General features: G+C 44.5%; 1 protein-coding gene across 3 annotated transcripts; it reads left to right on the top strand.

The window, feature by feature from the left end:
* Positions 1-13,615: 13,615 nt before the first annotated feature.
* Positions 13,616-38,282, top strand: LOC100282440 (uncharacterized). 3 transcript variants are annotated; one of them, XM_035968021.1, is made up of 10 exons: positions 13,630-13,914; positions 15,691-15,768; positions 15,938-16,096; positions 25,766-25,917; positions 26,402-26,769; positions 27,366-27,481; positions 36,070-36,192; positions 36,622-36,831; positions 36,948-37,145; positions 37,969-38,282. In XM_035968021.1, exons 1-10 carry the CDS (start codon positions 13,741-13,743, stop codon positions 38,062-38,064), a joined length of 1,674 nt encoding a protein of 557 aa, XP_035823914.1. In that variant the 5' UTR covers positions 13,630-13,740; the 3' UTR covers positions 38,065-38,282.
* Positions 38,283-72,089: the final 33,807 nt, after the last annotated feature.

The raw sequence follows: 72,089 nt of genomic DNA on the forward strand, positions 1-72,089 counted from the left end.
GGGCGAGGACATGCGGCGAGGACGAGGTCAATCTCACCATGTTCACACGCAAAGAGAGGGCGCCGAGCATGGCCAGGAGTATAGGTGTACATTTGGGCCGGGCCTGATGGGCCGGCCCGAAGCACGGAAAAAAGCACGGCCCAGGCACGGCATGGTCCGAAATATTTTAGTGTTGGGCCGGCACAGCCCGTTATTTCGGGTCGGGTTTGGGCCGAGGTCACGGCCCATGGGCGGGCACGAGCACGACCCGTTTAAGGCAGGCACGAAATGGCTCATATAGAGGCACGAAAAGGCCCATATATTTATTAAAATCACACATCATTCCACACTTTCATATACTTGATAAAGAACATAAAGCTATAGATAATGTTAGTTAGATGTTTTTTGTAGCTTTGAATTAGAGTATGTGATGTAATTTTACTTTTGTTATGAACATTAGACAATAAACTGAGCTTACGAACTTTGTATAGAGCGGATTATACTCTTTTTCCTTCTAACAAAATGATTTGTAAACGAGGTAGTCATTGCATAGCTGTGTTAACTTTAATACAAATATTAAGTTTGTTTTTTGTTCAAATTTATTTGTTTTATTATTTTTTGAATTTAGGGCTCTGATATGAATTTTGGGTCAAAAACTGAATTTCGGGCCCTAATGTGAATTTCGGGTTTTTATAATTTCGGGTCGTCCGAAATGAGCCCGGCACGTTTAAGCAATTACGGACCGGGCCGTGGGCCGAGGGCTAGGCCCATGGGTCAGCCTGGCACGACCCAAAATTCAAACGGGTCGAGCCGGTCCAAAATTTAAACAATACGAGCCTTTTTCGGGCTTGAGTCGGGCTGGACCGGGCGGCCCGAATGTACATCTATAGCCGGAGGCTGTCGCCCACCCGGAACATAAGGAGGAGCGGGGAAGGAGAAGGGCTCACCAGATGGGGCGATGGTGAGCTCTCCGCCATGGGTTGAAGCACGGGGCCGAGGACGATCGTGGTGGTGTGGGGCAACTCCAGCGAAGCCGCTATGGACGGGTGACGCGGCTCCGGCGTCCCCTGCGGTTGGCGAGCGTAAGCAGGGATGCGTAAGGGAGAGCGGCATTTCTAGGCGAGAACTGGGGCGAGGAGCAGGTGGTTCCGATCTTTTCGACGGTTGCTAGCGTCATGGGCGAAGGCGGTTTTGCGAGGAAGATGAACAGTGGGCTACTGCACTGGCACGCGTGGCCTGAGGTGGCGGCGGTGGCTGGGCGCGCTGCCCACGCGTGCGTCGCGCGGCGGCTCCGCGGCTGGGGCATGGCTTGCGTCCGCGTGGTCGCGTGGACCAGGCGGGGCAGCAGCGCGCGGCTGGGTGACCTGCTTCCGCGTGGGCGTGCTCGCGCGCGAGGAATTTGTCAAAACATGCTGTAGGTTGCCGCTCTGCAAAATACACCGCGTGTGAACTCGTAAAAAAGGGTCGCTTAATCGAGCTCGTTCGTCAAAAAGGGTCACGAATAAATTTAGGGGGTCTGACAGGTGGGACCGCGAAGCGTCGTGACTATTATGCCCTTACGGCCTTCACGCACGCTGTCTCCTCAAATTCAATTCTGCCTCTCCTCTCCGTTCTTCTGTTTTGACAAATTCCTCTCCAAGCTGCCTCGCGGCATGTAGTCGTACACGAGCATCAGCATGTCCCTGCCACCGTCGACGCAGAACCCAACGAGGGACATGGCGTTCTCGTGCTCCACCGAGCTGCACCTTGCCTCCTACGGTACACCCCCTGTAGGCCTGGCCGGCGCCGCCTTTCCCAACAAGGCCATCTGCACGACAAAATCAATTCAAACCAATCCATCATCGATCGCTCAGCTCAATTTATCTGTAAACAAGTTTTTTCCCCAAGTCTTGGCATTGCAATGGAGACGTACGGTCGGTACCTGGAGAGAAGCCATTGGTGATCTTGGCTAGCTCAAGTATTCCGTGTTTATGAAAACCTGGTTTACAATACCTTGGCACACTTTTGAATGAAAAGTTTCAGATCATGTAATTTGGTGTTCCGATATTGTGTAAGCTGATCCTTCCAAGGGCCAGGAATAAGATGTTTTTCCAATAGAGAAACTGGACTATCATAAACTTACCCATGATCAGTTAGGACAACATCAGTTGAATTGAATTTCCACTCAAGTGTCCAGAATATGCAATCCTTCCTGCACATAGAGATTCAGATTAGAGCAGCTTTCGTATGGCATAATCTAGCAAAGCAAGAAAAGGTGATGCAAGTGGCATGGCTCGCTGAGATATATTTTTGTTGTAGGAAAAAATGACCGAGGTCTTGTTTGCATCCAATGCAGATAATAGTTAGCCGTTAAAAATTATCTCCTTGATCCAAACAGGTCTAGTTAATTGTTAGCTGAGTACACAACTAACAACTATTTCTCTAGTTGGACCAAACTAGCTAATTGCAGCTAATGTTAGTTGTGACCTATTAGCTAGATAACTATTAGCGGCTAATGGATCCAAACAGGCCCTGAGAAGGGTGGAATATATCAATATAAGTTTGCACTAGATACAGACAATGAGACATTATCGTTATCACCTAACTAGTGCATATTAAGCTGAATGGTAACTAGACAGCTCTATGGGCTTATCATCAAAGTTCCATCTCATCTTTTCTCATAACACTGTTAGAGGCACCAAATACTTGAACTGAAACAAGATCCTTCCAAATAATAATGAGAAAGGAACTGCATGCCATGTCATTCAACAACTGCAGAGCAAGCCTGCTGAACATCTCCAGTTCACACCGATGGCAAGTAAAAATTAAATCAACAAGGCAAAGCACCTGTAATTGTGTTGCGAGTTGCGACCGGTTCTGCTCTCTCCTGGCCATGCCCCTGGGGAGAAAGCAGAGCCTGACACCACGGCGGTGCGCCGCCTTGCTGAGGTAGAACAGCCATCTGGGCAGCTGGGCGCCGCCTGATCCCCATCCCCCGTAGTTGCGGCCGAAGCCGCCGATGAGCCTGTGCGTGGAATCGTGGGCCTGCTTCACCTCCTCCAGCAAGTTGTAATCTTTGACGACAGCGACATGCACGGCGCGGACACAACAACAAGGTAGCAATTCAAGGTGCTCGTGTACGACTACATGCCGCGAGGCAGCCTGGAGAGGAATTTGTCAAAACATGAGAACGGAGAGGAGAGGCAGAATTGAATTTGAGGAGACGATGTGCGTGAAGGGCATAATAGGCATGACGCTTCGCGGTCCCACCTGCCAGACCCCCCAAATTTACTCGTGACCTGTTTTGACGAACGAGCTCGATTAAGCGACCCTTTTTGACGAGTTCACCTAGACGCGGTATATTTTGCAGAGCGGCGACATACAGCGACCTGTTTTGACAAATTCCTCCTCGCGCGCGGGGCTGGGGCAGCGATCGGGGTAGGCCGTGGGCCGCGCGGGAGCGCTGCGGGGCTAGGGACGAGGGGGTGTTCGCGAGGAAGCGGGCTGGGGCGTGGGGCGTGGAGCTAGGCTGGGGGCGTGACGGGCCACGTCTGGGCCGGCGGCGTGTAGGCCAGGGGCGCGTGGGGTCTAGCGCGTGGTGGGCCGAGGGGATGGGGTGGCTGGCTGAGGGTTTTTTTCCTTTTCTAATTATTTTTTCTTTATCCATTTTATTTTATTTTCTTGCTCTTTTCTTTTACTTTTTAATCAAATTTATATGAGAAAAAGGGTTCCAAAATAATTTGGATGCATACCAAGGCAATACATAAAACAAGAATAAGTGTGTTCTAGCATGATGCAACAACCATTATCTCCTTAGGGTTTTATTTACACCTGATACTTACAATATGAAGCATATTACTTCTCCACTGTTTAGAAAAGAGAACAGAAAGGCAATTAAAAGAGAGGGTAACACCTGAATTTGGTGAACATCAAAGAAGAAAATTTATATCCCTAAACTCAGGGTGTTATGACGTGGAGGTCACTGCACCGAGTCATAGTCAAACGCGTAGTGTGCCACCACAACCGAAGGCGACCAGTCACCTGGTGACTCCTCCCTATCGAGGTACATAAGCACTCACGGCATACTCTTTGGTTGCCTCCCATCTCGTCTCCGCCACTTCCCCACCCCCTTCCTCGTGACATACTCTTTGGTTGCCTCCCACTTGGTGACCACCGATACTCAGATCCTCGGATACTGGTCCGCGTTGGTTCATTCAACCAGGGCCCTTGATTCCCCATCCAGTGGCTCAGAGCTCGCGCCCCGGCGCAGCTCTGCCCCTAGGTCCCGCGCTCTTGCCGCTGGGCCCTGTCGGTCAGCCCCCACCCCTACCCCGAGTCGTTGACCGCCATGGCCCACTAATCAGCCACGCGCGCATCCGCACCCGCGCGCTCACCCGTGAATTCTTTTCTTGGCCGTTGATCTAGATTTGATGGCCGAGGGAGCCCGATACCCCTCCGCCTGGTATTTTTGTTAAAGAGACCCCTATTTCCCGAGAATCAACCCGCCATCCTTGTTTCTTTCGCTTGAGCCCTGGGATCTTGCAGAGAGACCCCCATGCTTTTTATTTAATTAGAGAAATGTGTTTAAAATAGGTTTTTGCATCCCAAAACTTCCAAAATTCATAACTTTTTCATATGAACTCCAAATTGGGTGGTTAAAATTGCAAAATGTTCATCATGTTATTGTCTATCTGTTAAAATATTGCTCACCTATTGTTTTCATGTGTCAATGTATAGTTGGTATCTATGTTAGAGTTGATGCTATAGGAACTCTATTAGGGATAAAATAAAGATAGAAACCCCCTAATGAATGTTCAAATGCTTAACTTTATAGACCCTACCCAATTCAATGTATAATTCCATCCCTGAACTAACTATATTAAACAAGTGATTGTAGTAAGATAGACTTGGTTAGGGAACAATAGACAACTTGGCATAGTGACCTAACCCAAACTTAGAAAGCACATTTTTGTCTTTATGTTTCTATTGAACTTGTGTTTACTCTGTTACATATGTTTGGAGTACTGTTCTTTTGTTATTCCCAAATGTGTTGAATGAATTATTGCTTTGTGTAGACAACGAGCAATTCGTGGTTCCCGAAGGAGTTGCAGGAGATTTCCCTAAGCAACAACCTGGTGAAGGCAAGTGTTCTCTGACCCATTATATCCTACTTACTTTATAATTCATTGTCTCACATACCATGATCAACCTAAGGATTGACTAGTGCTCTGTTTTTCTTGTCCTTGGTCATCCTTTGGGAATTGGCTACTATGATCAATACCATGCTAGTGCTTTACCTTAATCAATGAACATGATGAGAATATTTATGATGTGATGATGTTATTCTAAATATAATGATGAACTTGTGACACTTTAGGGGACTCGGGCTGTTCCCCGAGTGCCTCTCAGTAAGGACCTGTTCGTTGGATGACCACCCAGGAAAATAGTACAACCATGAGGGTGGTATGGGATGCCCTTAGCTGATTAATTAGAGCAACTTGAGGTGTAGTCGGCTTTGCCGTTGTGCCGTTGGGTCCAGGCACAGTACTTGCTCTGCCAAGACTAGGTGCAGAGGTTCATTCGTTTTGCTTTTGTTAGTCACCCCTCCTACGGGGAGAGGTACTATATTTATCAAACTGGTGAAACCTAACGGGCAGCTACGACCTCTAGGGAATCTTTGTAAAGGCTACGTAGTGAAACCTTGCCGACTCACCTTGGTAGTGTTTGAGGGTTTGATCGACCCGAGGCAAAAAGGGATCACGACTTGTGGGTAAAGTATGCAACCTCTGCAGAGGGTTAGAAACTAGTATATCAGTCATGCTCATGGTTATGAGAAGCCTTGGGAGCTCCTTTGATTAGAGATATTCTGGATTCATTTATGATGACTTAATGATGATGGTTATAATGAGGGATTCTGGTATTCCCTCATGGAGGGAGTATTTTTTGGGTTAATAACTTGGGGTTATTGCTAAAACTTGGCTTTCTACTAGTAATAAATACATGACCAACTAAAAGCAACTACTTTGAGCTTCACCCCACATATAGCTAGTCCACTTTAGCTAAATGGGACATTTGCTGAGTATGTTGATGTGTACTCACCCTTTCTTAAAACACCAAACATCAGGTTGTTCCCATTGCAACCATTGATCAGAAGAAGATGAAGGCCACACGGAGGACTTTCAGAAGTTTCAAGACTTCAACGAGTTCTAGAGTAGATTAGCGGCAAACCGCCAGTCAGCTGCTTGTGAAAGCCTTATCGTACTATGTTTCTATCACACCCGGATTTAAGGGCAAATCCGGGCGCGAATCAAATGTGTGCTAGGATCAAGTCTCACACATATGATGACTCATGGTATAGAAACGAATGTCACATCTTTACTATACAATAGGTGTTCTGTACAAAATAGCTAAATAAATACATCATACGAAGACAACGATCCTTCACAACTATAGCTGACTGGGAGACGACGACCTAGACCTCTCACGAACTCACATACGTTCATCGCTCGACAAGTTGTGGAGAATAATGTGCATGAGCTTACTTACGGTGGGGGCTCATGTGAAGTGTAAGGCTTACCAAAGAAGATGGTTAAAGTTGAGCGTTGCTTTTAAAGTTGGTCAAAATTTTATGGCTCTATGGCTGTGCATGTGAAGTGCATGAGCTTACTCTGCATGATCTTCAGCGACGCCGCCCTGGGAACCTCTGTGGCTGAGCGGGCAGATTGTTCCTAGTGTCAGAGCTAGGGTTCGCATCGTCTGGGTGTGCCAGTGACAGGGAGGCATCGGGTGACACGTCATCGACGTCCATGGTGGCAAATCGGGGCTAGTTCGGCAGCGGGGAGGTGTGGGTGTGGGGGTAGAGATTCGAGGATCGATGCCAAGGTGTGCCAGTGACGGGGAGGCGTCGGGTGACACGTCGTCGTCATCCATGTACAGAAACAGAAGGGAAACCAAACCAGAATGATTCCTTTGTTTCCCCAGCACCTCTAGCACGTGCTGCCCTTTAGAGACAAGCATTGGGATGATTGATTTTGGCCAGCTGAAGAGACGCACGCACCTGGCAAGAAGAGCAGCAATAGTGCTTGGTCCACGGCCGAGTGGCCGCACTCGGCAGGAGAGAACCAGCGTGACGACCCACCGTCGTCCTGGCACAGGACCTTGGCCACCGCGAAGTAGTCCTTGACGGTCACGGAGCCGAAGCTATCATCGTAGAGGACCTCCACCCCCTCTCCTGCTCCTCCTTCACTGGCAGTCCCTCGTTGTCCTTATCCTCCTCCACCTTCTCCTTCCTCTCCACCGCGGCCCCTGCAGACCCGTTCACTGTCATCGTCACTGCCGCCGACGCGTCGAGGGAGCTCGCGCGGAGGGCGAACCACACCTGGAGTCGGGCGCTGCGGTTTGTTTTCATGACCGAGACGCACGGCGATGGAGGCGGAGGTTGTTGAGAGCGGGCGTAGCGGGGGATTAGCCACGGGCGGTTGGGGAATCGCGGCGGGAGGGGGCGGTCATGCGCGTGATCCGCGGGCGGTTGGGGAATCGCGATGTGGGGGCGGGCGTGATCCGAGGGTGTGAGGGGAATCGTGGCGGTGGGGGGCGAGGGGAATCGCGGCGGCGGGGGCGAGGGGAATCGCGGCGGCGGGGGCAGTCAACGTGCGCGTGATCCGCGACCGTTAAGGGAATCGCGGCGAGAGGGGGGCGTTATCCGCGGGCAGGAGGGGATGCGGCGGGGGCAGTCTACACTGTCCCCTTAATAGTTAGTAGAGATTCGGTGCTCGCTGCACGAGATGTGAGGGAGTAACAGACGCTAGGGCTGGGCATTCAATTTTTTTTCAAAATCGGTTCGGTTTTTTCGGTTATAAAAAACTTCGGTTCTGTAGATACAAGAAACTGATCGGTTTTCATAAAAGGGAAAACCGAGAATTTCGGTATTGGTTTTTACTTCGGTTTTTCGGTAAAACCCAATGTCCCAAACACTAAACCTAAGCTTACATATAGCTATCAGGTAGACAGAATGTAGACAAAATTTAGGAATAGGAATACATGGTACATCACATAAATAATAATAAGTTCATTCCAACACACATTTAGTTCACATAAATGACTTAATCAATAAATCAAAGAGGCAGTTCTCATAAAAAGTTCATTCTAACAGCAGCATAGTACTCAATTACTCATAATTCATAAATGTGCACTGGGCACTGGGCACACATGGCCTCACCACCTCGGGCTTCCAAGAAACAACACACGCCATAGGAAACACTGAAACAGCACACGCCAAACGCCATGACGCCAGGCCACCAGCTCACACCAGCAACAGCACACACAAGCAACAGGCATCAGTGATCAGTCGACTTCCAGTAGATTAACAACACACGCAGCAAACTAACAAGATTACAAGAAGCCTGGCAGCCTGCAATCTCCTGCTTAACAATATGGCAATATCAATACACTTATACACCATCCAACTTTGTAAAATAAATTCCCATACCATTATCAAGATTCAATAGTAGTCCCCTCCTTCGAAATGGTAAGGCCACCAATATCTGTACAATTGCATTCTCAATAAGTACAATTCACAAAGCGTGAAGTATTGAAGTACATAAAATAAGTTTGATTAAATATATTCAGAACTAGTTTCATAGTTTGTACCTTCCTCAAGCTTAGCCATTTCTTCGGTATTCTCTTCAACATTAATAATGTTGGATCCACGAATCCAATCATTGGCACAAATCAAGCGCTCGACCATTGTTGGTGTGAGCGAGCTCCTAAAATCATCTAGTGTTCTTCCACCTGAACTAAATGCTGACTCAGATGCTACTGTTGATATCGGAATAACTAAAAGGTCACGGGCCATGCGAGCAAGTATTGGCAGTCTAGTAGCATTGTCCTTCCACCAATTAAGAATGTCAAAACCAGACTTATCTTCCTCATTGTCCTCAGATAAATACTTATCTAGTTCAGACTTGACAGTAATATTTCCACTCCCATTATTGTTCATTTGTTGAGCAACTATAGACCTCATCAATCGTTTGTTATGTGATGGTTTCTCTTTAGAGTCATTAGGTTGTGGTGTCTTCTCAGCTGGAGCATACATATCTTTGTACTCATCAAACAAGAAACGAAAAGAAGTGTTTACTGTTGTCCATAATTTCTCTCCAATGTCTTCACCAAACATTACCATGGTAGCCAACTTTACATAATTAGAAAGCTTGTACCTTGGATCAATTGCAACACAGAAAAAACAGCCAAGTTGAGTTTCTCTCCGTACTTCTCCCCCCAATATTTATAATATTTTGCAATCATTCTCTTGCCCATTTCAGCACATAAGTTGTCTTCGCTACGACACCACTCTCGCAATAAAACCAAAACATCAGCAATCTCATGGAAGTAAGAATGTGAGGTTGGTTTACTTGTGACTGAAACACGAAGGGTAAGTTCATAGAAGTGCTCTAGGAATTCAGCCATTTTTCTTGCCTTTTCCCAATATGATTTCTCAGGAACACCGAGGCCATTTTCACCTTCTAAATCTAGCCTGTAGTATGGATCTTCATCACTATACCTTTCAAATGCCTTTTCATATTGTTGTGCAATATTTAGCATAAGGTATGTTGAATTCCACCTAGTGCAAACATCAAGGGTTAAAAATGATTTAGTCTGTACTTTTGCTAATTCAACACATTTCTTAAATTTGACTAGCCTAGATGGTCCAGCCTTGACAAACTTAATAGCTGCCCGGACACGACTAATTGATTTGTCTATTTCCTTTAGTCCATCGGTGACTATCAAATTAATAATATGGGCAACACATCTCATGTGCAGGTATTCTCCTCCAGCAATGCAACCTTTTGATTCATTTAAGACCCTCTTCATGTACTTAATTGCATTATTGTTTGCACTAGCATTATCAACTGTTATTGTCAAAACCTTATCAATTCCCCATTCTGCTAGGCAACTCTCTAAGGATTTTCCAATGTCTCCGCCCCTATGTCCTTTTACCAAGAAAAAAAACAATGATTTTCTTGTGGAACTTCCATTGGTTATCAATAAAATGTGCCGTTACACACATGTAATTTAGGTTGGTATTAGATGTCCATGTGTCAGTGGTGAGGCTTACGCGCTCACAATGTTCACCTAAAAACTTCTTAAGCTTCTCTTTGTGGACATCATATACTTTCACAACTGCTCTAGTAGTTGTTCTTCTAGAGGGCAAAATGAAACGTGGGCATGCTTTGGCCAAAAATTTTCTAAGCCCAGGACGCTCAGGCAAAACAAAAGGTTGTTCATCTTCAATAATCATTTCAGCAAAACTATTCCTTAGATCATCAGCATCAAATTTCCAAGTTGAAACAGTACCAACACTACTGTTTCCTTGACTAGGTTGCAGTTGCAAAGTTCCTTGATTATCAACTACCTTTTTGTTTGGATTCTTTTTGCAGATTTTCAAATGAGATTTCATGGAGGACGTACCATTTATTTTTGGGTCACAGCGAAACAGTTTTGCACAATACTTGCACTTGACTCTTTCATCCCCATTATTAAGTTTAACCTTGCTGAAGTGCTCCCATGTATCAGATCTTTGAGCAATAGCTTTCCTTTTCTTGCACTCTCCATCCTTCTCTACATCTACCACCTCAGTGACTTGGTTTGCAATAGTTTCACCAGTGACTTGATTTGCAACGGTTTCATCAGTGTCCCCCATCTATACATGACAAAAAAAACAAAATAAATTGGTAACGACAAAAAAATCGGTGAGAAGACATACACTGGAGGAACACTCAGTTCTGGCCGCCGTCGCCATGCTAGAGAAACGCCACCTCTCTGCCTTGATGCCGGACGCGCCGCCGCCTTGCTGCAGATGCGCTGCTCCTACTTGACGGTGCGTGCGCGCTACGGGGTGCCGGGTGCGTGCAGCAAGGCGTGCGTGCTGGTGCTGGGTGCGTGCGTGCGGCGTGCGTGCTGGTGCTGCAGCAAGGCGTGGTGGTGCGGCGTGCGTGCTGGAGTAGACGCAGCGTGGCTGCGCAGGGCGCCGACGCACGTAGTCCTGGACTCCTGGTGGCTGGTGGTGGTGGAGAAGCAATGTGTCGCCGTCCGCCGCCGCAGCCTCAAGCCCTCAACCTGTTTGTCTCTCATAGGGTTGGCCGGTTGGGGGAGTTGGGACTCAATCAGACGCTGCGCGCCATCGATCTAGTGCAATAGACAGTAGTGCTAGGCTTCTGTTGGGCACTTGGGCTGTTCGGTTTGCTTATGTTACATGGGCTGGGCGGCTGACTTACATGGGCTTCGGTTTGCTTGGTAATTCGGTTCGGTACAGTACAAAAACCGATTACAATACCGTGTACCGGACTTCACAGTTTAAAAACCGAAACCAAACCGAAATACCAAAAAACCGAAATTTCGGTACGGTTCGATTTTTGGTATACGGTAAAAATGTGCCCAGCCCTAACAGACCCACAAAACTAGTATGATCGATTAGCGTTATGGGTGTCGGCATTTATACAAGGCCAAGATTTATTCTTTTTTTTTGTTAGCCGAGATAGGAAGATATCGATGCCACCATCATTAATGGGGGACGACGGCTGTGTCATGCACGTAGGGGTGGTAACGGGCCATTTAATTTAGCCTAATAAATTTAAGGATCGAATCAAGTTAGAGTCGGATCATAAAACAATATAATTTTGAACTAACAAAATTAAGGGTCTTGTTGGTTTGTGAAGCAAATATTAGAGCCATGATCCATTACCACCCCTACATACACGGCGTGTGTTGATTGAAACAAATTTGAGTAGTGTTTTTATAAAATTGTGACCGTAGAACCATTGAACCAGAAAATTGATGCTTTATAATAATAGAGATAGAGATATACACGATCTGTTGGTCACAGCCTAACCCAGAGATGATAGGATGAAAATTTGTTAGGCATTTTTGGGTGTTTTGGCAAGCTATTAGAGTAAGGATTAAAGAGATGAAAGATGAGATATGAGAGGTTAAACGTAAAATTAGCATATATTAGATATGCGTATTAATGTCATTATATAATTGTACTATCGTATAATTTAGGACAAAAGTAAAATGCATCTCAACATATTATCTTCAAACTGTCAAAATTAGAAAAACAGGTACTAAAACTTTACGAACTATTAAAAGCTGAGTTTGGTCCATCTAAATACCACCAAACTGGATGCTTAAAACCGGTTTAGAATTAGCCGGGCAAGTTCGAATGTAGGTTTCTTTTTTTTTTTTTCTAATTTTAAGAGTTTGGATCCAAGTGTATCGGATACAACTAAGGGCCCGTTCGGTTGATAGAGAATAGAAGACTAGAACGGTTTTGGTCCAGATTGCTTCTCTAATTTGTATAAGTTTTAATTAACAGGAACAATTCTTAGTCCAATCCTATAGAAACGAACGGACCCTAATGGCGATAATGGATTATGATTCGAATATTTTTTCATGATTTGTTTATCCCCTTAATTAATTTTAATATAAAAATGATAGTAATAGAACCCGATTATAACAAAGCTCATTACCGCCCCTATATAATAATAATAACAACAATAATAACAATAGTAGTAGTATTCCCTCTGTCCATATAATTTGGTCGTTTTAGATTTATTTTAAGTTAAACTATTTAAACTTTGACCACAATATTTTTAAGATTAACTTACTTTAATATATTATTGTAGTTTAAATCATGATAAATCTAGAAAATTTACTTTTGTGTTGTAAAATCTTATCAAATATCCGATATAATTAGTCAAAGTTGATACTAATTAATTTAAAACAAATTCAAAATGACTTAAATCATGTGGAGTGAGTAGTAGTAGTAGTAACAACAACAATAATAATAAACATTTCTTCATTTCCGTTCCCAAATCGCATTCGACAGGAACCGAACTTATGGGACGGCCACAGAACGAGAAAATTAGATTTATGCCATTATGAAACTTAGGATTCGCTCAAATGCCATTATAAAAACACGCTTCACTAAAAAATCATTATCAAACGTTGTCTTACAGATAAAATACCATTTAAAAAGTTATTTAAAACTTAACCTTATTTGATTATATTGACAGCCAGTGACGGTACACTTTTGTCCCTCGAACCAAAAGCGCCGACATCTCAAACCCGACGACGCTCTCTTCTCTATCCTCTGTCCCTTCCACCAAAACCGACGGCGACGTCGCTCTCCTCCACCGGTGCTTGGCGCTCTCCCTCCACCAGCGACGGTCCACCGACGCTCGGCGAGCTCCACTGGCGGGCGCTGGTCAGATCCGCTTGGCAGTCATCCACCTGGCACATCGGGTAGCTCACGCCTCCGTTGGCAGTCCCACCGCCGCCCGGCCCTCCCCCAGCGCCTCCGGTGATCCGGACCGCACCCGCCTGCTCGGCCTAACGACCGGCTCCTGCCCCGCCGCAGCCAAAGCTCCCAGCGTCCTCCCGCAGGCCGAGCTGAAGGTTCAGGGCGCCGGTGGAGTTCGACGACGAAACTCCGTCACGTCATACCTCTCCGCCTCCCGTCTTCCGGACGTCTCCAATCGGGGCTTCCAATATAATCAAATAAGGTTAAGTTTCAAATAACCCCTAAATAGTATTTTGTCTGTAATACAACGTTTGATAGTGGTCTCTTACTCTCTTAGCTTATAATAGTATTTGAGCGAATCCTAAGTTTCATAATGGCATAAATCCAATTTTCTCTACAGGAAACACGGCATCCTCGCTGACGCCGGAGAAGCCGAAGCTACAAGTTCGCCCGTCGGAGCCGCAGCACAGGCGCTTGCAAACGCGATGGGGAGCGCGGACCTGGTGCTCAAGATGGCTTGCGAGGGCTGCGGCAACACGTCGGATCTCTACGGCACGGGGTGCAAGCACACCACTCTCTGCAGTGACTGCGGGAAGTCCATGGCACGCTCCCGTGCCCGCTGCCTCGTCTGCTCCGCGCCCATCACCAGGCTCATCCGGGTACGGATCCACTTCTCCGCTTTATTATTCTTTACCTGCGCGCGCAGCGGGAGTCGAGAGGGCGTTCGATGGCATGACCTCGCGACAGGTACCTTTGCGCTGGCGACCTAGGGTTCGGTTGTGCCGATGGCGGTAATAGTTCGGGGGTTGAGGCATTGGGATGTCTGAAGAGTCTTCAGAATCAATGAGCTGAACTTTGTTGACCTTTGTGTTGGTTTTGGGAATATAATATGATGGGGGTGGGTATATGAATCAAAATTCATTGTAGATGTAATCATATATGGCGACATTCACTTTAGAAATTTAGATGATTGCTGATTCAAGTTTGCCGCTCATCTTTTTGGGGAGATAATTGGTTTTTTGCCACTCACAAGATTGTCTTCTTGTTATAATTACCACTGTGTCTATGAATTGTGGGTCCAGCTGGGTCTATGAAATGTGGGTCTGATGACAATTTTACAAACCTGTTTGTTGCTGATGGCAAATATCAGAATCTCTCTCTTTTTGGGACACTGGAGTGGCAACCAATAGCCATAGTTCATGCAAGAATAGGTGTTACTAGATGACACTGACTGCCTGGGCATTATTATGGAAGAGCAATCACTTGCTTGTTGAACTAGGCCAATATAACTTGGAGGATGTGATGATTTGCTCACTCAAATAAACAAAAAACTTATAACTTTACAAAGGTTGGCCTTGCGCAGTGGATCACAATTTGTTTTAAAAACATTGCATAGTTGAGATTCGGTGTAATGACAGTATAAACATGTGGTGATTCTAAATCTATATTCTACTAGTATATATAGTGTCACCAAAAACAGTAGTTGCTGGCTCAATAACTTCTAAGCTCTTCCACTTGATAAAGGATCTGAAAGATTACTGCTAGAGCACATGACAATTAAATTAATGTTTCTTTTTAACTTTAAGAATCTACTGCATTGGATAAGTGGCACTTTTTCTGCCCCTTGGAAATGACCTAAGCTAAACAAAAGGAAAAAAAACACTCACTCAGATTTGGTCGCGATAGAGCCTGACCATTAGAGGTAGATTATGATGGACAGATGGAGGAAGAAACCAGTGGCACGAGAAAAGAGATATATCACTCAAATGGCATTTATGGTAATGTATTGTGATGATTGAACAATTTTTTGAGGTGATATCAGCCATTTTTTGTTCATACAGTGTATTTGTGCTTCGGGAAAATACTAACCAGATGGTGTGAGTTACATTTCTAATATATTTTGTTGAAATCATTTGCAGAAAAAATTAGATTAACTGGAGACTAGAATATTGGTCTATTGTGGCAATGAAGTATTTCACCGGGAATCTTACACTCCTAATTCCTAAAGAGTGCTATAGTATTGGAATTTACTTGGCAACAATGTAATACATCTTAATTTGAGACAGTACAAGTGACCAGTGGTGTTTAAGTTCTATTAGTAGTCAAACAAGCTTCAGAATGGTAAACCATTTAAAAAAATGACTTCATTTTTTGTTCATGTAAGCCAAACTCGAGTTGGTAGAAGGAATATACCAAATTTTTTTGTTCTGTTCTGGTGAAGTGATCCCTTAGACATGGCACCTATGCTGGTGATGACAATTCAACCAGACTGATTGGCTTTGTTTTGTGTCTACAAGTTTGGAATCTATCAACCTCTTTATGTTTTGTCTACAAGGCACGCCATGTAAGGACATGTTAGATTAGAGTTCATGCTAGGTTCACAATTCTAAAGTGCTTAATGATGAATTACTCAATGCTGTTGCATGGGTTCAAAGGTGAGGCAAGTGTTGGGTCTGCCTGGATGCCTAGGCCGTAGGCGTTGCCTAGGCGATAATGTGCCACTGTTTCCCAAGGTGAGCTGTGTACGCCTAGACGATGCCTTTGAAACACGGTGATGTGGTTTACCTATCAGAAGGATTTTTTCCTTTTTTTTTTCATTGCAGAATTCCAGTATGCATGTCATTTGTAGGTTTGCATTGGATTAATTTGTTGATGTGTCAGTATCAATCATTTTTTTGGCAGGAATATAATGTACGAGCTAATTCTGTTATGGATAAGACATACTCTATTGGACGATTTGTCACTGGTTTACCTCCTTTCTCGAAAAAGAAGAATGCCGAGAACAAGTGGTCTCTCCATAAGGAGGGTCTGCAAGGCCGTCAGATAGCCGAGAATATGCGGGTATGTATTATATTTATTTTTTCTTTTCTTTTATATAACTGAAGCACTTTTAAGTTTTAATCTAGAAAAATCAAGCAATGCAATGGAGTCTTGTTTCAGTTTCTTGTGAATAGTTTTAGCCATATGTTACATTCTTCACCTGTTTTTAGGCGAGTATACATCATTGCTCTTTAGTTTATTTGAAAATGTGCTCTCTATTTTCCATAAAATGAATAAACCTTTTACCATCAGTACTTGGTTACTTTTATAACTTTCCATCGTTATCACTTACAACATATTGGAGGGTAGATTATTGGGAGTTTGATGGAGATGCTCTACCCTAAGCCAGCCTAGGCCACTAGTAAGCAGTGCAACATGCAGTTTTTTGGTTGCCTAATCTAGGTTGCATGTGTAGAGATATATGTTGTTTGGTTTGTTGGTTAGGAGGGTGGCCAAGGGGTTGTACAAGTGGAGGTCTTTGTTTACTTGCCTGGTCACAAATCATTGGTGCAAATTGTTATGAATTGCGCTATATTCAATATGAGGGCACTAAGCCCGAACATGTACACCAGTACAAACAGTGTACAACAAGGACTCTATGTATGAGAGACTACATCAAGGACACATGCATAGGCGATTAGGCATCTGACACCCCCCTCAAACTCAAGGTGGACCAAACATACTGAGTTTGGAGAGATAAGACCTATGTTAAGGCTTGGTTTGTGCCTTTGTGAAGAAATAGCCATCTGAAGCTCTGGAGGCACATATCAAAGATGAATCATATCATCTTGAACCCGTACGTGTAATAGGTGTCAACACCTATATGCTTAGTAAGCTCTTGCTTGATTGGATCACGAGCAATACTAATAGCATATGTACTATCAGACAAAAGATGAGTCAACATAGAAATAGAAATATCAAAATCCTCAAGCAACCACTGTAACCAAGTAACCTCTGTAGTCACAAGAGCCATAACACACAACTCAACCTCTACACTTGAACGAGAAACTGCTACCTGCTTCTTAGTTTTCCAAGCAATGAGTGAACCACCAAGAAAAACACAATAGGCAGAAAGAGATCAACGAGCAGAGGAATCAGTAGCCCAGGTAGCATCACAATAAGCTTAGAGTTGTAAAGAGCTAGAGCTAGAGCGTGAAAAGAACGATGTCTAGATATAGTCCCATGAAGATATCGTAGGACACGAATCAAGTAAGTGATTATAGTGGAGTTGGGTGGGAGTGGAAACAAACTGGCTCAGAATATGTACAAATTATGAAATGTAAAGATGAGTGACACCAAGGTAAACAAGACTCCCTACAATGTGGCGATAAGGTCATCTCCAGCTGTCTGTGCAAATGGGCGTGCAAAACACTGTTTTGTACTGTAGACGAAATTGTTTACAGAGTGGAGTTTGAAATAGGGAGTGTGATAGGGAGGCTGTTGGAGATAGCCTAACAAGTAGAATCCTCAAGAGGTTCACCATCCATGGCACGAAGGTGAACATTGAGTTCCATGGGAGTCTCAAGTTCTCAACTGTTCGCTGATCAATAAGAGATGCACAATCAAGAAGATTCTGAATGTACTTTTGAGACAGATAAAAGCCCTCAGATGAAGGGGAAAACTCTATCCCAAGAAAATAACGAAGGGGACCAAAATCAGTCATGAGAAATTGCTCACTAAGACGTACCTTGGAAAGGTTATGTACTCAGAATCATCTCTTGTGGTCATCATATCATCAACATAGAGAAGAAGAGTCCGACAACGAGACAATATGCACAAAAAGTGCATGATGACGAGCAATGGCAAAGAGACCAGCTGCAGTGGTCACAGGCGTAAAGCATTGAAACCAAGCACGTGGAGTTTGCTTGAGCCATAAAGGGAGCGCCAAGGCGACAAACCATGCCCACAGGGACAGAATACCTAGGCAGTGGCTGCATGTAGGCCTTTTCACATAGGCCACCATTAAGAAAGGCATTATTGACATCAAGTTGAGCGATGGACCACTCACAAGCAGAGGCCACAACAAGAGTGAATGGTGGTCACGTGAGCAGCATGCGCAAAAGTCTCATCGTAGTCACGAGTCACGACCATGTTCCTGCTGGAAGTCACAACCGACTAGGCGAGCCTTATAACACACAAGAGAACCATCAGAGCGGGTCTTCTTATAGACACACTTACATGTGATAGGATGAACACATGGTGGACAAAGAACAAGTTCCCACGTGCCGGTACGCTGTAGTGCAACCTTCTAACTCTGGCAAGATTGACAAGTATCTAGTGGCAGTCGGGGACCAAGAGTTTCAAGTTGATGTCAAGGAACCGACATCTAAGCGAAGAACAAATCAACTATAGAATCTCCCTATTGTAGGCTGCTCTTTACGAATAACAACAAGATAGATAGATTGATCAGTAGGCTCATAAAGGTCACACACAAAAGACTATATCTGACGTGCAAACTCAAACTCAATAATATCAATAGCAAGATGATTCTTCATAGTCTGCAAGACTGCAACTAATTCCATCTAGAGGCAAGAATAGCACCGACACGAGCATCTTCATCCAACCAATTCCTGTAGGCACTAAACTGAGTCACAAGAGGATATCTCTGACCATCATAGTTTGCAAGCAACTCCTCGTCAGTAGCCTTCTATGGAATCATAGGCGATGTAGGAGCAGTAGGACAAGCAGGAATTCGTGCCATTAAAATGCACCAGACATCGTAGAACTGGAACACCACTAGACGAAAAGGTCAAAGACGGGGCCATAACAACAGTCGACGGTGAGAGTGGAGCAGCGACGGCCGACGAAAAGGGGTCACAAGCTGCAATTTTTTTACTGAAACCTAATAAAAACTGTTAGAACGAAATCCGCAAAACCGGATCTGACCAAATCCGGATCGGGAAGAAGGGCTGCTGGTGCAGGCAGAATACAACAACACACGAGCAGCGGGCGCCATCGAAAAATGCACGTGCCACTGTAGCAGGTGTATAAGGATGACCGAGGGCAATAAAAGTGTGCATATTTAGAGAATCGATCAACAACTGTTAATATGCCGGATTTGCCATGGACTTTTGGAAGACCCTCGATGAAGTTTATTGAAATATCTATCCATATTTGAAGTGGCACATCCAAGGGTTGAAGAAGACCTGCTGGGTGCAATGCTTCGGTTTTGTTCTGACAGATTGAACAGGAACAAACCCAATCCTTTACTAGTGCCCTATCCTTGTGAACAAAGAAGTCTGCTCTCAAGCGATGTAGTGTCTTCTGTATTCCACCATGGCCTGCAGAGTGTGCGGCATCTATTACTGATGGAAAGTTTGTGGATGAGGCTGGCACAAAAATCATGCGACCATGTAGTATTAATCCATCCCGGACTTGCCATGGATCACCTAGTTTGCCATCCTTAATCCGAGCCTGGAGGAGCTGCCACTCCTCACTGTTTGCACATTCCTGTTGTAGGTCACGGTAGAGTTGAAAGGTGGGCACTGACACAATATAGACATATCCATTGGCTGTGTTACGTCGAGATAATGCATCTGCTACTGTGTTTAGTCGACCTGCCTGATATTCCACTGTGAAGTCAAATCCAAGCAACTTACTAATCCATTGATGTTGGAGTACAATTGATAGTTGCTGGTCAAGCATGAATTTGAGACTAAAGTGATCAGGCCGCACCACAAACCGTCTGCCCCACAAATAGGGACACCAATGACGTACTGTCTACACCAATCCAATGAGCTCTCGCTCATATGCTGCGAGCTTGACATGGCGTGCTGTAAAAGGCCGATTGAAGAAGGCTATTGGCCCATGGTCTTGGTGCAGTACAACGCCGAAGCCAGAGCCCGACGCGTCGCAATCCACAATGAACGAACACTCAAAATCTAGAAGCTACAATACTGGTGCCGTTGAGAGAGCCTGTTTGAGTTCTTGGAACACTGAGTCGGCGCTCGGGGACCACCGGAAGCCTTCTTTGTTGAGGAGTTTGGTCAATGGTGCAGTGATCAATCCAAAATCCTTGATGAATTTACGATAGTAGCTCTTTAAGCCCAAGAATCCTCGCAGGCCACGTGGTGATTTTGGAATTGGCCAGGATGTTACAGCTTCAACCTTGCTGCTGTCCATGGCTACTCCATCTGCTGAGATTACATGTATTAGATAAGCCACAGAGGTAGCCCCAAAATCGCACTGTCTGTTTGACAAAGAGCCTATTGGTGTGCAGGATCTCCAGGACGACCTTTACATGTCTTAGGTGGCCGGACCATGTGGCACTGTAAATGAGATGTCGTAAAAAATACGAGGACAAAATGACGGAGAAACTGACCCAGTACCTCATTCATCAAAGTCTGAAATGTTACCGGAGCATTTGAGAGGCCAAATGGCATCACCAAGAATTCAAAATGCCCATGGTGCGTCCTGAAGGCTATTTTGTGGACGTCATCTGGGTGAATTCGGACCTGATGATAGCCTGAACGGAGATCCATCTTGGTGAAGAAACGTGCGTGCCCTCTGAAGCTCATCCAGTAGCTCATCGACCACAAGTATAGGATATCTGTCCTTCACTGTTTTCTCATTTAGTGCCCTGTAGTTGATGTAGAAACGCCATGTGCTGTCAGGCTTCTTCACTAGAAGGACAGGTGTAAAAAATGCAGACATGCTATAGCTGATCATTCCTTGCTGTAACATGGCTATGCACTGTGCCTCAAGTTCATCTTTTTGAAGCTGTGAATATTGATATGGACGCTGTTCGACTGCTGGTTTTCAAAGAGTTGCAGCTGCAATTTTTCACAAATTGCTACAATGTTTCCTTTCTATATAACTAGGCAGCAGAAGCTGCTGCAGCAGCCAAACAACTTCATGGTCACACGGCTACTGGTGTTGTGCCCGACAACGGTGGATTCGGTGATCACATCGTCTCACTGGGTGTAGCAGGCGATCCAACACCTCCTGAAATTGCTGTAGCAGGCGATCCAACATAGGCTTTGGTTTGGTTTGTGCTGTCCTAACTGCAGGGTTCATGGGGATGTCATCCCGTGATGATCCCAGACCCTTCCACATGACCTGTTGGCCCCGTCGCCAGAACGCGAGACACAAGTCCTCTAGGTCCTAGAGAGTTGGTCCCGGGGTGCGCAGAACTTGGACTCCAAGGATAATGTTGAAGGAATCAAGTGGAAGTCCATAAGAAACTCTTCGAGGCCGATAGTCATGCCGAGGCTGTTGGCAAACCTGCGACAATTGATCTTGTCGCTGTTGGCCACAGTGGCCTGGAGACCTTGGCTAGTACTGTATTCCAGTTTTAGAGCGCTTGCAGTGCCTTGGTTCACGAAGTTGTGAGTAGAACCTGTGTCCAGTAGGGCGGTAAGGGCCTATCCCCTGATATATACTTCAACTCTTCAAGCTGCATTGTGCTCTTAGAGCGAATGCTCGTTAAGGCATGTAGCGAGATCACTGGTGCTGGGTCTTCAGGAGTGGGATCGGTCTCCATAGATCTTCCTCAAAATCAGTGTCCTCGAGATAGAACAACCGAGGGCAGCGATGTCCCTGGACATACTGCTCGTCACAATTGTAATAGAGCCCTTGCCGACGACGCTTAGCCATCTCACCCGAAGTAAGGCGCTTGAATGTCCATGGTGGTGCAACTGTTGTGACACTGTTGATGATGTTGGCTGTTTGACTGGAACATGCATTGATGGCCGCTGAGGAGGTTTCATGGCTTTATTGGAAGTTGATGTTTGATGGTTGTCGAATGATTATCTTCGTTCATAAGCTCTTGCCAGGCTCAAGGCATGATTGAGGTCCCATGGCGCCATGAGTTCTACATCAATCTTAATACGTTCTGGAAGGCCTACGGTGAACAACTGCACTTTTTGCTCCTGGGTGAGTGGTGCCGTGCGGCTGAGAAGGTCCCAAAACCTTTCTTGTTAGTCATCCACTATTGTTCGGAAGGGAAGTTGAGGCAGTTCCTCGAGAGGATTGATGCACAGTTGTGGTCCAAAATGCTGCTGGCATAGTGGCTTGAAACGGCCCCGTGGTAACAGTGGTTGGTCGCGCTGGGTTGGCAGTACCAATGTACCATACTACCATGTCCGTGTGACTTCCGTCATGTGATATGAGGCAAGCCACACTTTTTGTCTCCCAAAGCGCGTTGGCCATTGAAAAATTGTTCACATCTGTTGATTGATCCAATTGGGTCTTCTTTTCCATCAAACATGGCGAATTCCAGGCGATGGAAATAGGGAATGCCCGCCGTTGGTTGGGTGCCTGCTATGCCGGTCATCACCTGCGGCGGTGGCGGGAATGCTGGCATATGCGACGGGGAGTGGGGAAAGGGTAACCGATGAATCAGAACTGGAGTTGTGGAAGTGGTTTGTGAAGAGATAGCGGTGGCTGAAATTGGTGTGGTGGTTGGAGGCGAATTGACGGACGTGTTTGCTGCGCCCACAGTTGCTCCCGGTCCTATGGGCACGCCACCATATCCCGACATGCCGTAAGGAAAGTCTGGCGGGTTGACGGTCGTGGATGGCACGGGGGCTGCTTCCACGACAACAACTCGGGAGATGGACGACATTTGCTGGGAGAAGTCGCCTAGTTGACGTTGCACCTCACTGAGCGTCGTGGCGATCGACGCCAAGGACGGTTGTAAGGCGGCTGATGTCGTGATGTCGCTGTTGTTGGGCCCTGGCATGCTCGATACTAGATTGATAGGTTCTTGCCCACTTCTCAGGTAATAGGTGTGGGTGTTCTTGGTTTTGGCCTTAAGGATCCGGGATCGAGGAGGAGCCGTGACGACGGCGAGGTAAGCACTCAGGCAGGAACTCAATCTCCTTTTTAGATTGATCTTTCCCTTGAAAACAACTATTACAAAGCTGGGACTATATATAGTCCTAATCTAACAAACTCTACCTTAATTTAAGTACTCATGTTGCAACAACCCTGTTGTGGGAAACCCTAACCCTGGATTAGGGTTGGGTGTTGTATTAATAGAATTGAGTTAACTGGGCCATGCCCATTACAAAGGGGTGAGAGGGTAATTACACGGTGAAAGCCCCAAACCCTAAACGGGTATTCTAACACCTGCAACGGACTCTATCCTATTCTTCTCCTAATCTCTTATCTGAATCAGGTTCTATTATGGACCGGTTTACTGGTTGTTTAGGCCTCCAGCTATACACTTTGCTCGTCATAACAGCAGTAGAACCGAATATATACACCAATACAAGATAGGGACAGTGTACAACAAGGAATCTATATATAAGACCAAATACAATAAGGACACATGTATAGGCATCTAACACAAATAAGATACAAGGAAGAAGCATTAACAACCGCAGTGACGAGTGTGGGAAGGACATGAACCAGAAGCCCTATCGGATGCTCATTTCTTCTAACCGATGATATTTCATGGGTTAACAACACCAGGAATGGAGAACCCAAGGGGAGATGAGAGCAAGAGCGGATTGAGAATGAGAGAGGTGCCATGCAAATGAGGCTAGGAGGTCACCCTAACCATCAACATGGGGTAGTCACCGATTGTGGGCAGCAATGATTTCAAGTCGCCTAGTCGCCTGGTCGAACCCTGGGACCGACCAGGCGACCAGTCGCGATTAGGCGACGACTAGGGCGACTAGTCGACCCCTAGTCGGTCCTAGTCGGTCCCTAGTCGTCCTAGACTAGTAGTTATACTTATATAGGTATATATATAAATATACATGTATACATTATATAAATTAGAACAAACAACTAGGATAAACAAAGTAACATATTGCTTCATTGTGATTTGTGACTTACCTGAACCTGACATGTGACATGTGACATCCCATAATGGAGTACAGAGAAGGGGGAGAAGTGGGGGGAGCAAGAGGGACCTTCAGATGACGTGCTCATCTCGTCACTGGTTCGCAGCCACCGCCGGTTGGAGACTGCAGCAGTGCAGCTGGCGAGCAGGACTCCAGGAGAAGGGGCAGGGGACGCAGGGTGTTGTAGCTGCCGGCAATCAGGAGTCCAGGACTGCAGGGGTGGTGCCAAGAGAGGAGAGGAGAGGAGACGTGCAGGTTGGAGATTGTTGGCGGCTAGGTTAGAATAGGAGAGGAGAGGGTACTCTAAATTAGACTGTAGACGGGCTAAAAAAGGCCCAATAACTAAACCCTAGCCGGGACGACCAGGACACATAACTCGGACGACTAGTCGCCCTAGTCGACGATTAGTCGGACGACCAGGACGACTAGGTCTTCTAGTCGAGTCGTCCAGCAAATCGTATCCTAATTGCCGACCAGCCCGACTAATCGCGATTAATCACGATTAGTCGGACGACTTGAAATCATTGGTGGGCAGTCTGGAAGGCTCTCACTCCTACACTAGATAGGTAAGATCTAAGAAAAATGGCTGATTCTTGCGCGTTACCTAAGCCAGGCCAAGGGGCCTCCGATAGATAGTGCAGGTCTGCTTAGTAGCTGGGCCAGGGAACAAAACAAGTGACCTTGCACTATCTAAGCCTGCATAAGCTCTAAGCCACCCTACCCAAAACGTTTTCATGGACTGATAGGCTTAGGTGACTAAGACGTATATCACATAGTCTGCAACTTCATTGTGTACTGTTTGTTTGTCAACCTATTATTGGTACATTAGCATGTGCACGTTTACAGTTAAGATAGGAAAATAGATATGTACTCACCCCGTTCCAAATTATAAGACATTTTGACTTTTTTAGATACATTGTTTTTACTTTATATCTAGATATAGTGTATATCGAAGTGCATAATAAAAGCTATGTATCTAGAAAAACCAAAACATCTAGAACGGAGGTAGTAGTAGGTAGGAGAGATGTTAGCAAAGAAATACTTTATAATTTGGTGATATATTAAGGAATTTATGTAAGAGTACAATAGATTAGGGAATAGGGAGGCACTAGGACCCGTGAGACCATAGTCACAAAGTTCCCGGATAGATAGGGTTGAAGAATGCGGTACACTACCTATGAGAGATTTTTACATGGTGGTAATGAAAATGACCCCGCGTACCCGGGTCGGGGACGACGTTCCCTGGTCGAGGGTCGCTACCACTGTACCCGTTTCTTGTGACTATGCGTGAGATCTATCAGATGATGATGAACCTGTGGAACCTTGTAAATCCACACATTCAACTCCACTACATTCCTAATCTCATTCATATCTTACATGTAGAACAAATAAGTGATGAAGATTTTTTCGCTGTGCTTGATTGGATAACAAGTCGATGATTACCCATCATCTAGTCGATACGTCTGTCACTCCAGATGTACTTTTCATATAAGCGATTAATGATTTTTTCACTGAAAGTTCCTTTATTGCTATTTTTTGGAGGTAATAACGAAATGCCACTCCACAACAAGATTTTAGCTTCTCATACATTGTAACATATTGCTACTGGAAAAAAGATTCTATCTTCAAAAACAATGAAGTTGCAGGTGTATGGCAATATATAAATTACCATGGATTCATGTTTGTCTTAATCTTGAATCTTGCAGGTATTGTAATTTAATGAACAACTCACTCGCAGTTCTGCTCGCTCATATTTTCCTGCTGTCAACTCTTTTGTTTTTGGTGATTACGATCGTGTACTTAATCACATTTTTAGGAACAATTATTTTGTTTGCCATTGGTATTAAGTTTGTCAGTAGTCGCCGTAACTATATGCATGCCTTTTGTGGCACCCCAGGAAAAATACAACAAGAAACCATGGATTTTGGAAGACGAAACAGGCCAATATCAGTATCAAGGTCAAATGGAAGGATCACAGTCAGCTACAGCTACATATTATTTGTTAATGAGGCACGGCAAGGAATTTAATGCATATCCTGCTGGCTCTTGGTAATGCACTTGTTTCATTTTTATGGTGCATTTGTGACTTTGCTATTTTGATAGCATGAATCAGCTTTCATGTTGTCTGCTAAGTAAAAGTGATTTTGCTTTGTTCCATTACTGTAACTTTGTTTAGCTGTCATACACTTGTCTGGTACAAAATAAAACAACATGAAACTACTGAAGTGTTGTCTGTGACAAATTACTTGAATCATCTTCATATTCTATACAAGGTACAATGCTATTGGTAATAATTTGTCAAAATTATAATGACATGACATAACATGTCAATTTTCGCAACCATAGGGAGTAATATACGATGTTAGTAGTAGGAAACAGTTTGGCGAAGGTATTTGTTATTGGTAAAACTTCATTGACATGATTGCCTATGGTTATTATCATAGTTACATTGTGTCTTGGAGTTCTAGAATTTTTTTTCTCTCTCACAGCAATCTCATATTCCATTCTTTGCTTAATTATATCCTTGTTTCAGGTTTAATTTCAGTAAAATTGCACAGTACAAACAATTGACACTGGAGGAGGCTGAAGAAAAGATGAATAAGAGGAAGACCAGTGCAACTGGTTATGAACGCTGGATGATGAAAGCAGCGGCAAATGGACCAGCTGCCTTTGGTTCAGACATGAAGAAGCTTGAGGCCACAAATGGTGGGGAAAAAGAAAGTGCTCGTCCTAAGAAAGGAAAAAATAATGAAGAGGGTAATAATTCTGATAAGGGTGAGGAGGATGAAGAAGAGGAAGCAACACGCAAGAATAGACTTGGACTAACTAAAAAGGGCATGGATGATGATGAGGAAGGTGGAAAAGATCTAGATTTCGATTTGGATGATGAAATTGAGAAAGGTCTGCTTCTCAGTTTTCCTTGAGAACACTATATCTTTAGATTAAAATTAAAAACCATGTTTTTCTAGACATAAGTGCATAAAATTCTGGTTTCTTGATTTGTGTCATGCTTAAGGTTATATTCTTTTCTAAACCTCCCTATTGTATCCATAACCCTATCTTATTTTAGCTAATCTGATGCTTCAGTTTGCACTGCTATTGTCAGTCTCCAAATTTAGTCGACCAGCCAACATGGATGGTAAAGTTGTGCTGCAGGTGGGACCAACATGTCCTTTTGTTTTTTTATTACTATGAATGTGATGCCCCGAGATAAGAAAAATGGGACATCAAATTTTCTATGCCAAAATTAAGAAGCATATGGTTGTTAAGTCTGATTGAGTTTTATAATTGTGCTTAATGTCGTGACCACATTGAAGTACCCTTGACCTGTTATAGACTAGTAGAGCAATTGACTGGCTTTGTTGTTGTTTGCGGCAGAGCTATTCCAAATTTTTTACCTTGCTAAGAAAATATTAATACTGCAGTTCATATCATTAGTGCATTAGTGCATTTATTGCACCTAGTTTGGCACTATACTAGGGAATTCCCTTTTTCAGGTGATGACTGGGAGCATGAAGAAACATTCACTGACGATGATGAGGCTGTAGACATTGATCCAGAGGAACGGGCAGATTTAGCTCCTGAAATTCCTGCTCCACCTGAAATCAAGCAGGTTGATATACACCATTACTGAAATGCTGAGTATTTTTTTAGAGAGGAGATTTCCCCCTGCTTTATTGATAATAAAGCATTCAACAAGTTAAGCTAACAGCTAAAAAAGTGAAATGCTGAGTATTTCATAACGTATAATACCTTTTTCTTTTGGAACACATTTACTCGGTACTAAAAATTGATGCTATGGATCTCAAGGGATTTTTGGGTTCCAAGTTTTTTTTTAATCCAAATTAGATTTTGTTAAACCAAATTGTGGTCTAACAACCTAAAACTTCATGGCTTGATAGCATAAAATTGCGAGAACCGAACTCCTATTTTGTTGAGACATGAATATTAGGGTTGTATATATTGTGTTTTTTCTATTGGTCTTGGCATTTTTTTTGCTTTTGTTCTTACATGTCATGAATGAAGAAATATCTTACACCCTGTTTGGTTGTACATATTGGTGCATGAAATTGGGAATTGGAATCAACTTTCCTAAATTCAGCTGTTTTGTTGCACGTAGAACTGAGATCCTAGAATTATAGACCCAATTCCTTGGTACCCTTGGTCATCGTCTATGTGGTCCATTTCCTAGATGAAGAATAGCCACTGTCACTTGTGGCCGTGGACATACTGCTTGTCACAGTTGTGCTTGGCCAACTCACTAAGGAGAGGCAATGGACACTCTCAACATGCAAAAAGGAAGAAGAGAAGAGCTCCATTACATTCTTTGTAGTAGTAGTAGGATAGTTTAGTTTGGGAGTTACCGGGAGTCGAGTTAGTCTCAACTTTTTTAACTTAGTCTTTGGAAGTCTGTTATAGCTCTTGTATCCTTTTTTTTAATCTTTGTAAGACTTTAGGTTATCAATCATATATCTAGTGTGTGTGTTAGAATAATTGTATTGGTTGGGGCAGAGGTGGAGAAGGTAATCCTGTACATGGTCTACTTTCAACTGCAAACCACATGAAACCAACCCAATTAAACTGTATTGTGTCTGTGTGCTATGGCCAGGTTAAGCTAGGGTGCGGTTTTGAACCAAGAAACCCATGTTAGATTCTCGTGAGTTTATTGCTCCACAGACATGCACTTGACGCTGCTAGCATGGAAGTTGACTGCATCAGTGATATCGATCAATTGTGCTTGATTTGAGAAGATACAACCATCGACAGTGACACCAGTGGCCTTGACAAGGCCGCTACCAGTTTCAATGTAGTGAGTTCTTGCATATCTGTCACACTTGCACATTCTTAGAGCATGATTTGGCTACTAGCAAGTAGAAATTGCCATCCTCCTCGACAAGTGGCACTAATCATGATCATGGTAGGCGTCGACGTCGGCGCTAGCATAGCCAACAACTTGGGCGAGGTCTACCGCAATGGCGAGGAAGGTGTGGAGGCTGAGAAGGAGTTCTATCTATCTAGTCATAGAAAGAGAGGAGGAAAGAGCAGAGGCTACCGGCTACCGCCACCGGGTAGACACACCGGAGGTGCATGAGCTGTCGGGACATAGGAAGTTGGGAAGCATGAGGTTGTTGCCACGGTGACATACAAAGGCTACAATGGCGACCACGTCTGCAGAACGTCGTGGGGCTCATCTTCATGTTCAGTTGGGGTGACGTGCAAGGTGATGGGGTCATCGTGCAGATGTGTTCCACATCGATAGCATGTCACGTGTGGTTCGACGATGTGAGGGTGGTGGCCATGTGCACAGTGCCATCAAAATCCCTTTTTCTCTAGTTGGTGTAAGTGTAATCACTGCAGTGCAAACCAAGGAAATCGTGAAACCCGGGTTACCTAACCCTCTTAAATTGGATTCTAGATGGGTTATGTTGGGTTGTACCAAAAAATGTTGAATTGGACCATGTACAAGTCTAGGAGCCGACATGAACACATTTCTCGCTAATGCACACAACGTTGGGGTTGTGACGCTGAACAACTTGGGCTTGGAGCGGTCGACCTTGGTTGGAGGAGCTTAACGTCGATCTTGATGTGCTCTAGAAGGCCTCCTATGAACAACTCCACCTTCCGAATTGACACTATTAAGCATTCTGCTTGGTAATCCTATATATGGTGTGTGAGATCCACCTAGCGGTTGGTTCGGACTAGCGGTCCAAAACACAAGTGGCACATGTCCTTGAAGCAATCCGAGGAAGGCATGCCCTCATCTTGGTCCAAGGCCTAATTCCACATTTAGGCGGTGTCAGTGAGGTGGTACAAGGCAAGCCAAATCAAATCCGATGTCCGAGTGCGTTGTCCACAAAAGAAATACTCACAACAGTTGAGCCAGTTTAGGGGATCCTTCCTGTCAAAGGTTGGGAACTCTAGTTTGTAGAAGCGAGGAGCACCCAAACATGTTATAGGAGCTGGCGAGGAACAATGGTAAGGTTGGGATCAGCGAAGGTGATGACGGACTGCCGCTTCGATGACCAGGAGACGAGGTTGGCGCCCAGGAATACGGTGTAGCCAGAGGTGGACCGGTGCGTGTCGGGGCAGCCGTCCCTGTCAGCGTTGGTGTAGACGATCAACTTAGGAGTAGAAGGTCGAAGAAGTAGACCGTAGTCGAGGGTGCCGTAGAGGTAGCGAAGAATCCGCTTGGTAGCGGTGAGGTGGGGCTCCCACGGGGTGTGCATGTGAAGGCACACCTGCTGGACCGCGTAGGCGATGTTGGGCCAAATGAAGGCGTGGTACTGGAGAGCCCCGATGAGGCTCTAGTAGACTGTCACGTCGTTGACCAGGGAGCCGTCGTCCTCGGAGATCTTCGCCTGAATGTCAACAGGTGTGGAGCAGGTCTTGCAAGTGGACATAATAGCACGCTCCTGAATGTCGAGGGCGTACTGTTGCTGGTGAAGGAAGAGGCCCTGTGGACGACGCTCCACGATGAAGGAAGAGGCCCTGGGGGGCGACGCTCCATGGTGACCCTGAGGAAGTGGCGGAGAGGACCTAGGTCCTTCATTTCGAACTCTCGTTGCAGGGTGGCGATCATGCGCTGGAGGGCAGCATTGGACGCCGTGAGCACGATCGTCGACATAGAGGAGGTAGACATTGTCGCCACGCCGAAGAATGAACATGTACGTGTCCGACTAGGCCTCGACGAAGTCGAGAGAGACCAAGTGGGAGGCGAAGTGACTGTACCAAGTCCACAATGTCTGGTTGAGACCATACAAAGAGCGGTTAATCTTACACACCATACTCGGGCGAGTGGAGTCAACGAAGCTGGTGGTCTGACTGCATTACACTATCTCGGTTGGAGTGCTGTGAAGGAAGGCATTCTTGACGTCCAACTGATGGACTGCCCAGTCCCGAGAGGGCGAGGGAGAGGACGGTTCAAACGGTGGTGGGCTTGACGTCGGGGCTGAAGATCTCATCGTAGTCCACCTAGGGCATGGAGTGAAGCCTCGAAGGACCCAACGGGCCTTGTCCGATCCAGGGAATCGTCAGACGTGAGCCTATGACGGAAGATCCGCTTGCCGGTGATCGCGTTGGTGCTAGGGTGATGCGACACCAAGTCCCATGTGTGGATGGCCAGCTGGGCCGCATACTCCATTGCGTGGCGCCAGTGATTGGTGAGCACGGTACCAACAGAGGTGGGATAGACGAGGGAGCTGGACCAGTGGCGGTCGTGAGCACCAGCTAGTTAACTGGTCGGAGAACACCGACCTATCGACGCGTCACCATCGGGTGGATGTGGCACATGCCGTAGTGGATACCGACTGGATGGTGCACCGACGGCTCGTCACCGGAGCAGGCTGAGGCACGAGCCGACTCATCGGAGGGGATCGGGGGATTAGGTCGCATACGTCGCTGATAGACACAGGTGGGATCAACAAAGTGGGCTGATGGTCGTTGGAGAAGCACATGTGCAGAAGCGACGGGGCCGCGCGTAGAGCGGTCAAAGGCGATGGGGCCACACATGACGCAGAAGAGGTCACTGAGACCGGGGTAGGGGAAGAGGAGGTACGTCGACGGGATCGACATCGAGAGAGTCGCTAACAAGGGGAAAACATCCTCATCAAAAAGGACATGTCAAGAGATGATGATGCGATGGGTGAGAAGATCGAGGCACATGTACCCCTTGTGGTCAGAGGAGTACCCGAAGAAAAGACAGCGAGTGGATCGGAGCTCAAGTTTTTAGGGGAGCGATAGTGAAGGTGTTAGGATACCAGGAACAACCAAAGACGTGGAGGTGCGTATAGGAAGGGGCAGTGCCAAAGAGGGCGAATAAAGGAGTGAGATGATTGACCGTCTTGGATGGGAGGCGGTTCAAGAGGTAGGTGGCAGTGTGGAGACCCTCAACCTGTTAACAAGCAGAATGGGAGGCTTGAAACACAAGGGTGCGAATGAGGTTGGTGATGGTGCGAATCATGTGCTCGGCCTTGCTATTCTGAGGGGAGGTATAAGGACATTACATCCCCAGCTGCACGTCGCGCGAGAGAAAGGAGGCACGAGACGTGGAGTTATTGAACTCCCGCCCGTTATCACACTGAACACCCCAGATGGTGCAACCGAACTGAGTCAACACCCATGCGAAGAATTGAGAGAGGGTGGGAAAGGTGTTAAGACTTACGACGGAGGGGAAAATTCCAGAGGTAGTGAGAGAAGTTATCCAAGATGACCAGATAGTACTACAAAAAATGCTCGGTATCGGGGATGTCCAAAGATCACAATGGACGAGATCAAAGGGGTGAGCGGTGCGGGACATGGAAGAGGGGAAGGGTAAGCGAGTGTGGTGCTCAAGCTGACAAACATAGGCGAGGTAGCGTTGTTGCGGGGGCAAGAGATGGCTGAGGTGGTTGAGAGTTTGGAGAGGACGTCGTGGCCAGAGTGGCTAAGACGACAGTGCCAAGTGGAGGTAGAGGCAATGGAGGCGGGGGCATAGGGTGTGGCAACATGGACGAAGGAAGGTGGGGCGGGGAAGCGAATGGGATATAGGGGTCTGGTGCTGTCACATCGAGCGACCACGACACGAGTGGTAAGATCCCGTATGGTGAGCCCCCAGGGACCAAACTCCATAATGGTTGTTAGTGGTGAAGCGACGATCCGAAAGAAGGTTCTGGATGATGTTGGGGGCAGCAATGATGTTGTTAAGGTACAAAGGACCAGGAAGGACCGTGTCACCTACTGAGGTGATAGGAAGACTCGATCCATTATCGACAATGATAGAAGGTAAGGGGCTATGAGGATGGGTGTGAAGAGACAATACTGGGGTCAGGTGTGGTGTGGTACGAGGCGCTAGAGTCGACAACCCAGTCAGTGGGAGGAGTGGGCTGTGAAGACATGGGGTACGAGGACAGAGCCAAGGAAGGCACCCCCACAGAGCCACCAGTAGGAGTACTGGGGCTAGCAGTAGCGAGCATGCTGATAGTGGTCATGGGTGGTGGAGACAACAAGGCCTCGATCTTCATGGAGACAACCTCAACACTGCGGAACACAAATGACCAAGTAGCGTGGCAGCCCTCCTGAGGGTGGATGGAGGCCGAAGGATGGTATAGCTCGACGCAGTCACGGAGAATCGGGTTTATGACCCGATCAAAGGCCACAAACGTGCCCTAGAGAAGTTGGCCATCATGAAGGGAGACACACACGCGGTAGGGAGGCGCGTGGACCGCTGTGGAGCGAAGGACAGACGTCAAGGGAGTGGTGTAAGGGGCCGCGCCAAAGCAGGGGGAGGTGGTGGCGACATCGGGAGCAGAAGGAAAGGCGCGAGCAGGGAGGGACGTCGACGCGCTGCTAGGGCAGGTAGGTGGCGCAAGAGGGGAAGGGGGCACCACCACTGAGAAGACGAGACACGACATGGGTGCCATTGCGAGTCAAGACAGTCACAGAGGAGACGAGCGCGGGGACGACCATGTGGGCCGCGTCGGCGGCGAAGGAGATGGTGGCATGAGCGGCAAGGGACAACCGTTGAGGGCACGCTGGCCGCGTCCGCGACAAGGGAGTGGACTGCATGGGGGGCGCTAGCATCAGGGAAGAAGGCTGCGATCGCAGTGGATAGCCGCAGGCGCTGTGTGGGAAAGAGGCAGCAGGCGTATGGAGGATGACTGCGAAGCCGGATCTGACTGGGTCGGCGGCCGCTGGCGGCTATGGGAGGGAGAAGAGAGGTGAGAGGAGGCTTGATACCATGTTGGAATAGAAACCCCTAACCCTAATTGAGGGCTAGGTATATATTAATATAGCCAAGTATGTGGGCCAAGACCCATTACAAAGATGTAATAGACAGAGATACAAAATATGCTAACAAACACTACACATACATATAACGTGTTCACTAATTCATGCGTAAATGATATGCATATAGTTTCGATTTGCTGAAATGTGATACCTCGTTGAGCTAGCTCGTTAACGAACCGAGCTGGTATGTCAGCTCAACTCGTGAAAAAATTCAAACGAGCTGATCCGATCCGAGCCCACCACGAATCGAGCGAGCCGATGAGCCACGAGTAATTCGTCCAGCCCTAAATAGGGTGGCAGCGACGATAGTGGTGGCTAGGGTTTGGGCAGTAGTGCTAGAGAGGGTCGATAACTCTGCTGTCCTGTAGCCTAGCAGCATGGTCAGCTAGTTCGTTGCGCGGTCAGTGCATGAGCTGATGGGACTGCATTTGTTGCGCGAGGTCCGCTTGTTGGGGAGGCGACAACACTGACAATCCATCATTGTCGTTGGGGTCCGGCATCTGTCATACCAGCTATTTAGGTTCCGTAGGAGGTAGACATGGACAGGGCTCGTGAGGGAGACAAGAGAGTGAGAGGGCTGGCACCACAACAAATATGTTGTTCTGCTTAATTATCTCAACTAATAGGCTGATGTATTTTTATCCCCTCCTAACACATCAATCTATATTCCAATCTAATAAAACAAAGGGAAATAAAGTAATACATATCTATGCATATCTAAGAAAATCTCCGCCTAGCCATGTGGGCATTTCTGGCATTCGTACATGACACCGGTTATAACATCCCTTTGTGAGTTGAGCTGTTCAGTGATTTGTTTATTTAGATTGATGGATGGTGCCAGACTTGGATGTGCATTTATGTTAGGTCCGCTTGTTTCTTAGTAGGTGAATTCTTTTCACCTGATTGGTTTGATTTTGTCTTTAGCTTGAGGGAGGTCTGTGACTGTTAGGGAACAGATCAACAAATCTAGATCTAACCTAGTGCAAGCTTGCAATAATATTTTTGCACCTCCTGCTGTTACTATCCTTATTTAACACATGTTGATTCCTAGATTATGATGTCCAAACAGTTACTAGTTCCTAATGATCTATAACATTCCATTGTTATCTGGGTACCTAACAGGTTAGGGTATGGGCAAGAAATTTTACCCAACTCGTTTAGCGGGCACGGTAAGATGTGGAAGTTCCGGTATTTTATTGGCGGCTAAATGTCTTACCTACTCTTTACCCGACCCGTTGCCATCCCTGATCTGGTGTAGTGTCATCATGCCGATTTATTAGTGAAAACTTCTTTTCATTGACACCAACAAAACATTTTAATCTACAAAGCTAGATTTGAATGACTAAAAACCTAAAACCACCCTAAGAATCATAGTAAAACTTGTTTTTGTGAAAGTACATGATCCATGTGATCGAAACAACCATTTGAGTTAAATGGAAATGAGCACATGGTAGTTCACAAACTGTGACAAAGTTTAACCAGCCTATTACTCTTAATGATGTGCTCTGTGTTATTCTTATAATCATATCCCTAATGTTTCTAGATCCACAAATATCATATCCTCTTACCAGGCTCTTTTTTAGGCACATTTTGTGTGTTGTGTTTAAATGCAAATTATGTGAAAGGGCCTCTAGTGTAATGGTTAAGGCTTCCGAGTAGCACCTCTAGGTCCCGGGTTCGATTCCCCTTGGGCGGTGACTTTCGGGTTTGGTTAAAAAAAACCCCTCGCTGTGCGCCGCCCGCTCTCGGGTTACGTCCCCGCGCGCCACCCTCCGGCTGGGCTGTTGCAGAGTGGGCGGTGACGGGCCGCTAGTGATGGGGGTCAGGGTTCGGTAATTTTCTTGGCCGGGACCATGTTTCAGTCTCTTCTTAATATAATACCGGGAGGATGGTCTTTCCCTCCCTGGCCGAGTTTTTTAAATGCAAATTATAATAGCTCAAACAAAGAATTTGTCAATACACATCCATGAGTACATTGTCGTTTTGCCGATAAGTTAATTCATCTAAGTTGCTTGTGCTGGCTAACATGCATCATAACACTTGTCATGTCCAACACAATTTCCTTACGACTGGAGTTTGAGAACATAACAATCAGTAAACTAACACAAAGTGAATAGTGGGCTACTTTGTTAGCATGGTTACGAACTTCAAGATCAATTAGTGTGAAGTTTCTGTGCTTCCTGTTATACCTTTGACTACCTGCAACGCCGAAAACAGGATAGAAGAGTATTTAAAGCTAGTCAGCCAGCCAGCCAGAGTGGTGGGAAATCACCTGGGGCAAAAATGCTGCTAGAGCCCAGAGCCAGAATGTGTATATGAATATTTTGAAGTCCTTTGAAGCAAATAAGCTAATTATTTTTCTTCTCTCCTTTTGGGTCATTGGTTTATAACTTGGTACTTCCTCATTTTGTTTTCCATGGTTATTGGTACTTGCAGGATGATGAAGAGAACGAAGAAGAAGGGGGCCTGAGCAAGTCTGGCAAGGAACTAAAAAAGTTGCTTGGGCGCGCTGCTGGACTAAATGAGTCAGATGCGGATGAGGATGAAGAAGACGAAGATGTACTAATTCTTTTGGAAATTGAATATTTTAATATTTCATTCTGCACTAAGGTTGTGGATGTGCGTATGTTATGTTGGATTTGTGGCCATACAAGGAGAGATCAAGGACAACATGTTCGACAAAGACCTTAAGAGACGTGTGTAGTAGGATCCCAAGGCACGGTAGCAACAAGAAGAGAAGAAAGGAATACCGAAGTTGATATAGAAAGAGACAGTAAAATGAGAGTTGAAAGGATGAGATATACCTAAAGTTTTAATCTTGTGCATGGAAAACAACTATTCATGTGTTCGAACATCTACTTGTGGGTTCTGATAGCTTTTTAACTTGAGTATATGCTAACTTGGTTGAGACTAAAATGCTTTGTTGTTGTTATTCTGCCCTAAGGTTATTTTTTAAAGAAAACTAAAAGGACCCTTTGCTTTATCCAGCAAGAAGATGATTCATCGCCAGTGCTTGCTCCAAAACAGAAGGATCAAGTTAAAGATGAACCTGTGGATAGCAGCCCATCTAAACCAGCACCATCAGGACATGCTCGAGGCACACCTCCGGCATCCAAATCCAAGCAAAAGAGAAAATCAGGTGTTGATGATGCAAAAACTTCTAGTGGTGCAGCTTCAAAGAAAGCAAAGGTGGAATTGGTTAGTGATCTATGTTTATTTTAAATGTGTTGAAAGAAGAAATAAAAACTTCATTTTTTATATACAAGTATGCTCAAGTTTTCTAGGTATGTAAGTAATAATCCCTTTTTGTATAGGATGCGAAAGCATCAGGCCTCAAAGAGGAGGCATCATCTTTGGCAAAACCTGCATCAAAGACCTCTGCTGCATCAAAAAGTGGGACAAGCGTATCACCTGTCACAGAGGATGAAATCAGGAGTGTTCTTCTTGCAGTGGCTCCAGTCACCACACAAGATCTGGTATCCAGATTCAAGTCTAGGCTTCGAGGTGCAGAGGTACGCCTCTTTGACACCATTCTTTTCTTCAGTTGTGGTCTGTTGTTTACCACTTTGCAAAATGAGATACACACCAGAATAATTAGTGAAAAGCTTCGCTTGTTTACTATATACCATGTATACCATAATTATGCTCTTTTATTCTAAACTAATAATAGCTCCTGAATGAATTTGTTATGGTTAACACTATGCGATGAAGAACCTTGATTTCTGCAAACCTCATCACCGAGTTTGTCACTTCATTTTCTAGAATACGCCACTCAACTTTTGTAAAATTAGATAGCTAGTTCATTTGGATGCTATGGAGCTATCTAATTTTGTAGAAGTTGATTGGTATGTATACAATTATTCCCATTTTCTATGGTATACTCAGTCATCAAGCAATAAGTTGTAGGGCTCTTTGGTGTATGGCTGGAGCTGTAGGGCTACGTGGTAATAGGCCATAAGTGTTCTGTAATGTGGTTATGGTCGTTCGTTGTTTTGGTTTCTAGATGAATCCATTTAAGGCCCGTTCGGTTGACAGGGAATAGAAGACCGGAACTGTTCCCACCCAGATTGCTTCTCTAATTTGTATAGGTTTTGATCAACAGGAACAAATCTCGGTGCATTCCTCCAGAAACGAACGGGCCCTTAAGTTTCTTTGTTTCTGGCCTCCGTAAGGAGCCCTTTGTAATTGGTCTGCTCTAGACAATTATCCTCTTTAATTTAATGAAATGCAGCTCTCCTGTGTTTTCTAGAAAAAAAGTCATCTAGCAGTAAGTTATTGCCGACAGTTGTGGACTTGTGGTTGTGTCAATTTGACGTGAATTTTGGTCCATTGCAGGACAAGAATGCATTTGCTGAAATTCTGAAGAAAATTTCGAAGATACAGAAGACGAACGGCCACAACTACGTTGTCCTCAGAGATGACAAGAAGTAAATAACCGAACAAAGGCGCTGACATCGCAACCGTTGGCTGTACTGAGATAATATGTTTATGTAACATGCTGCCTTGAAGATAAACAAGTCTGTAACACTAGAATTGTCTTCTAACCCTTGTGTACTTGAATTTTATTTTACTATTCCAGATTTTATTTATGCGGCTTTGCACTACACACCTGTTATAAATGGAAATCCATTGGGAGTTCATCTCGTGAATTTTGGTAGATTGACATAATTTCTCTCGCTTAAAATAATTATTAGCTTATGGGGAACCCAGTGCAGTTGTGAATTTTGCGTTGTCATTATTCGACATGCTTAGTGTACTTTGCAAGGAAAATGACACCTAGTATGAGCAGTATGTGATTTTGATGGTTGATTGAGAACAGGAGCATTCTTGAAGACCAACTAAAAGAAGTCCTGACAAGAAACCAAGCTAATCTGGCCTTGACTTTTAGACCGAAGGCATTAAGCCCTGCTTATATTGAAAGCAAAAAGACACCAAGCACTGTAGATACCAGTTTATAAAAAACGCTAGAAAACAACTCCAATGTGACACCCCTAGAGCTAAAAAAACACCTCCAGCAGCAAATCTAAGGGGTGTTTGTTTTCACCTGACTAAAGTTTAGCTCTTGTCACATTAAATGTTTAATAATCATGAATATTAAATATAATATAATTATAAAACTAATTACATAGATAAAGAATAAAAGACGAGATAAATTTATTAAACTTAATTAAATCTATATTTTATACTCGTAATTGATATTCAAACATTTGATATGACACAAACTGAACTTTAATACTCACCTCCAGAACGGAGCTCTGCTACATCTCAAGGCCCAGAAGCAAAGCGTGTTAACTTCACCGGTAGTAGGAACCTACACAAAACTACGACATAAAACTCTAACAAACATACCTCAACCAGATGTAAAGGGGCTTTAGACTATCTACAACAACATCTTCTAAATTTCATCTTCTAAAGGAAATATTTTCTGTCCTTTACAACACTCTCTAAAACTTTCTATTCTCTATATCTTCTCCATCTCCATCAATGTCTCCTAAATTTCACCCCCTATATCAACAGTGCATCAGAGTTCACTTTGTATATTATTTTTTTACCGATTGTGGACACGTGATCGAGAGGCACAACAAACAAGCACATTGCATAGAGGATGACCGTACACCCTCCATTTGTAGCGGACGTAGGCCATCCTCCAAATTTTAGAGGACCTTTTAGAGTCTCTTGTTGGAGGGGAAAAAGGAGCTGACCAACCCCTACCTTTAGAGGACAGTCGCGTTTACAGTTTGTTGTTGGAGAGAGTCTTAGAGGGGACCGAGCCATAGCTCGAGTGGTCCGGATCCTGGTTGTGGATTGGCAGGTCCTGGGTTCGAGCTCTACTCGTCCAAGATTTCCCACCTTGAGGGTTTATTCCCTTTAATAATTCTGTGGTGTTGCTTCAAGCGCAGATATGCCACAATGGTCAAAGAAACGTGCCCGTCATCGCCGAAGGCTGCCTTCGGTATTCGTTAGCTGCGGGTGTGTGTATATGTTGTAGATCTAGCTTATAGGGTAGGTGTGCGTGTGGTGGTGTGCGTGTTAGGGAGGAGACCGAACATAGCCTCGATCGTAGAACATAGCCTCGCCTAGTTCTAAACTAACGAAAACCCCCTTCGTCATTTATTGCCTTCGCAGGTTCATTGGTGCAGAGACCTCGACCAAAGAGGCCTCCAATCGAGCGGGCCCAGCATTAAGGGCCGCACCAGGCAGCGACGGGATGACAAAGAATTATTTCCCATTTGAATCGTGGCGGAGTTGTCAGAAAAAGGCAGGTGCAGACGGCCCGTCGAACCCAGCCGGACGGTTCGCGACCTAGAAATATTAGCACCCTAACCTCTGCCCACCTGAGTTTAGTACATACAGATGGTCCGTCAATCATGGCCGGACGGTCCATGACCTGGAAGTTAGTACTGTCCTAGCTCAAACCTTAGATAGTTCGCAGTACAACCTTCCAAAAACACATAGTTCCTGCCCAACCATATTTGGCACCTGCAAACGGTCCGCCGACCCCGACCAGACGGTCCACACAAATACACAGAGACTTGTACAAATTACCATCTTCCCTAGTCAGGACTGTGGACGGTCTGGCTACTAGGCACGTACGGTCCACCGTACAAACACTTCAGACCACTCCAAAGACTGCAATAGTTCGGACCTCTCTGGAATGATCACGGACGGTCCGCCCAAGTGGCCCAACTGTCCCGAACGGTCTGCAACACCGACACTTAGCCCACTTTCCAGAACACGTTTTTGAAAAGATTTTAACTCGCGAATTTGGAAGTGTCGTTAGTCATCATGCCAATGCAACATCTAAATGCTCTGTGAGGCACTAAGTTTCACACAAGTAATTGTCATTGACCCCTCTTGATAGTACAACTATATAGCCTACTAACCCAGTCAATTCTCTTCTCTAAACACCTTGTGACCGGCAAAAGTAAAATCTTACATAATACATTCACCATCATCTGTTCCACAACTCATGTCTAAGTCTCCAAGAATTTTCAATAAAGCTCATCTCTCTGTGGTCCAACCTAGATTCTTATTTCTCCAAGATTTTGTTAGTCCACATATGATTGTCATTAATTACTGAAATACTACTTAGGGGCCTAGATGCTTCACAACAAGTTTCTTAGCAATACAGATAACACTAATGTTATCATTAAAAGTGGAACATTCTCCAAAACAATCTTATAATCTTTGGGTGTAACAACTATCCAAATAATTTATAAATAACAACTAGCCACAACTACATATTTAGATTCAATAGTAGATTGTGCAATTGAGATTTTTTTGTAGATGACATGCTAAATGAATTCTCCAAAAAGAAACATGCTCTAGAAGTATTTTCTACCAATTCTACAACCTCCAAAAGCAGCATTAGAAAATGCTGTCAAGGTAACATATGAAAAAGTAAAAAATCATATACTAAAATTTTAGTACCATTAACATACCTGAAAATCTGTTTGACAACTTGTAGATGTGAAGCACACATAGAAGCTTGAAACCAAGCACATAAAACACACAACAAATTGTATATCCGGTCTCAAAGCAGTAAGATATAACTAAAAACCAATCAAACTTCTACTTTTTTGTCAACTTACTCACCATTCTTGTCATCATTAACAAAAATGCTCTCCCCCTGAACATTCGCAAACAATGACGAGCCCTAAAAGTACACGAAAGAAGTGATGGGACTAGACTCTGAGAAATGGATTGGAGGCATAATATCAAAAAAGTAATCTATGCATGATAATCAAGTTTGGAACTTGATTGATTCACCAGACGATGTTCAAACCTTTGATTGCAAATGTTTCAAAAAATATAAAACATAGATGGAAATGATCACATCCGTGAGGCATAATTCATATAAAAAGGTTTCAAATAGGTTCAAGGTGTTCATTATGATGAAACCTTTTGCTCGTCATTATGAAAGTCTTTTTTGGGTTATCCTAGCCATTGTTGCCCATTTTAATTATTAAATTTGGTAGATGGATGTCAAAATGGATTTTGTGAATGAAAACCTAAGTGATGTGTAAGGAAAATGAACCCCGAGCCATTTGGCTAAGTGATTTTGGTGTGTGATGATCAACATAACCTTGTGGACTAATGTTTCCCAAGTGTTTGTGCGTTGTGGTTTACAAGATGCGAAGTGGATTGGACTGAGGATCTGAGGATGTAACACCTCAAAGAAGACATTATGAGACCCATACAAGACATTACAAAGTCATATTGAAGAAAATTTATACATGCTAGAGTCCAACACATCAAGAAGTAGAAGTGGGATGCAAAGCCACAAAACAAAAGTGAAGTTGACAATGTTGAGAAGAAGGGCTGACTGAATTGTAAGTGTTTCACAATATCAAATCTACTCAAACTGACATGGATTCAACTCTTATATGTAGATAATTTTATAAGCTTTCCAAAAAGTCTAAGATAATCAAAATAATAGTTCAGAGCTAAAAGTTATGCCCACAATACAAAGTTGGAAGTGCCGAAAAACTACAACAACATAAGGTTGTTTCACCGGATTGTCCAGTGTGCCAAATTTGCTCTAAATGATATGGCTTCAACTCTGTGATGTAGAGGATTTCATAATCTTTTCAAAAAGTACAAGATCATCGAAATAGGAGTTTGAAGCTAAAAGTTATGACCAAAATACGACAAGTGATCCTGTTCTGCGTGGGCTGTCCGGTGTGCCATCTTCAGAAGATCCAACGACTACCTTTAATGGCTAGTACACGTGGCATGTCCGGTGCACCACCGGATAGTCCAGTGCACCTGTTCGGTGCGCCGCAGAAGGCTGCAGAACTACTTTCCAATGACTAGTTTTGAGTTGGGGCCTATATATAGTTCACCCAACTGGCTATTTGAAGGTGTGGGAGCCCAAGCAACGTACCAAGACATATTGTTGACATTTCTAAGTGCTCAAACACCCAAGTGCTTAATAGAATCACTCGTTGATTTGCGTAGGTGCTTTGCGAAGTGCTTAGGTTAGTTGGACCTCTTATGCGCTTGCTCTAGGTGAATCCTAATTAGTTGAGTGAGTTTAGAAAAACCATACAACCCCTTGGCTCTTGCGCGAGCCATTGTAATTGTACCGAGTGGGGCGAGAGTCTTGCAAGACCATGACAACCGAGTTTGTGTCATGGCCGCCACCGTGTACCGGAGGGAACGAGGCCCACAGCGTTTTGGCTAGAAGCTCGATAGTGGAAACGACAGGGAGCGTCTGAGAGAAGCCGGAAGCGGAGCACCACTTGCGTGTGGAGAAGGTCCGCGACTCTCTACAGAGTTACTCGACCGAGGTGCTTGGCCCTCGTGTGGGCTACCCTTTGCATAGGGGCACCAACGAGGATTAGTCGGGACCTTGTGTGGTTCCAAATACATCAATAAAAATACCGACGTCATCCACGAGAGTTTGCATCGCTACCTTGCTCTTCACCTTCCGCATTTATATTAAGTATTTAAGTTTCAATCTTGCTTTTCTAGTTAGATTATTTAGGATTGAAACTTAGACTTCGTAGTAGAGATAGCAAAACTTAGATGAAACCTAGTTTGCACATTCTTTAAAGCGTCCTCTAAATATAGAGGACGTTACTCCATCCTCTCTATATAAGATTCTCTTCTCTCCTCTATTGAAAGGAAAATATGTCCTTGGGCTATTTCCATATTGTTTTGGTGATTAGATGCACTAGGTGAGAACTAACAAATGGATATCTAGATGAATCAAGAATCAAGGTAAGTTCTAGACACTTAGTCAATTGTTTTAATGTGCTAAAAATGCTTGTTTAAGTGCCAGGAACTCTATTAAGTCAAGATCAAAAGGAGTACAGCTGAAACAACTAAGTGGAGCACCAGCGGGTGCACCGGACAGTGTCCGGTGCCCACTCTGCTCAGTCGTGAACTCGCTGCTCTTGGGAATCACCGAGGGCGCTGCGGCTAAAATTCACCGGATTATCCAGTGAGCCAACAGCGCCCACGCGAACGGTCGGCAACACGATCAGCGGGCGACGCGTGGCCAGAGCCAACGGTCACGAGGCCGCACCGGACTGTCCAGTGTGCACCGGACAGTGTCCGGTGTGCCAAGGGGACCGAGGGCTCAACGGTCGGCTTCGCTAGAGAATGAAAGAAATCAGGTACTGTTCATGTCCGGTGGTGCATCAGACTATCCGGTGCGCCAACCGACAGAAGGCAAGAATTGCCTACCAAATGGAGATCCAACGACTCCTAGCTGCCTTAGGGCTATAAAAGGGACCCCTAGGCGCATGGAGCACTACACCAAGCATCCATTGAACATTCTAAGACGCCTAGACACCACAAGCACGCATCCGGATCACTGTGACTAAGATTCGAGCACTTGTTGAGTTGTAGACTTGCTGCGTTGTGTTTTTGTGTGCTCGTGTCTTGAATTGTGTGCGTGTCATTGCTGCGACTCTAGCTCTTGCATGTGTTTCTTTCCCTCCCTTACTCTTGTGGTTTTCATTGAGATCAATCTTGTAAGGGTGAGAGACTCCAATTTGTGGAGATTCCTCAAAAAGGGAACATCTACTATAAGGGAGAAAACCGTGGTATTCAAGTGGATCATTGGATCGCTTGAAAGGGGTTGAGTGCAACCCTCGTCCATTGGGACGCTACAACGTGGAAGTTGGCAAGTGTTCTACTTGGCCGAACCACGGGATAAAAATCGCTGTGTCACTTGTTGCTTTCTTGTGTGATCTTCTATTCACCTGATAATTGCTCTAAGTTTAATACTCACTTTGTGAAGATCAATTAAGTGAATAAGTCACCTCTCTCTCATCATAACACCTTGGTTTGATTTCACTAACATTTCATAAACCAAGTTTGTGGCATTTAAATTTGATTTTTACAGGATCACCTATTCACCACCTCTAGGTGCTCGCAATTGGTATCAGAGTTGTACTCTTCATTAAGGGACTAACCGCCTGAAGAGATGGATCCTAAAGGTAAGGGGATGGTGATCAATGAGAAGGAGGAGACCCTCTACGTCAACGAGCCGAAAGACGACAAGCCTACTGACTCAGGCTCAAGTCACAAGAAGAGGGATGGAAAGAAGAAGAGGCGCATAAAGAAGATCATCTACTACGACAGGGACGCCTCCTCTTCTTCACCAAGGGATGGCGACGACAAAGATTCTTCGTCGAAAAAGAAACAGTTAATCAAAACTATTCTTTTGATTATTCTCGCATCCCTTATAATTCGAATGCCCATTTACTATCTATTCCACTTGGAAAACCCCACACTTTGATGGAGAGGACTATTCATTTTGGAGTCATAAAATGCGTAGTCACCTATTTTTCCTCCATCCTAGTATTTGGGAAATTGTTGAAAATGGAATGCATTTCGATAGCACTGACAATCCTGTATTTATTAATGAGCAAATACACAAAAATTCCCAAGCTACTACTGTCATGCTAGCATCTCTATGTAGAGATGAATATAACTGTTGGTCACTTGTTCTCAAATTCTATGAATCAAGAACAAGGCAACACAAATGTTAATGGTTAAAGACCTTCGTCCTTCGAAGCATTATCTCCCTTAGGATATAATGATCTTTAGACAAAGGTCTTGAAGGACATACCTTCATCATTTCGATGTGTCAGTATAAATAGAAACATATGAAGCACAGAAAAAGTACAAGTGATCATATTGAATCATCAAATTATTCATATTAACATTATATAATCATGAACAAACATTGATAATATCAAGTTACATTTGTACCTTCGGCTTGACAGAAGGTGAAAATCTGAGAATGACGTGCGAGTGATTACAAGTCAACGTGAACAGTACGGTGTTACTGTTCATCTATTTATAGGCACAGGACGCAGCCTGAGTAAATTTACATTCATGCCCCTGACATTTACTATTAGCCAAAAGGTAAGCTGTCGAGGACTAAACAGTCTTTTCTCCTTTAGGTCGGTTTCATTCTCCATCACCGTTCTTGTGCTAAGCCGAAGCTTCTCCATCCACAGCTTCGGAACTGGTTCATCCTTCTTCCAAATCATGCCTTTGGTACCATATACACCTCCATCTCAAAACCGAAGCTTCCTGTGACATTATATTATACTGGAAAGCATGTTAGTAATATTTTTTAGGACCTTTGGAAGACGAAGGCCCCCAACAGTAGCCCCTCACAATATTAATTTGTTCTTGTATCTAACAAATTCAGACTGCGACGTGAACGAAGGCCTTTAGCCGAAGGTCCGAAAAAACACCTTCCCTTCGCTAGAATAGCGAAAGTCAATGACAAATGGGGCCCGCTAAGTTGCAATGCACTAGGCATATAAATATAAACCCACAGCGACAACATCTGCTGCGCCATTTCAATTGCTTGTGCTGTTTTCTCAAGTTTTAAATTTGTTGCTATCAGATTTCACTTGTTTTGCGAGCTTCAGCAATTGTTCTATTTTCCACCAAATGGCTGACGAGAAGAAGGTTGTTGATCCTGCCCTGGCTGGTTTTTACGAGGCCATGGAAAAACAAACACAGAGAAGATTACAAACAAGATACTAGCTGATTTATCTGAAGACTCTGATGATAGTGATGATTTTGATGTGGAAAGTGAAGGCGAAGATGCGGAAAATTGGCCCTGGCGACCAAGCCACACCATCTTCGGGGAATCATCCATTAAGCAGAGTCAAATTGACGCTATGAAAGGGAAATATTTCCGAGATATTTCAATTGTGAGAGCTGGAGGAGATAGTGCTGCACTTGCTCCTGAAGAGAATGAGGTGGTTGTTTACAAGAGTTTTATGAAGGCTGGGCTTCGGTTCCCATTGAGCAAATTTCTGGTTGAGGTGCTAAAGACCTTCGAGATTTTCCTGCATCAAATTACTCCCGAAGCCATTATTAGGATGGGGGTTTTTATTTGGGCTGTGAGAAGTCAAGGGATGGAACCAAGCGCAAAATGCTTCTGTAATATGCACGAGCTGCTGTACGAGACGAAGGCTACTGGCAAGGAGCAATATCACAACAATTTTGGTTGTTACGGCTTCATGCCCCACGCCGATGTAAGTTATCCGGTCCCAACATTCCGAAAAAGGTGGCCCAGGACCTGGATGGAAGAATGGTTCTATGTTGAGAATAATTTAACTGAGAGGGAAGATATAAGAGGAATTATTCAACGTCCCACCTGGTCTCGCTTTGGCATCAGGAGGCCAGCTACCGCCCTTGGGAATGATATAGAGGCATGCCAGAGAAGTTTCAACACTGTGTGCACTTTTATTGGCACAAGAGACCTGGTTCAAGAACACATCGCCTACAAAGTATGGCCGCTTGTGAATGAGTGGGAGATGCCAAAGGAAGTTGCTGCCGGGTCTAGGGCTGGAAACGAGCCGAGCCGAGCTCGGCTCGGCTCGGCTCCGTGCGGCTCGGTGCCTGAACGAGCTCGGCTCGGCTCGTCCATTTCACGAGCTGGCGAAAGAGGCTCGGCTCGGCTCGACCTTGGCTCGCGAGCCGGCTCGGCTCGGCTCGCGAGCCATATTCTGGTACTTATCGTTACATTATTTGGTGAATTAATATTATATAAAATTGAAATATAGAATCATCATTCTACATTATGAGTAAATTAAATTATAACTTGTAATATATTCATCATCAAAGACTAAAAAATGAGCTATTATCCATAAAATTATCTATTATTCATTATTATTCCATAAATTGATCAATTTTCCAAGGCTCGCGAGCCGGCTCGCGAGCTGGAACGAGCCGGCTCGGCTCGGCTCGCTACAAAAACGAGCTCGAAGAAGAGGCTCGGCTCGGCTCGTTCGAGGCTCGCGAGCCGCTCCGAGCCGAGCCGAGCCGCTCCGAGCTCGAGCCGGCTCGCGAGCCTCGAGCTAATTTTCCAGCCCTAGCCGGGTCTAGTTAGGGTGGCTTGGTCTATCTAAAGTATACCTTCAGATATAGAGGCGAGTTTGATGAGCCAAATGATGAATGGTTGAGCAGTATTGATGCAACTAGCGATGAATTGCTTGGGGCTTACACTAGAGCCGAAGATGATGCTTTGACCGCAGCCTTTGGAGGTCGAGGCAAGAAAAGGTTGAACAGAGTTTTCGATGTGATTGGTTTCATATACCCTGATTATTGCTATCCCTCGCAAAAGCAGAGAAAGAAGAGGAAAACCGCCGCTTCGGCCATCTCTATTGTGCTGAAGGGCAAAAAGATTAAGGTCTTGACGCACTGACCGAGATACATTGAGACGACCACATTGCCGAAGCTGGGTGAAGGGACATCTTCCATTGCTGAAGCAGAACAACCTGCTCCTGCCGCTCCCAGGGAAGACCTATTTGAATTGCCGAAGGTTCCTGCAATCGGGCCAGTCGAAACGTTGAAACTTGGTGTCAAGGCCAAAGAAGAGGCGACCAAAGAGCCAAAGCTAGGGGAAAAGGTAGGGCTGCCAAAGATCTTGAGCCCCCCGGCGGAGTCAGGATTGCCGAAGATAACAAGAGCTCCTGCAATAACTCCCAAGAGGAGGAGAATGGCTAGAGTGCTAGACGCTGTCATGGAGACAACAAGGACATTAACTCCTGCCCCTGCAAAGAAAATTGCCGAAGCTGCTATAAGTCGCGCTGAAACTGAAGCTAGGCCCTCAGCGCCTGCTGAGACAGAGCCTCCCGCAACTGAGGATAAGGCTGAGCAAGAATCTCCAGATGTTGGCATGGCCATGGAGAAGGATGTGGCCAAAAAAGCTAAATCTCCTGCTCCCGAAGCACCGTCCGAAGATCTCGACTTTATTATTCGACATGCTTCGGGAAAAAGACTATCTGAAGAAGAAGTTGCAGAAGCCAAACACTATGCCTGGGAACTGAAATACCCGAAGGGGGTCTTAGTGTTCAATGGCACGAACGAAGATGATTTCCTATACTGTCTCCCGGACAACAAAGAAATATCCGTCTGCCCGGACAACAAAAATATGGGATTTTCGAAGCTCGAAGCTGGCCTCTCCGCTATGTCAAAAGATGACCTTGCGGATAGCCTTGCATACAAAAGTTTGAAGGTACGAAAGTGATGAACTTAAAAATATATTATTTTGTCTTATATTCTCATGCTGATTCTATCTTCTTGCAGGGATTGATTCTTAGCAACACTTTGAGGGCGCAAAAGAATGCTGAAGATGAAAGCTGCGTGATAGCCATCGGCAATCTTCGATCAGAAGTTATCAAGCTGAGAAATAAAGCCTTGGAGAAGGATAAAATTCTACTTTCATTGGTGGATAAAGTTAAAGAAGATGAAGCAAAATTTAACACTTAATCCGAAGCTTATAAAGCCGAAATTGACGACCTTCGGAAAAGACTTGCCGAAGCCAATGAACATTTTGCACTTGCAAAAGCTAGTCAAGAAATTAGTGAATGGTAAAAAACTAGGCTAGAGAAAAATGTTGAGGAGCTTCGTGAATCCAAGAAAAGGTGCTTCGAGAAATTCTTGGATTGCGTAAGAAAACTAAAAACTAGCTTTGCCAAAGTAGGTGCTTATTCTTCCGAAGAGAATTTTATTCGAGGCGACCCCGAGGGTGTTATTGATTGGATAAGCGGGGAAGCCGAAGCTTTTGAAGAGATCCTTAGCGATCGCGGGTATATCTGTGCTTTCACTGGTGCTCGAGATATTGCAGCAATTCTGGAGAAGGCTGGTTGCGACCACATTAAAGCTGCGGCCCAGACTGAAGCCGCCTTCTCCATTGACGACAGGAGAGACCCTTCGACCGAAGCTACTTTGGTGGGTGGAAAGTTTTACTCCGATGTTTGGGTGAACGGTGGCCGAGAATTGGTCAACGAAATAATAAAGAAAAATGAAAAAGAAACCCATGATGCCCGAGAAGAAACTAGGCGAGCCGAAGAAGCTGCTGAGCGTGCAAGGCGTATAGGTATTGTTTTTGAATTTTAGCTTCGGCGTTTATTTTCTGGCTTCGAACTAATAGTTTGCCTATTACAGCTGAACTGTCACCGCTATCTGAGCCAAACAATCCTCTAGCCGATCCGGTCATGAAAGAAGCACTGGATATAATGAGCGTTGCTAACTCCATCGTCGACGAAGTCGTCGACAGGCTGCTAAACGAAGCCGCCGAGAAAATACTTAAGGAAGATTAGACTTTTATTGTAATGATACTATGTAACATTTGGTGTATGGAACAATTAATCAGACATGTAAATTATTGTAATATATTTTTTTTACGATGCATGAAATTTACGCACATACCGTTTTTGAGCCTTCGGCGAAAAAACACCTTCCCTTCTTTTCACGCTTCGTAAAGAAAGAAGCCCCTTTTTATGTCAAATATGTTGTGATGAAATTGTGTTTTCTGAAGGTTTGCTTCGTGCCTCAGCACATTTTCATTCAACAAAGTATTGCTGAAGATCTGCTTCGTATCCAATCTTTTTGCCGTTGATGCGATATGATGTATGATGTAATGTTATGCGGAATGATGCGATGATATGATGCAATATGATGGTGATGCCGAACACACACACACGCCCACACTGGAACACACAAGACTCTTCATCCCCTTAGGGACGTCTTTGGAGTCTTTAAGCTCTGCATCCCCTTAGGAACGACTTTGGAGCTTCTTCACCTTATATTTCGGTGGTATTTAAGCTCTGCATCCCCTTAGAAACGACTTTGGAGCTTCTTCACCTTCTATTTCGGTGGTATTTAAGCTCTGCATCCCCTTAGGAACGACTTTGGAGCTTCTTCACCTTCTATTTCGGTGGTATTTTGACTCTGCATTCCCTTAGGAACGACTTTTGAGCTTCAGAACTTACTCTGCGCTCCCTTAGAAACGACTTTTGTAGCTTCGAAACTTACTCTACGCTCCCTTAGGAACGACTTTTGTAGCTTCAAAACTTACTCTGCGCTCCCTTAGGAACGACTTTTGTAGCTTTGAAACTTACTCTGCGCTCCCTTAGGAACGACTTTTTGTAGCTTCGGAAGTCTGTTAGGAAGAAGCATTTTACTTAATGGCACGGGCACAATTATTACATGAGACCAGAATTAAGTCCTTCGTGACTTGTTTTTTCACACAAGAAAAATAAGATGATAGAAAAGAAAAAGATACATCAGGGGTAGGATATTCTTTTAGTAGATATGCTTGGATTCAGGCACAGTGCTGTTGACTGTGCGAGCTTCGGATTCCTCCCGAAAATCACGCTGCTGCTGTGCATGTTGGTGCCCTTCTGGCTGCTGGCTTCGGGTCTGAGTGGGTGGTAATGGTGGTGGTAATGGGAGCTGGGCCCACGAAGCTTGAGAGTGACTTGCCGAAGCGACAGAAGCCAAAGGTTGTTGATTGCCTACGTACTCTGGTACATAGGGAGAGTAGCATGAAGCAGTATGTAAGACCTGCTTTGGCTGATTCTGCCGCACCTCAGCTTTGGCAATCTCCTTTTGCTTCTGAATTGTGACTTGACATGTTCTTGTGGTATGACCCTTATCTTCACCACAGAATAAACAATATAGCCTTCTGGGCTGATCTCCGTATCTTCCTCCGAAGCCCCTGCCGCATCTGCCCCTTGGGACTGGTGGCCTAAAAGAGCTTTGTTGTTGCCTTGAAGATTGGGAGTTGTGTTGTGGCCTTTGAGGCTGGCTTCCTCTGTCATCGCTTAGGTTGGAATTATGGATCGATCTGACGTGCCTTGGGTGGATTCTTCCTCCGAAGCCCCTGGTCATCTCAGAAAACCTGTATGTTTCTTCCCTTCTCTGGCGGAAATCATTATCACCCCGGATGTATTCATCCATCTTCTGAAGAAGCTTCTCCAGGTTTTGTGGGGGTTTCCTGGCAAAATACTGAGCCGTAGATCCTGGTCGAAGCCCTTTGATCATGGCCTCAATGACAATTTCATTGGGCACTGTAGGCGCTTCTGCTCTCAGACGTAGGAACCTTCGGACATACGCCTGAAGGTACTCCTCGTGGTCTTGCGTGCACTAGAACAAAGCCTAAGCAGTGACTGGCTTCGTCTGAAATCCTTGGAAGCTAGTGATTAGCATATCCTTAAGCTTCTGCCATGATGTAATTGTCCCTGGTTGGAGAGAAGAGTACCAAGTTTATGCGACACTTTTGACTGCCATGACGAAGGATTTCGCCATGACTGCAGTGTTGCCCCCCCATATGAAGATATGGTTGCCTCGTAGCTCATTAGGAACTGCTTCGGGTCTGAGTGCCCATCATACATAGGACGCTAGGGTGGCTTGTATGATGGGGGCCATGGGGTAGCCTGCAATTCTGCTGCTAGAGGAGAAGTGTCATCAAAACCAAAATTTCCATGATGGAAATCATCGTACCGTTCATCATCGTTGTACACATTTCTTCAGCGGCCTCATCAATCTTCCTCTGAAGATCGGCGAGACAAAGCATCTTTTCTTTCTTCTTCTGGACCTATTGATGAATGGCTGCGAGGTCCCTGATTTCTTGGTCCAACTCCTCCTCCTGAGGTGTCAGATTGGTAGCCTTCCTTTTTTGGCTCCTAGATTCGCGTAATGTTTCTTGATTGACGTCCAGTGGTTGCAGTGCAGCTCCTGGCCCTGATGACTTCTTCGGGGGCATGATGAATGTCACAGCTTGTCGAAGGTGGTCAAATGAGTTCACCGGAGGTGGGCGCCAATGTTGGTCACTTGTTCTCAAATTCTATGAATCAAGAACAAGGCAACACAAATGTTAATGGTTAAAGACCTTCGTCCTTCGAAGCATTATCTCCCTTAGGATATAATGATCTTTAGACGAAGGTCATGAAGGACATACCTTCATCATTTCGATGTGTAAGTATAAATAGAAACATATGAAGCATAGAAAAAAGTACAAGTGATCATATTGAATCATCAAATTATTCATATTAACATTATATAATCATGAACAAACATTGATAATATCAAGTTACATTTGTACCTTTGGCTTGATAGAAGGTGAAAATCCGAGAATGACGTGCGAGTGATTACAAGTCAACGTGAATAGTACGGTGTTACTATTCATCTATTTATAGGCACATGACGCAGCCTGAGCAAATTTACATTCATACCCCTGACATTTACTATTAGCCAAAAGGTAAGCAGTCGAGGACTAAACAATCTTTTCTCTTTTCGGTCGGTTTCATTCTCCATCACCGTCCTTGTGCTAAGCCGAAGCTTCTCCATCCACAGCTTCGGAACTGGTTCATCCTTCTTCCAAATCGTGCCTTTCGTACCATGTACACCTTCATCTCAAAGCTGAAGCTTCCTGTGATAGTATATTATACTAGAAAGCACGTTAGTCGTGTTTTGGAGGACCTTCGTAAGACGAAGGCCCCCAAAATTAACAAAGTGAGCGGCTTGGACAATGCCAAGCAAATATGGGATACCGTCAAGATCTCTCACGAGGGTAATGACGCCACCATGATTACCAAGATGGAACTGGTGGAAGGTGAACTAGGGAGGTTCGCCATGATAAGGGGAGAGGAGCCAACTCAAACTTACAACAGGCTCAAGACCCTTGTCAACAAGATTCGAAGCTATGTGAGTACAAGATAGATGGATCATGATGTCGTCCGACTCATGCTAAGGTCATTTACCGTTATTGATCCTCATCTTGTAAATCTTATTCGTGAGAACCCCAGGTACACCAAGATGACGCCCGAGGAAATTCTCGAAAAATTCGTGAGCGGGCGCATGATGGTGAAGGAAGCGAGGTATGTGGATGATGCTTTAAACGAACCGCTTCCTATCTACGAGCCGCAACCTGTTGCTCTCAAAGTAACCAACAACAAGGAGGCTCTACCTAGCAAGGTAGCACAAGTGGAGGCTGCCGGGCACAACGAGGACGAAATGGCGCTTATAATCAAGCGCTTCAAGACTGCCTTGAAGGAACGCAAGGAGTATCCCAACAAGAACAAATCAAGGGGAAAGCGCTCCTGCTTCAAATGCGGTAGTTTGGTCATTTCATAGCACAATGTCCCGATAATGACAATGACCAGGCACAAGAAAAGAGAGGGAAGAAGGAAAGAAATAAAAACTACAGGAAGGCGAAGGGAGAGACACACATTGGAAAAAATGGGACTCCGACAGTTCTTCATCCGACTCCGATGATGAAGGACTAGCTGCCTCGGCCTTCAACAAGTCCTCCATCTTCCCCAACGAACGATACACGTGCCTTATGGCTAAGAAGAAGAATGTACAAATACGAGATACACCCAAGTACGCTTCTTCTAGTGACGAGAAATCTTCTGATGATGAAGTAGATTATAGTGATTTATTTAAAGGATTAGATAGAACTAAGGTAGATAAAATAAATGAATTGATCGATGCTCTTAATGAAATGGATAGGTTGCTAGAAAAGCAAGAAGACATTCTGTATGACGAACATGATAAATTTATTAATGTTCAAAAATCTCTTGCTCTAGAAATTAAGAAAAATGAAATATTGTCTTCTAAACTGTCTACCTGCCATGATTCTATTTCTAGTATCAAAACCTTGAATGATGAACTAAATACAAAGCTAGAAAAATTTAATGTGGCTAGTTCATCTGTAGAGCATGTTGTTATCTGCAATAGATGCAAAAATTTTAATATTGATGCTTGCAATGAACATGCTTCTACCATTCTTAAGTTAAACAATGACGTAAGTCTTAATGCTCAACTTAAGACTTGCAAGGATAATTATGAGAAACTAAAATTTGCTAGGGATGCCTACACCATTGGTAGACACCCCTCTATTAAGGATGGACTTGGTTTCCAAAAGGAGACCAAGAACTTAACAAGCCAAAGGACTTACTATCTCAACAAAGAGAAAGGGAAGGCTCTTATGGCTAGTAGCTCTAAAAAGAACCATGGCTATCTTTATGATAAGAGATTTATTAGTATTGCTCATCGTGATAGGTGTTATGATCATGCTATTGCATTTAGTTCTCATGCCATGTTTGCATCTAGCTCTTCATATGCTCATGGTAGAAATATGCCTAGGCGCCATTATACTGTTTCTCATGCACCTAGGAGAGCATCAACTAGACCAACTATGCTTTATCAAACATGTGATGCTTCATTTGTTCTTACATGCAAAAATAATAAAGTAGTTGCTAGAAGTTTGGGAGCTAAGTGCAAGAGAGACAAAACTTGCATCTGGGTTCCAACGTCTGTTGTAACTAACCTTGTAGGACCCAACAAGAGTTGGGTACCTAAAACCCAAGCTTAATTACCTTGCAGGTTTATGCATCCGGGGGCTCAAGCTGGATCATTGATAGTGGATGCACAAACCACATGACGAGGGAGAAGAAAATGTTCACATCCTACGTCAAAAATAGGGATCCACAAGACACTATCATCTTTGGACATGGGAACCAAGGCAAGGTCAAGGGCTTAGGCAAAATAGCCATCACAACCGAGCATTCTATTTCTAATGTGTTTCTAGTAGAATCGCTCAGATACAATTTATTGTCTGTAAGCCAATTATGTCATATGGGTTATAATTGCTTATTTACGAATATTGATGTATCTGTCTTTAGAAGAAATGATGGTTCATTAGCTTTTAAGTGTGTATTAGACGGCAAGCTCTATTTAGTTGACTTCTCAAAATAAAATGCCGATCTAGATGCATGCTTAATCGCTAAGACTAATATGGGCTGGCTTTGGCACCACCGTCTAGCACATGTTGGAATGAAGAACCTTCATAAGCTTCTAAAGGGGGAACATGTGTTAGGACTAATCAATGTCTGTTTTGAGAAAGATAGACCTTGTGTAGCATGCCAAGCAGAGAAGCAGGTGGGAAGTACTCATCAAAGCAAGAACGTGATGACAACGTCAAGAACACTGGAACTCCTACATATGGATCTCTTCGGGCCCATTGCTTATCTCAACATCGAGGGAAGTAAGTATGGTCTTGTCATTGTTGATGATTTTTCCCGCTTCACTTGGGTGTTCTTTTTGCAGGATAAATCTGAAACCCAAGGAACTCTAAAGCGCTTCTTGAGGAGAGCTCAAAATGAATTTGAGCTAAAGGTGAAAAAGATAAGAAGCAATAATGGATCTGAGTTCAAGAACCTTCAAGTCGAAGAATATCTTGAGGAGGAAGACATCAAGCACGAGTTCTTCGCTCCCTACACACCACAAAAAAATGGTGTGGTAGAGAGAAAAAACAGGACGCTAATTGATATGGCAAGAACGATGCTTGAAGAATACAAGATGCCTGAGCGATTTTGGTCGGAAGCTATGAATACAACTTGCCATGCCATAAATTGGCTCTATCTGTATCGCCTCCTCAAGAAGACATCATACAAACTCCTAACCGGTAACAAACCCAATGTTTCCTATTTTCGTGTATCTGGGAGCAAATGCTACATCTTGGTAAAGAAAGGTAGGCATTCAAAGTTTGCTCCCAAAGCTGTAGATGTTTTTTTACTAGGTTATGACCAAATACAAAGGCATATAGAGTCTTCAACAAGTCATCAGGATTAGTTGAAGTCTCTAGCGACGTTGTATTTGATGAAACTAATGGCTCTCCAAGAGAGAAAGTTGATCTTGATGATATAGATGAGGATGAGGTTCCGACGGCCGCAATGCAAACAATGGTGATAGGAGATGTGCGACCACAGGAACCACAATAGCAAGATCAACCTTCTTCTTCTACATTGGTGCATCCCCCAACTTAAGATGAGGAACAGGTACCTCAAGATGAAGGTCTGGGTCAAGGGGGAGCACATGAAGAACATGATAAGGAGGAAGAAGTGTCACAAGTTCCTCCAACTCAAGTTGGGTCAACAATCCAAAGAAATCATCCAGTGAATCAGATTATGGGTGATATCATCAAGGGAGTAACCACTCGCTCACGTCTAGCTAATTTTTGTGAGCATTACTCGTTTGTTTCTTCTATTGAGCCTTTCAGGGTAGAAGAAGCCTTGCAGGATCCGGACTGGGTGTTGGCCATGCAGGAAGCGCTCAACAACTTCAAGAGAAATGAAGTTTGGAGTTTCGTGCCACATCCGAAGCAAAATGTTGTAGGGACCAAGTGGGTGTTCCACAACAAGCAAGATGAACATGGTGTGGTGACAAGAAATAAGGCTCGACTTGTAGCAAAAGGTTATGCCCAAGTCACAGGTTTGGATTTTGAGGAGACTTTTGCTCCTGTAGCTAGGCTAGAATCAATTTGAATATTATTAGCCTATGCTGCTCACCATTCTTTTAAGCTGTTCCAAATGGACGTGAAGAGCGCCTTCCTTAATGGACCAATCAAGGAGTAAGTGTATGTGGAACAACCCCCTGGCTTTGAGGATGACAGGTATCCCGACCACGTCTATAAGCTCTCTAAGGCGCTCTATGGACTTAAGCAAGCCCCAAGAGCATGGTATGGATGCCTTAGAGATTTCCTTATTTCTAACGCTTTCAAGGTTGGGAAAGCTGATCCTACTATCTTTACAAAGACTCTTAATGGTGATCTTTTTGTATGCCAAATATATGTTGATGACATTATTTTTGGTTCTACTAATCAAAAGTCTTGTGAGGAGTTTAGCAGGGTGATGATGCAAAAATTCGAGATGTCAATGATGGGCGAGTTGAACTACTTCCTTGGATTTCAAGTGAAGCAACTCAAGGAAGGAACCTTCATATCCCAAATGAAGTACACTCAAGATGTGCTCAAGAAGTTTGGGATGAAGGATGCAAAGCCCGCGAAGACACCGATGGGAACGGACGGACATCTAGACCTCAATAAATGAGGTAAATCCGTTGATCAAAAGGCATACCGGTCTATGATAGGATCTTTGCTTTATCTTTGCGCTAGTAGAACAGATATTATGCTTAGTATATGCATGTGTGCTAGATTTCGATCCGACCCCAAGGAGTGTCACCTTGTGGCCGTTAAGCGAATTCTTAGATATTTGGTTTCTACGCCTTGCTTCGGGATCTGGTATCCAAAGGGGTATACCTTTGACTTAATCAGATACTCAGATTCCGACTATGACGGGTGCAAGGTGAAAGGGAAATAGGCTTACACCTTTTCCTAAATTGATTTTGGTGGTTGAATTGCCCAACACAAATAATTGGACTAACTAGTTTGCTCTAGATTATGAGTTCTACGGGTGCCAAAGGTTCACAACAAACCAATAAAAAGACCGGAAAAGGATTCAAATATAGAGAGCAAAAGTCAGCCGAAGTGTGCCCTGGTCTGGCGCACCGGACAATGTCCGGTGCACCAGGGACTCCAACTCCGAACTGCTCACCTTCGAGAATTCTGGAGGCTGCTCCGCTATAATTCACCGGACTGTCCAGTGTAGCACCGGACAGTGTCCGGTGGCGCACCAGACTGTCCGGTGTGCCAGCGGAGCAACGACTACTTCGCGCCAACAGTCGTCTGCAGAAGGCATTAAATGCGCTACAGTGAGCGCTAGAGTCAGAGCAGAGACAGATGACACACCAAACATTGAACAGTGCCTGTCCGGTGCACCACCGGACTGTCCGGTGGCCCAGAAGACAGAAGCTCCAACGGTCGGAATCCAACGGTTTGGTGACGTGGCAGGCGCACCGGACTATCCGGTGCGCCATGCGACAACAGCCTTCACCAAACGGCTAGTTTGGTGGTTGGGGCTATAAATACCCCCAACCACCCACCATTCATAGCATCCAAGTTTTCTGACTTCCCACACCTTACAAGAGCTATAGCATTCAATACAAGACACACCAAAGAGACCAAATCCTCTCCCAAGTCCTTAGTTCATTCCAAATCAAATAGTGACTTGTGTTCATTTGAGCTCTTGCGCTTGGATTGCTTCTTTTTTCTCATTCTTTCTTGTGATCAACTCAATTGTAACCGAGGCAAGAGACACCAATTGTGTGGTGGTCCTTGCGGGGACTTTGTGTCCCGTTTGATTGAGAAGAGAAGCTCACTCGGTCTAAGTGACCGTTTGAGAGAGGGAAAGGGTTGAAAGAGACCCGATCTTTGTGACCACCTCAACGGGGAGTAGGTTTGCAAGAACCGAACCTCGGTAAAACAAATCCTTGTGTCTCACTCTTTATTTGTTTGCGATTTGTTTTTTACCCTCTCTCTCGGACTCGTTTATATTTCTAATGCTAATCCGACTTGTAGTTGTGCTTAAGTTTATAAATTTCAGATTCGCCCTATTCACCCCCTCTAGGGGACTTTCAATTGGTATCAGAGCCCGATGCTTCAATTAGAGCTTAACCGCTCGAAGTGATGTCGGGAGATCACACCAAGAAAATGGTGATCGGCGATCAGAAGTCCGCTACAAGCCACGGGAAGGCTCCATCAAGGGAGTCCGCCAACAACAACAAGGATGAATCCCCTTCACGCATTCGATCGCACAAGAGTGGCGAGAAGAAGAAGAAAATGAAGAAAGTGGTCTACTACGAGACCGACTCTTCATCGCCCTCTACATCCGGATCCGACTCCGCGTCCGTCACTTCTAAGCGCCAAGAGCGCAAGAAGTATAGTAAGATCCCCCTACGCTATCCTCGCATTCCTAAGCATACTCCATTACTTTCCGTACCATTAGGCAAACTACCGACATTTGACGGTGAAGATTATTCTAGGTGGAGTGATATGATGAGATATCACCTAACCTCACTCCACAAAAGCATATGGGATGTTGTTGAGTTTGGTGTACAGGTACCATCCGTAGAAGATGAAGATTATGATGAGGATGAGGTGGCCCAAATCGTGAACTTCAACTCCCAAGCCACCACTATACTCCTCACCTCTCTAAGCCGAGAGGAGTATAACAAGGTGCAAGAATTGAAGAGTGCTAAGGAGATTTGGGACGTACTCAAGACCGCGCACGAAGGAGATGAGGTGACCAAGATCACCAAGCAGGAAACGATCGAGGGGGAGCTCGGTCGCTTCCGGCTTCGCCAAGGGGAGGAGCCACAAGAGATGTACAACCGGCTCAAGACCTTGGTGAACCAAGTGCGCAACCTCGGGAGCAAAAAATGGGATGACCATGAAATGGTCAAGGTTATTCTTAGATCACTCGTTTTTCTTAACCCTACGCAAGTACAATTAATACGTGGTGATCCTAGATACACACTAATGTCTCCAGAGGAAGTAATAGGAAAATTTGTGAGCTTTGAATTGATGATCAAAGGCTCAAAGAAAATCATCAAGCAAGATGGCTCCTTCACGCCCGAAGCACAACCGGTCGCATTCAAGGCGACGGAGGAGAAGAAGGAAGAGTCTACATCAAGTAGACTCCCCATAAACGCCTCCAAGCTCGACAACGAGGAAATGGCACTCATCATCAAGAGCTTACGCCAAATCCTCAAGCAAAGGAGAGGGAAGGACTACAAGTCCTGCTCCAAGAAAGTGTGCTACAAGTGTGGTAAGCCCGGTCACTTTATTGCAAAATGTCCAATATCAAGTGACAGTGACAGGGGCGACGACAAGAAGGGAAAGAGGAGAGAAAAGAAGAGATACTACAAGAAGAAGGGCGGCGATGCCCATGTGTGCCGCGAGTGGAACTCCGACGAGAGCTCCTCCGACTCCTCCTCCGACGAGGACGCCGCCAACATCGCCGTCACCAAAGGACTCCTCTTCCCCAACGTCGGCCACAAGTGCCTCATGGCAAAGGACGGCAAAAGGAAGAAGGTAAAATCAAGATCCTCCACTAAATATGCATCCTCTAGTGATGAAGATAATTCTAGTGATGAGGAGGATAATTTGCGCACCCTTTTTGCCAACCTAAACATGCAACAAAAGGAAAAATTAAATGAATTAATTAGTGCTATTCATGAGAAGGATGAACTCTTGGACTCTCAAGAGGACTTCCTAATTAAAGAAAACAAGAAGCATGTTAAGGTTAAAAATGCTTACGCTCTAGAAGTAGAGAAATGTGAAAAACTATCTAGTGAGCTAAGCACTTGCCATGATATTATTGCCAACCTTAGAAATGAAAATGCTAAAATAATTGCTAAGGTTGATTCAAATGTTTGTGATGTTTCAATTCCCAATCTTAGAGATGATAATGTTAGTTTACTTGCTAAGATTGAAGAATTGAATGTCTCTCTTGCTAGCCTTAGAAATGAGAATGAAAAATTAATTGCTAAGGCTAAAGACTTAGATGTTTGAAACGTTAACATTTCCAATCTTAGAAGTGAAAATGACATTTTACATGCTAAGATTGTTGAACTAAAATCTTGCAAACCCTCTACATCTACAGTTGAGCATGTTTCCATTTGCACTAAATGTAGAGACATTAATGTTGATGCTATTCATGATCACCTAGCTTTAATTAAGAAACAAAATGATCACATAGCTCAACTTAATGCCAAAATTAATGAGCATGACTTAGAAAATGAAAAATTTAAATTTGCTAGAAGCATGCTTTATAGTGGGAGACGCCCTGGCATCAAGGATGGCATTGGCTTCCAAAAAGGAGACAATGTCAAACTTAATGCCCCTGCTAAAAGATTGTCAAACTTTGTTAAGGGCAAGGCTCCCATGCCTCAGGATAACGAGGGTTACATTTTGTACCCTGCCGGTTATCCCGAGCACAAAATTAGGAGAGTTCACTCTAGGAAGTCTCAATCTGGCCCTAATCATGCTTTTATGTATAAGGGTGAGACATCTAGCTCTAGGCAATCAACCCATGCAAAATTGCCTAAGAAGAAAACTCCTAATGCATCAAATGGTTCTAACATTTCATTTAAAACTTTTGATGCATCTTATGTTTTAACTAACAAATCCGGCAAGGTTGTTGCCAAATATGTTGGGGGCAAACACAAGGGGTCAAAGACTTGTGTTTGGGTACCCAAAGTTCTTGTATCTAATGTCAAAGGACCCAAAATCGTTTGGGTACCTAAAATCAAGAACTAAATTTGTTTTGTAGGTTTATGCATCCGGGGGCTCAAGTTGGATCATCGATAGCGGGTGCACAAACCACATGACAGGGGAGAAGAAGATGTTCTCCTCCTATGAGAAAAACCAAGATCCCCAACGAGCTATCACATTCGGGGATGGGAATTAAGGTTTGGTCAAAGGATTGGGTAAAATTGCTATATCACCTGACCATTCCATTTCCAATGTTTTTCTTGTAGATTCTCTAGATTATAACTTGCTTTCAGTTTCACAATTATGTAAAATGGGTTACAACTGTCTTTTTACGGATATAGGTGTTACTGTCTTTAGAAGAAGTGATGATTCAGTAGCATTTAAGGTAGTGTTAGAGGGTTAGCTATACTTAGTAGATTTTGATAGAGCTGAACTCGACACTTGCTTAATTGCTAAGACTAACATGGGCTGGCTCTGGCATCGCCGACTGGCACATGTTGGAATGAAGAATCTTCACAAGCTTCTAAAGGGAGAACACATTTTGGGACTAACAAATGTTCATTTTGAGAAAGACAGGGTTTGTAGCGCATGTCAGGCAGGGAAGCAAGTTGGTGTTCATCATCCACACAAGAACATCATGACGACTGACAGGCCACTCGAGCTCCTACACATGGATCTATTCGGCCCGATTGCTTACATAAGCATCGACGGGAGTAAGTACTGTATAGTTATTGTGGATGATTATTCTCGCTTCACTTGGGTGTTCTTTTTGCAAGAAAAATCTCATACCCAAGAGACCTTAAAGGGATTCTTGAGACAGGCTCAAAACGAGTTCGGCTTAAAGATCAAGAAAATTAGAAGCGACAACGGGACGGAGTTCAAGAACTCTCAAATCGAAGGCTTCCTTGAGGAGGAGGGCATCAAGCATGAGTTCTCTTCTCCCTACACGCCACAACAAAATGGTGTAGTGGAGAGGAAGAATCGAACTCTATTGGACATGGCAAGGACCATGCTTGATGAATACAAGACTTCAGATCGGTTTTGGGCCGAGGCAGTCAACACCGCGTGCTACGCCATCAACTGGTTGTATCTGCACCGAATATTCAAGAAGACATCATATGAACTCCTAACCGGTAAAAAGCCCAATGTTTCATATTTTAGAGTCTTTGGTAGCAAATGTTTCATTCTTGTTAAAAGAGGTAGAAAATCTAAATTTGCTCCTAAGGCTGTAGAAGGCTTTTTACTAGGATATGATTCAAACACAAGGGCATATAGAGTCTTTAAAAAGTCCACTGGGCTAGTTGAAGTTTCTTGTGACATTGTGTTTGATGAGACTAACGGCTCTCATGTAGAGCAAGTTGATCTTGATAAGCTAGATGATGAAGAGGCTCCGTGCGTTGCGCTAAGGAACATGTCCATTGGGGATGTGTGTCCTAAGGAATCCGAAGAGCCTCCACAAGCACAAGATCAACCATCTTCCTCCATGCAAGCATCTCCACCAACTCAAGATGAGGATGAGGCTCAAGATGATGAAGGAGAAGATCAAGATAATGAGCCGCCTCAAGAGGAGAGCAATGATCAAGGGGGAGATGCCCATGATCAAGATAAGGAGGATGAACAAGTTCCAAGACCGCCACACCCAAGAGTCCACCAAGCAATCCAACGAGATCACCCCGTGAACTCCATCCTCAGCGACATTCAAAAGGGGGTAACTACTCGATCTCGTGTTGCTCATTTTTGTGAACATTACTCTTTTGTTTCCTCTATTGAGCCACACAAGGTAGAGGAAGCGCTTCAAGATTCGGATTGGGTGGTGGCGATGCAAGAGGAGCTCAATAATTTCACGAGAAATGAGGTATGGCATTTAGTTCCACGTCCTAACCAAAATGTTGTAGGAACCAAGTGGGTCTTCCGCAATAAACAAGATGAGCATGGTGTGGTGACAAGGAACAAAGCCCGACTTGTGGCCAAGGGATATTCACAAGTCGAAGGTTTGGATTTCGGTGAAACCTATGCACCCGTAGCTAGGCTAGAATCAATTCGCATTTTACTTGCCTATGCTACTTACCATGGCTTCAAGCTTTACCAAATGGACGTGAAGAGTGCCTTACTCAATGGACCAATCAGATAGGAGGTCTATGTTGAGCAACCTCCCGGCTTTGAAGATAGTGAGTACCCTAACTATGTATATAAACTCTCTAAGGCGCTTTATGGGCTCAAGCAAGCCCCAAGAGCATGGTATGAATGCCTAAGAGACTTTCTTATCACTAATGGCTTCAAAGTCGGAAAGGCCGATCCTACTCTATTTACTAAAACACTTGCAAATGATTTGTTTGTATGCCAAATTTATGTTGATGATATTATATTTGGGTCTACTAACGAATCTACATGTGAGGAATTTAGTAGGATCATGACACAGAAATTCGAGATGTCTATGATGGGGGAGTTGAAGTACTTCTTAGGATTTCAAGTGAAGCAACTCCAAGAGGGCACCTTCATTAGCCAAACGAAGTATATTCAAGACATTCTAAACAAGTTTGGGATGAAGGATGCCAAGCCCATCAAGACACCCATGGGAACCAATGGACATCTCGACCTCGACACGGGAGGTAAATCCGTAGATCAAAAGGTATACCGGTCGATGATAGGATCTTTGCTTTACTTATGTGCATCTCGACCGGATATTATGCTTTCCGTATGCATGTGTGCAAGATTCCAAGCCGATCCTAAGGAAGCTCACCTTAGGGCTATAAAACGAATCTTGAGATATTTAGTTTATACTCCTAAGTTTGGCCTTTGGTACCCCAGGGGATCCACATTTGACTTAATTGGTTATTCGGATGCCGATTGGGTGGGGTGTAAAATCAATAGAAAGAGCACATCGGGGACTTGCCAGTTCTTGGGAAGATCCCTGGTGTCTTGGGCTTCAAAGAAACAAAATTCTGTAGCTCTTTCTACCGCCGAAGCCGAGTATATTGGCGCAGGCCATTGTTGCGCGCAATTGCTTTGGATGAGGCAAACCCTTAGGGACTATGGTTACAAATTAACCAAAGTTCCTCTTCTATGTGATAATGAGAGTGCAATCCACATGTCAGATAATCCCATTGAGCATAGCCGCACTAAACACATAGCCATTCGGTATCATTTCTTAAGGGATCACCAACAAAAGGGGGATATCGAGATTGCATATATTAGCACCAAAGAACAATTAGCCGATATCTTTACCAAGCCACTAGATGAACAAACATTTAACAAACTTTGGCATGAGCTAAATATTCTCGATTCTCGGAATTTCTTTTGATGTTTTGCACACATAGCTCAATAATATACCTTTGATCATATCTCTTTCTTGTGCTATGACTAATGTGTTTTCAAGTATATTTCAAACCAAGTCATAGATTGAAAGGGAATTGGAGTCTTCGGCGAAGACAAAGGCTTCCACTCCACTCCATCAAATTACTCACCCTTCGCCGTCGCTCCGAGCCGCTCTCCAACTTTGGTATAATCTTCACTCTTATGTTATTTACCATAGGGAGAGAAAGAAAAAGGTCTTATATTTCACTCAAGTATCCGTTTTTGGCGATTCATGCCAAAGGGGGAGAAAGTATTGGCCCAAAGCAAAAGGACCGCACCACCACCATTTTTCAAAAATTTGAGTTAAGAAAAGATTTTTCAAATTGATGATTTTTTTTCAATCGGTATCTTATTAGAATTTCAAATCGGTACAACCCTTTCAAAACTAATATCTAAAAACTCTCTTGAACACTAAGAGGAGGATTTGATTGAGGGGGAGTTTTGTTTAGTCAAAGGAAAAGCATTTGAAACAGGGGGAGAAAATTTCAAATCTTGAGAATGCTTCTTAAAATCTTATTCATTTACCTTTGACTATTTGCAAAATGACTTTGAAAAGAATTTACAAAAGAATTTGCAAAAACAAAACATGTGGTGCAAGCGTGGTCCAAAATGCTAAAAATAAAGAAACAATCCATGCATATCTTATGAGAATTTATATTGGTTCAATTCTTAGTATCCTTTGCACTTACATTATGCAAACTAGTTCAATTATGCACTTCTATATTTGCTTTGGTTTGTGTTGGCATCAATCACCAAAAAGGTGGAGATTGAAAGGGAAATAGGCTTACACCTTTTCCTAAATTGATTTTGGTGGTTGAATTGCCCAACACAAATAATTGGACTAGCTAGTTTGCTCTAGATTATGAGTTCTATAGGTGCCAAAGGTTCACAACAAACCAATAAAAATACCGGAAAAAGATTCAAATATAGAGGGCAAAAGTCAGCCGAAGTGTGCCCTGGTCTGGCGCAACGGACTGTCCGGTGTGCCACCGGACAATGTCTGGTGCATCACCGGACAGTGTCTAGTGCACCAGGGACTCCAACTCCGAACTGCTCACCTTCGGGAATTCTGGAGGCCGCTCCGCTATAATTCACCGGACTGTCCGGTGTGCCAGCGGAGCAACGGCTACTTCGCGCCAACGGTCATCTGCAGAAGGCATTAAATGCGCTACAGTGCGCGCTAGAGTCAGAGGAGAGACAAATGGCGCACCGGACACTAAACAGTGCCTGTCCGGTGCACCACCGGACTGTCCGGTGGCCCCGAAGACAAAAGCTCCAACGGTCGGAATCCAATGGTTTGGTGACGTGGCAGGCGCACCAGACAGTGTCCGGTGGCGCACCGGACTGTCCGGTGCGCCATGCGACAGCAGCCTTCACCAAACGACTAGTTTGGTGGTTGGGGCTATAAATACTCCCAACCACCCACCATTCATAGCATCCAAGTTTTCTGACTTCCCACACCTTACAAGAGCTATAGCATTCCATACAAGACACACCAAAGAGATCAAATCCTCTCCCAAGTCCTTAGTTCATTCCAAATCAAATAGTGACTTGTGAGAGAGTGACTTGTGTTCATTTGAGCTCTTGCGCTTGGATTGCTTCTTTTTTCTCATTCTTTCTTGTGATCAACTCAATTGTAACCGAGGCAAGAGACACCAATTGTGTGGTGGTCCTTGCGGGGACTTTGTGTCCCATTTGATTGAGAAGAGAAGCTCACTCGGTCTAAGTGACCGTTTGAGAGAGGGAAAGGGTTGAAAGAGACCCGGTCTTTGTGACCACCTCAACGGGGAGTAGGTTTGCAAGAACTGAACCTCGGTAAAACAAATCCTTGTGTCTCACTCTTTATTTGCTTGCGATTTGTTTTTCACCCTCTCTCTCGGACTTGTTTATATTTCTAACGCTAACCCGACTTGTAGTTGTGCTTAAGTTTATAAATTTCAGATTCGCCCTATTCACCCCCCTCTAGGCGACTTTCACAAGGTCGATAGGAAGAGTACATTAGGGACTTGTCAATTTTTGGGAAGGTCCCTGGTGTCCTGGAGCTCTAAGAAACAAACTTCCATTGCCCTATCCACCGCTGAGGCCGAATATGTTGCCGCAGGACAGTGTTGCGCGCAACTACTTTGGATGAGGCAAACCCTATGGGACTTTGGCTACAATCTGAGCAAAGTCCCACTCCTATGTGATAATGAGAGTGCTAGCCGCTTGGCGGATAATCCTGTTGAACACAGCCGCACTAAACACATAGACATCCGGCATCACTTTTTGAGAGACCACCAGCAAAGAGGAGATATCGATATTTATCATATTAGCACCAAGAACCAGCTAGCCGATATCTTCACCAAGCCTTTAGATGAGAAAAGATTTTGCAGGTTGCGTAGTGAGCTAAATGTCTTAGATTCGCGTAACTTGGATTGATTTATAGCATACATGTGTTCTATGCCTTTGATCATGTTACTTTCAGCATTAATGTCCTTAATTGCTTATTTTTAGTGTTCAAGTTGTACAAGTCATCCCTGGACCTCACAAGTCCCTATGCAAATGATGCACATGTCTAGGGGGAGGATGTGCTACAACTTGACTCCCTTGAGACTAGCTTGTTTGTTAAATATTCTTGAAATAGTCTTAAAGGTGTATTGAAAGGGAAAAGTGAACTTGGACCAAGAAAGGGCTTCCACTGCATTCCGGTATAAATGTATCTTGTCCCAAGTTCGTACTAGTGTTCTCATTGCCTTTTTGCTCTTATTTGACATTTTGGTGAGGAAATGGGGTTAAAGGGCCTAAAGTTCTCCTGGTTTGGTGCTTAATGCCAAAAGGGGAAGAAATTAAAGCCAAAGCAAATGGATCAACTAACCACTTGTGAATTTCAAAAATTGTAGAATCTTTGTGTTTGATCAAAACCCTCTTATTGCAAAAAAATGTTCTCTTATGGGGGAGAATTTTGATTATGGGAAAAGGGGGAGTTTTTGGCATTTGATCGAATTTACTCTTGAAAGATCTCTTGATTTGCCAAAACAAGTGTTTTGATATAGAGATAGGAAAAATAATTTGTTTTGTGAAAATATACCAAGTGGTGGCAAAAGTGATCCAAATATGTCAGAATCTCAATTGGTCCTAAAATTGCACTTTTGAGCTATTCTTTATATGTTAGTTCGAAACGAGTTGCTTTTTAATGTGTTGGCATAAATCACCATAAAGGGGGAGATTGAAAGGAAAATATGTCGTTGGGCTATTTCCATATTGTTTTGGTGATTAGATGCACAACACACTAGGTGAGAACTAACAAATGGATATCTAGATGGATCAAGAATCAAGGTAAGTTCTAGAGACTTAGTGAATTGTTTTAATGTGCTAAACATGCTTGTCTAAGTGCTAGGAACTCTATTAAGTCAAGATCAAAAGGAGCAAAAGGAGTACAACTGAAACAACCAAGTGGAGCACCAGCGGGTGCACCAGACAGTGTTCGGTGCCCACTCTGCTCAGTCGTGAACTCGCTGCTCTCGAGAATCACCGAGGGCGCTGCGGCTAAAATTCACCAGACTGTCCGGTGCACACCGGACAGTCAGGTGAGCCAATAGCGCCCATGCCAACGGTCAGCAGCGCGATCAGCGGGCGACACGTGGCCAGAGCCAATGGTCACGAGGCCGCACCAGACTATCCGGTGTGCACTGGACAATGTCCAGTGTGCCAAGGGGACCGAGGACTCAACAGTCGGCTTCGCCAAAGAAGGAAAGAAATCAGGCACTGTTCATGTCCGGTAGTGCACCGACTGTTCGGTGCGCCAACCGACAGAATGCAAGGATTGCCTACCAAATGGAGATTCAACGGCTCCTAGCTGCCTTAGGGCTATAAAAGGGACACCTAGATGCATGGAGCTCTACACCAAGCATCCATTGAACATCCTAAGACGCCTAGACACCGCAAGCACGCTTCCGGATCACTATGACTAAGATTTGAGCACTTGTTGAGTTGTAGACTTGCTGCGTTGTGTTTTTGTGTGCTCGTGTCTTGAATTGTGTGTGTGTCATTGCTACGACTCTAGATCTTGCGTATGTTTCTTTCCCTCCTTACTCTTGTGGTTTTCATTGAGATCAATCTTGTAAGGGTGAGAGACTCCAACTTGTGCATATTCCTCAAAAAGGGAACATCTACTATAAGGGAGAAAACCGTGGTATTCAAGTGGATCATTGGATCACTTGAAAGGGGTTGAGTGCAACCCTCGTCCATTGGGACGCCACAACGTGGAAGTAGGCAAGTGTTCTTGTTGGGGGCCTTCGGCTTACGAAGGTCCTCAAAAACAGGATTTAACAGTATTTCTGGAGCATAATGTGTGAACAGGTATCTTCGGACTTGAGTCGGAATCACAGTAGGAGAAGCCTAAAATAATACGAAGGTTGATACAGCGCCGAAGATGTGAGCGGGAAAGCTTCGGCGTGCTAGCAGAAAATGAAACCGACTTAAAGATGAAAAGGCTATTCAGACCTTGGTGGATTACTATAGAATTATTACCAAATGTAAAGGGCATGAATGTAATTTTGTATGGGCTGTGTCCCGTGTCTATAAATAGGTGAACAGTACCCCCGTACTGTTCACGCTGATTTGGCATTTGCTTTTGCGTCACACCTGTACTTTCATCTCCTTCCAAGCTGAAGGTACATTTGTAATTCGATGTCATTTCTGTTTCTTCGTAACAATAATGCATAAAATAAGTTGATAATAATATATAATTGTCTATGTTATCATTAATATTCCTTATGATTCATTCTTCGTCATCGTATGCTATGTTTATGAAGGTACGTCCTTCATAACCTTCGTCCGAAACTCATTATATCCTAAGGGAAATAATGCTTCGAAGGACGAAGGGCTTTATCGATTAACATTTTTTGTGTTGCCTTGTTCTTAACTCATAGCATTTGAGAACAAGTCCCCAACATTGGCGCCCACCTCCGGTGAACTCACTTCCACTCTTTGAGTTTTTGAACACCTTCGGCGATCATAAACCTTCACTATGGCGCCGAAGAAAGCTTCAGCAACTGGGGCTGCAGCTCTGCAACCGCTGGACCACAATCAGGAGACTGTCTCCCTTCGGGAGGCCCGAAGCCAGAAAAGGAAGGCTGTTAGCCCGACACCGCCAGAGGATGAGATAGACCAAGAAATCAGAGACATGGAGATGCTTCATCAACAGGTGCAGAGGAAGAAGGAAAAGATGGCCAGGCTAGCTGAACTGCAAAGGCAGATAGACGAAGCCTCTGAAGAAGTTCGTCATCTTACTCAGGATGAGCAACACCGAAGGCCTCAGCACCAAGACCTTCATCAGGAGGGTTTCCTCAACGAAGATGACTGGTATGACAATTTCCATCATGGGAATTTTGTTTTTGATGATGCTTCTCCTCTGTCCGCTGAGCTACAGGCTACACCTTGGCCTCCGTCCTACAAGCCGCCTCAGCTTCCCATATTCGATGGCCACTCAGACCCGAAGCAGTTTTTGATGAGCTACGAAGCAACAATATCTTCGTACGGTGGCAATGCTGCAGTCATGGCCAAATCTTTTGTTATGGCTGTCAGGAGTGTTGCTCAAACCTGGTACTCCTCCCTTCGACCAGGAACAATCACTTCATGGCAAAAGCTGAAGGACTTGTTGTTAACCAGCTTCCAAGGGTTTCAGACGAAGCCGGTCACTGCTCAAGCTCTATTCCAGTGCACCCAGGATCACGAAGAGTACCTTCAGGCGTACGTCCGGAGGTTCTTGCGTTTGAGGGCACATGCACCAACAGTGCCCAATGAAATTGTCATTGAGGCCATGATCAAGGGGCTTCGGCCAGGACCTTCAGCTCAGTACTTCGCTAGGAAGCCTCCTCAAACTTTGGAGAAGCTGCTCCAGAAGATGGACGAGTACATTCGGGCCGATAATGATTTTCGCCAAAGAAGGGAGGAGGCTTTCAGGTTTTCTGAAATGACCAGGGGCTTCGGAGGAAGATTCTATCCGAGGCACGTTAGGTCAATCCATAACTCTACTCAAAATGATGATAGGGGAAGCCAGCAGCAAAGGCCACAGTGCTCCTCACAGGCTTCGGGGCAACAGCAAGGCTCCTTCCGACCACCAGCTCCAAGAGGCAGAGGCGCCAGGGGCTTCGGCGGAAGATTTGGAGATCAACCAAGAAGAATTTTTTGCTTATTCTGTGGTGAGAACAAGGGCCATACCACCAGGATGTGCCATGTTACCATCCAGAAGCAAAAGGAAATAGCCGAAGCTGCAGTACAACAGGCTCAGCCGAAGCAGGTCATGCACACTGCTTCGTATCATTCGCCTTACATCCCAGAATATGTAGGCAACCACCCTGCAGTTTCTGTTGCTTCGGCGAGTCAACCTCAAGCTTCTTGGCAACAGCCTCCGCCTCCACCACCGCTGCAACAAGGCCAACAGCCAGAAGGGAGCCAATATGGCCCACACCAAAGGGACTTCAGAGAACAGTCCGAAGCTCGCACAGTCAACAGCACTGTGCCAGAGTCGAAGCACATCTATTAACAAATATCCAACCTTGATAGCAGTCTTTTTCATTCAGTTTTATTTTCCGTGTAATAAAGGACATTTTTCAAATTTCATGTAATAGTTTCGTTCTTTGCCACAAGGAAAATATATTTTCTTCACAGGCTTAAGTCGTTGAAGCTTAAAGATTTGCGATAACAAGGAGGACCTTCGAATTATCAAAAAATTCTTCGAAGCAACAAAAAGTCGTTCTAAGGAACGCAGAGTAAGTTTGCCGAAGTCACAAAAAGCCGTTCCAAAGGGAGCGCAGTGTAAGTTTTTTGCTCCAAAGTCGTTCCAAAGGGAATGCAGAGCTTACAGCGAAAAGTCAACGCTGATACCGCCTAAGTAAAAGGCGAAGCGCGAAAAGTCAACGCGAATACCGCTGAAAGTAAAAGGCGAAGAAGCTCCTAAGGGAGGCTTACAGCGAAAAATAAACGCTGATTCCGCTGAAGTAAAAGGCGAAGAAGCTCCTAAGGGAGGCTTATAGCAAAAAGTCAACGCTGATTCAAAAAGATTATGTGTTTTATCGCAGGGATGTGTGTGTATCTTCGGAATAAACACCACCTTACATAACATAACATCATCGCATCATTTCGCATAGCATAAGCATCATACATCATGCTGCATATGGCACAAGAGGCGGACACAATATCGATCTTCAGAAGAATATTTTGAAAAAGGGGAAAAATCATGCTAAGTCACAAGGAGATACACTATTGATCTTCGGAAGTGTAGCTTCGGAGAATATCTTCACGAAGCTTGTTATTATTCATCAGAACACTATGGATATTGTTGTGACAAATAAAAATTCTTCTTCACGAAGCATGAAAAGAAGGGAAGGTG

The sequence above is a fragment of the Zea mays genome, chromosome 5, assembly GCF_902167145.1.
Source record: "Zea mays cultivar B73 chromosome 5, Zm-B73-REFERENCE-NAM-5.0, whole genome shotgun sequence".
NCBI lineage: Eukaryota > Viridiplantae > Streptophyta > Magnoliopsida > Poales > Poaceae > Zea > Zea mays.

What these genes read in the sequence shown, in the direction of transcription:
- LOC100282440 (XM_035968021.1), top strand. Translation starts at nt 13,741, where the DNA reads ATGGGGAGCGCGGACCTGGTGCTCAAGATGGCTTGCGAGGGCTGCGGC. An exon ending in ATGTGCCACTGTTTCCCAAG is followed by an intron (nt 15,769 to 15,937) that starts GTGAGCTGTGTA and finishes TTTTTTTGGCAG; the next exon opens with GAATATAATGTACGAGCTAA. An exon ending in GCATATCCTGCTGGCTCTTG is followed by an intron (nt 25,918 to 26,401) that starts GTAATGCACTTG and finishes TCCTTGTTTCAG; the next exon opens with GTTTAATTTCAGTAAAATTG.